At 34.8% G+C, this 72,089-nt stretch overlaps 4 protein-coding genes across 5 annotated transcripts in view; 2 read left to right on the forward strand and 2 right to left on the reverse strand.

Annotated features, from left to right (window-relative positions):
• Positions 1-2,440: 2,440 nt before the first annotated feature.
• LOC126890229 (uncharacterized) lies at positions 2,441-6,202 on the reverse strand. Its single transcript, XM_050659083.1, has one exon. The coding sequence runs from the start codon at positions 6,200-6,202 to the stop codon at positions 2,441-2,443; it is 3,762 nt and encodes a 1,253-aa protein (XP_050515040.1).
• Positions 6,203-10,789: 4,587 nt separating this feature from the next.
• Positions 10,790-12,601, forward strand: LOC126890230 (uncharacterized). Its single transcript, XM_050659084.1, has one exon. The coding sequence runs from the start codon at positions 10,790-10,792 to the stop codon at positions 12,599-12,601; it is 1,812 nt and encodes a 603-aa protein (XP_050515041.1).
• A 19,598-nt stretch (positions 12,602-32,199) lies between these two features.
• LOC126890231 (uncharacterized) lies at positions 32,200-33,546 on the forward strand. Its single transcript, XM_050659085.1, has one exon. It carries the CDS (start codon positions 32,200-32,202, stop codon positions 33,544-33,546), a length of 1,347 nt encoding a protein of 448 aa, XP_050515042.1.
• An 18,750-nt stretch (positions 33,547-52,296) lies between these two features.
• The window catches only part of LOC114344933 (uncharacterized), a 1,261,996-nt gene continuing 1,242,203 nt past the window's right edge, over positions 52,297-72,089 (reverse strand). For both annotated transcript variants that reach the window (XM_050658192.1, XM_050658190.1), the window contains one exon: positions 52,297-52,462. In XM_050658192.1, coding sequence (XP_050514149.1) covers positions 52,372-52,462 — 91 coding nt within the window. In that variant the 3' untranslated portion in view covers positions 52,297-52,371. The remainder of the gene's footprint in view (positions 52,463-72,089) is intronic.

Here is a 72,089-nt window from a genome sequence, read left to right on the forward strand (position 1 = left end):
TTTTGCGACTGCGCAGGCGCGAAGGCTCGTAGGATCGTCTCGGGTGGCGGCTTGCAGGAAAGGGGAGGGGTAACGAATATGGGGTATGCGCAAAGACATGGCATCGCATACGCTGTTATTTGTGTCTTCTTTTCGAATCTAAATTTATAACACCACGCCCGTTTTTATGAATATTTCTAGGCAGCATATGTCTCTCATATATTTAATAAGGTAATGTTTTGCCATACTTCATTATATTTGTATTTGTTAAAGCGTGATGAGGAAGGATTAGTTTGTGTGAAATAAAGACATCTGCATGTCTTAATAATAACCGCCAAGGTTTTTAATATCTAAAAAATAACTTATCCATCTGGCAGTCTAATCAGCATCCGGGCATGCCAGATGAGGGGAGCAACGACCAACTGTGGGAATGAACATTCGGTCTAAAAATTGCATTAAATCATTAACATATTTAAAGCATAGGCCTCTTCTTTCCATCTCTCGCAAAGTATAATATACAGGGTATAGTCAGAAAGTCAAACCAATTTTTCTTTCCGTCTGTCACAGAGTATAATATACAGGGTGTAGTCAGAAAGTCAAAAGAATTTTTCTTTCCGTCTGTCACAGAGTATAATATACAGGGTTTAGTCAGAAAGTCAAACCAATTTAATATATACCATTCTTACGGCCAAACCATCAAATATCCACCGTCTTCTACGATTGAATACTACTATACATGAATCTCCAGCCAATCACACACCTGTTCCTTACAAAGAACATATACCATTCTTGCAGTATTGCCAAACCAACACACATCCACAGTCTTCTCTGATTCCCTGGATCGCCCTCCAATCATACACCTGTTCCTTACAAAGAACATATACCATTCTTAAGACCAAACCAACAAACATCCTCCGTCTTCTCTGATTCCCTAGATCTCCTTCCAATCATACACCTGTTCCTAGAGACATATAACATTCTTAAGATCAAACCAACAAACATAGACAATATAATATTCTCTGATTGGATCTACATGGATCTCCCTCCAATCATACACTTGCTATTTACAAAGAGTGTAAGTTGCATACTTTATTTTATCTACGGCAAGTCGGGTAATATTATGTTTTGTAGGTAGGTAACTCAGGTAAAAAAAAAATGGGAATATATGTTTTATTAGAAAAATCGTTCAACAATATAGCATAGCACAAACAATTGTTGGATATATAGATATGATGCATATGTGGTCATAGAAAAGACATTTAACATAGTGAAAATAAGCAGTAGTATTAAAATAAAAAAACATTGTACTGTATTTTACCTATGCCCATAAAGTAATTTAGGTTACATAGACTGAAAAAAGGTTAGCAAGGACAGTCAAGCAGTAAGTAATGGTTAAATATAATATGTAAACGTTAATAAAATAATGTTAGCATCTAAGCGATGGAATGTGAGTAAAGCGATGAATAAAAATAATGTAAGCATGAAATAAATGAAAGGTAGTCATTTCGGTCGAACATAAATTTGTTGAAAAAACAAAAATATATTCTTAACAGCAGCCACCAACGTGAAGGTACGACTACATAGACCGCCATGTTAGTAGGGAAGATGGTTAGTAGGAATGAAATATTTTACATTATATGATAATATATTTAATAACGGCAATACACTTAACTTACTTACTAAGGTCACTCTATTACTTGGTTTAGTAGACATCTTTTTATTGATCTGTTGGACATCTTTTATCTATTCTTATTAATGTTAAAACACCGATACTTTGGTATCAATTCATTCGTTACTAAGTTCTATAGTATTCAAAAATGAATTATTAGGGGAAAATAACTCTAGGTTATCTAATCTTAAAACTAGGGATTTTCCGACTCCTGTTTTGTGACAGGCTATCGACGACTTAAAACTAAATCAGGGAAAGAAGACCATTAAGTTATCGATTGTCTTAACTTGGAGGCTACACGAGCAACGGTTCCAGAGTTAACTAGAACGGCTCATTAATTTGCCAGTGGTCCATATCAGATATCTTTTTAGTGGTCATAACTAAACATCTTTTTATATGGGTTAATCTTAATAATTATTCTTCATTTAGAGATAATATATACAAAACTACGATCTACTAGAATCATCATATGCAAATACGATGAGTGCGGGAAAGGTTGAGGAATGTAGTAAAAAGGGCCTGTTCCAGATATCATTATGTTAGCTGTAATAAATAAAGTTTTAAAAAATTACAATATTCAATCATCTAAATAATCTTAGTGACGTAAAAACGATTAGTGATAGGATGATAATAGGAATATAATAAAAAATTGTTTAATTCTGATCTATTTATCAATATCGCAGTTGTAATAAATAAAGTTTAAGACTATATTCAGTCAGCATCCATCTTAAAGTCAATTGAATCATCAATGATAAATGTTATAATAAGTTTATTAAAACCTTTGTGTTAAATCTAATCAACATCCATCTCAAGAGTATCAATTAAATAGTGCCCAAAGGGAAGCGTATCATAAGATCCCTGAATGTGATGTCTTTTATCATCATTGGAGCTGAGCGCAATCTTGCTTTGAGTTATAGAATAAACTTGGTGTTTATCAGAGCGTATAAGATTTTGCGTGGCAGTCTTTGTTGTGAAGGTATCTAAACATTCTAAGTAGTCCTCAAAAGTAATTTTAGTATTTACTACAGATTTCTTTACCCCCTTCGCCTTCTTTGTAACACCATAATTTCGTATAATATTATCAATTTCATCATCCTCATACTCTTGTTCTTTCAACTTCCCCCTCAGCTTTTCAATGTCATTATCTGTGGTAGCTGCTTTTGTCGTGTATAATTTCGATCGGAGTCCTATGTAATCGGTCATAATGCAGCCATTATTCTCATCTTTCATTATGCCCAATACCTTCTTATTAACCAGAGGGACGTTGTAAATGTTATCTTTAGGATAGTCTGAGGTATCAAAATATTTATAGCAATCATGTATCGTTGCTTCATACGGGTCTTTTTCCCGTATCTCCACGATCACACTATCGGTATCGGTATAGCAGGTCGAAAAGTTTTCTCCGAACCTGCTAGCTAAGTAGCCATATTGGAAATCATATATGGTTGTTTTCGCCAAATCTAAAATACTCATTCCAACATAAATCGGTTTAACTAACCATATTTCCGCTCTATGCATCTCAACAGCAATCAAATTTTCATTAAAGATAGTGGCGTTTTTAAACAGGGGGCTACTTATTCTAGCTTCAGCTCCATAACGACCCTCCCACTCTGTCAGCAATTTAATATCAACGCGCCTGCGCACACACTCTAAAGTCTTACCGAACACTGCATTGTTCATAAGCTTAAAGAGATTCTTTTCAAACTCATTTTTTGCTGCCTTCCGGAGATTTGTATTCAAGTCGATGTATGACTTTAACCAAGGAGACTGCTTAAATTTCAGGACTCGATGAATCTTTTTTAGTATTAATCCATGAGCTAGCGCTTGCTTCAAGGCCCTGTAATGAATTACATATCTTTCTTTATCATGAAGGGTAGCCATTAATTTGGTCAGCTCTCGCGGACGTTTAGGAGGTTTCATAGTTTTCGGGTTCAAGGATTGGGGACAAAATGGGATGTCTTTATGACGATCATGGAGATGTTGAGGGTACTCCAGGTCGACCTCGAGAATGCACCCTTCAGAAGAATCGTCCGGAATACTAAGAACGTCGATGTCAGTATCAGTCCACTCAAAACCTCCAAATGGAAGATATTGCGACATTGCCCACCCATATTGATTATTGACATCGAAATACATCAGATAAGAGTCGGGCTTAGATGGGTCGTAAGATACCATATACTTGTTATTAGCATGAACACGACGTTTCGAGCAAACTTGACTCAAACCGCCACGAATGCCACGCTCCACAAACAAATGCATATCTGGATCAGTTAAAAGTTCAAGTTCCTGTTTTGTATACTTAAGCATTGCATCCCACGTGAATCCAGGTAGAGTAAAGTAATGAGCGGGGTCAAGATTATATGTTTCGAGACAACTGGAGCGGAACCGCTCAAAAACATCGGCAAGAAGAAGAATATCTGTTTTCATGTAGAGATCGACGTAATCTCCGAGAGAAGAACAAGAGAATGAGGACCAGACTTGGAGGGCGCGATGATAATGGCGGCGAGGACAAGGTTTATCCTCAAGTTTATTATAAAAAGACTCGATAGGCGGCAGACATGTTTCAATAAAACGATCGAAAGAATCAATATAATCATAAGGCATGATTCCTTTCACAGTAAGAAGATTGAACTGCTCCTCGGGAAGGAAAACATATTGAGAGCGGAGATTAGGATATTCGGTCAAATAAGAAGAGAGCTTATCGAGAGAAGACGCCATAAATCGAAAACTATCGATGAAACGAAATTTAATTCGAGCATCATTAATGTGTTTAGTGAAAGATATATATTTTTCCTTAGTAATAGGAAGAAGATCTACTGGGCCTTTGATGTGAGTAGCAATATCAGTAACAATGAAGTGGGCATCATATCCGCTGAGGTTATGAAATATCACAGGGATAGTGTGAGCATCTTTGTAATTAATGTTACACCCTTCATGAGCTGCAAATCTATAATTATTTTCTGGGATCAGGTGATTATGATCGCGAATTTTCTTATCACCGGGGGAGAAGCGCTGCTCACAAATATGACAATGAGTGGCTGCTTGAAAATCACTCTCTTGCTGAAATGTCATATTAATATCAAATGGACACATAAACACCGTAGAAACATCCTCAGCAAGCTGATTTAGTTCATCTGCGAACCATTTCATGCAATCTTTTCCACGATATGATTTATAAAATGACAGAGAATCATCATATGAACATTTAAAGTAATACCCAACGGCAGCAGGTATATGTTTTTGATAGGTAGTCTTTTCCGCACTATGTTCCAGAACGCTTTCGAGATCTGCGTATACTGCGAAGGGGGCTTTTAGTTTATTCCTGAAATTCTTAAATTTTAACATTTTATGGCTTTCTTCAGGCATTTTAATGGCTGTTTCATTTATTATTTCACAATCGTTGATGTGAGCTTCTAGCTGTGTAGACGATGAAAATAGTTGTAAACACCTATCACAGATAACATCTGATCGCCCTTTGCAGCATGTCTTATGAACATTCAACTTATCTTGTGATCGGAAGTAATGGAGGCAGCCATCACAGAAATATTTTGTCCCATTTTCTTTGCTAAGCTGCTTGGAAAGGAGGCGAGATAGATTTTTTATCCAAACGTAATGATATCTAATGGGACCTTGGTCGTCATATTTATCTTGTATCAAAAGCATATTCACATGTTTATCCTTCTTGTTTCTTGTTAGGAAGGTTGGGAGGGTCGTATAGTTCTTCTTCTCCTTTTTCAAAATGTATACGTTGATCGATATATTATTCTGCTTTTCAAAATTCGGAATCTGTTTAATGGACATCGGCCACTGAATACCTTTAAGTTTTAATATATTTGAGTAGTGGGGGTAAGATGACATTAAAGCAGAATTAGTTTGACATGGATATAATGCCGATATGACAGCCCATGCAAAGCACGCCTCATCATCGTTCTTAACATTAATGCATGCTTTCTTTCTTTTTATTAGATGGGGAAGTTCAATGTATGAGGAGCCAAGCTGTGGTGTAAATTTGTTTATATTAACCCCCAGGTTAACAACCGCTTTTAGTGCCCATCCACTATCTCTCTCTTGGAATTCTTCCAAGTCTCTGTTGATGGGTTCCACTACTTTTTTCTCGAACCATTCATCAAGATTGGTGTCTCTATAAATGGCTGAGTTTGAAGTAGTGAAGTACTTGGTTTCATTTATCATTATATCGCCTCGAGCAATCTCGAACTCTCCTCCAAATGCTATGTTAACTTTCACTGCAGAGTTATTTTTTAAGGCATTCTGGATTCGTCGCTTGAACAGAGCTTTGCAATCAACCAGGAAACTACCAGGGTCCTTGTGTTTAAGGTTCGAGATGACTCCAGTCTGAATTCTTGAATTAAATGTAGATACAGAGTCATCCCATTGTACCCTACGCTTTGCAGTCTCCGGTAGAGTTTTTAGTCCCGCCCCCTTCTTCTGTTCGGCTTTTAGTTGGTTTCTTAACGTTTTCACCAGTCGCATCTGGGCTTCGAGGTGTTGCTTTTCGCCAATCGTCTTTGCAAACCTCATTCTATTATGAATCATTTTAATCGCTTTTTTACACTCTACCAACCCTTTTCTTAACTTTTTATCATTATAATTGTCAGATATTAACCCCAAGATGGATGAAATATTCAGAATAAGTTTAGCCAACATGTTAAATTAAAACTAAAAAATTTAATATTAAATTATCAATAAAATTTTCTAAAATTGCCTATTTAAAGCAAAAATTATGAAAAGGTCAAAAATTATCAAAAAATTCAGAAATTAAAAAAAAAAATCAAAATTTTCAAAATTTACCACACACCGGAGCACACGTAAATGATTTACCAAAGCACTGAAGGAAGATCTGAAACATAATGAGAAAATACAAGATACGTCAAGTATTTATTAAACTTCGGTCGGACGGAAAACTGAACGGTGATACGTTATGCTCAAAAGGCCCCTGAAATGAGTAGATTTGTGCGTGTTTTCTCATAAGAATCAATGTAAAAGTGCTGTATTTAACATATTTATTGAAATCATCAAATACTTCATCCAGTTCAGTGCTGATAGTTATAATTTATTGCATGTGTTCATGGACTTGATATCTGATAGATTGGTGTCAGGTTTTAGATAAATAGCAATTATTTCAAAATTTACCTTAATCGTATTATGCTGATGTAGATATTCACTCAAAATGTTCAAAACTTTGGGTTTAACATGTTTTAAAAATCAATTATAATCCAGTTTTTATCACTACTAAAACGATAAGATGCGATTCTGATTTAAACGCATGCGTCAATTTTAAAACACATCCATATATCACTTCCAATTTAAGCGGTCTTAATCTTTTTCGGGAATATAATAATCACCATTAAGCTTATTATCACTATTTACATTTCCGTATTTACATGTGTTCCTACGTCGCGACAGCTTATCCGAGCGCGAAAACGATTTATTACACTTACTACACGTATTATAATTCACGATAAACTAATGAGGAGCTCCACTAATTTGCCTTAAATAGGATAAAGATACGAGAATATTAACCCCACCATATCATTTTTGACGATGTTGATCGATAGCTATTTTTAGACCGAACACCGGCTAGTCTAGTCTGCATCCTGTTTGATATATATTTTCTTCGTGCGAAATGAGGAGCATCTGGCAATTGTGATAAATTAAGACAGATGATATTGTGGGAACTCATTTCTTGGTTTTTCTCATGCAAATTGGCAGCTGTCGTAAAGCGGACATTAAGACATAATTAAAAAAGATACCACACACTGTGAGAAACACAGTTGGTATTTTTTGCGAAGAATATAACTATGCAGAAACCGTCGTGTGAAATGAGGACATCTGCTTGTAATCTGCCGATCTAAGCACCGAGGTTTTAATATCTAAAAATAACTTAAGCATCTGGCAGTCTACTCAACATCCGGGCATGCCAGATGAGGGAGCAACGGCCAACAGTGGTAGTGAAGATTCGGTATAAAAATAGCATTAAATCATTAACATATTTAAAGCAAAGGCCTCTTCTTCTCGTCTGGCGAAAAGTGTAATATACAGTGGGTAGTCAGAAAGTCAAACCAATTCTTCTCTCCGTCTATCGCAAAGTATAATATACAGGGGGTAGTCTGAAAGTCAAACCAATTTTTCTTCTTTACATGTGTCGCAAAGTATAATATACAGGGTATAGTCAAAAAGTCAAACCAATTCTTCTTTCCGTCTGTAACAAAGTATAATATACATGGTGTAGGTAGAAAGTCAAACCAAGAACCAGGAAATAAATTACAAATATAAGAGCACACGAGTTACGAAACAACCATCTTACAAGCAAAAACGACACAGCATATAATGAAATCAGTAAAATAGCGAAAAGGCAAGACGTCATAATCAGGGTAAAACCTCCATATATATTTGTGAATGGAAGAAACAACACAAGATATAAAATTAAAGTGTTGGAAACATCATACAAAAGTAATATGTATACGTGTGTTCAATATTTCAAAATGAGCAGAAATGAGCAGGGTCAACGACCTGGCCATCTGGCAGTCTCGACATCCGGTCTAAAAATAGGGTGAGGGAATATATGATATTGTACTAGCAAAATGAGGTGGAACATCTGGCAGTGAACACCTGCATCCGGTTTGCTAGGACATAATTACACTACTCATTTTATTTAAGTATGTATGTTTAATATTTTCAAATTACTAGTTATATAGTTACTAGAATTATTAGGTATATAGTAGAAAGTTTGTATAAAAACGAGTAACCTGACATTGTACAGATCGAAAGAAATATAATGACAATCCAAACCTCATATCTACCGATAATTTTATTACGAGGTCTTACAATAAAAGTCGACTAGATGAATGGTCATACCACAAAAGTAGATTTCGTCAAAAAGTTTACATACGAAGTTTGGGCCTGATGACGACGATATACTACATGAGCCATATAACAAATGCGGAAGTCTTGCGGAGGATAAATAAGCTATAAAGAATGATAATTAGAGAAGACTATGAAACTACTTAAAATAAAAATAATTTAAATATGTTACTCAACAAATGAAAACAGTGAATAAAACGGTACAACGGTAAAGTTTTCCTATAAAATTGTGTCAATTAGATATTTTTCGCCAAATAGACAAATTCGTTGCAGTTTCTCAGTAATGAAAAGGAGACAAATTATACGCAGGTCCGGAGACATTCAGCCGACCTTGCAAAATCTTTAAGAATAATGTGGTGTATTTGTAACAGTACAACTGAAAATGGTTAACATAGAAGATTTTCGTTGTTGTCGTTTTTTTTTTTAAGTGGATGGCAAAATGTTAAAAAATACCTCGGAAAATATGAAAAATACCCGAAAAATTACTAAAAATGTTAAAAATACTTGCAAAATTCAAAAAATAGATGGATAATAAGAGAGTTCAGAAAAATATCTGGAAAATATGAAAAATACCCGAAAAATTACGAAAAATGTTAAAAATACTTGCAAAATTCAAAAAATAGAGGGATAATAAGAGAGTTAAGAAAAATATCTGGAAAATATGAAAAATACCCGAAAAATTACGAAAAATGTTAAAAATACTTGCAAAATTCAAAAAATAAATGGATAATAAGAGAGTTCAGAAAAATATCTGGAAAATACAAAAAATGAACGGAAAATGTGACAAATACCTGGGACTCTGCTGCTAATCATACATATTTTATTTATCAATAATTATCTGGATGGTGGGTAATTACAAAATAAGTAATATTATTGATGCTGCAACTGTAGGTATACATATAACCAAATAAGCGGTATCTTAAATTATTTGAAAAAATAAAAAGGAACATTGAAATCCTATCTCAAACTGGATCTTAAGATTTACACTAGAAATTTTAATTCATGATTAGATTAAATAACAAGGTTTATAGAAATATTGAACACACGTATACATATTACTTTTGTATGATGTTTCCAACACTTTAATTTTATATCTTGTGTTGTTTCTTCCATTCACAAATATATATGGAGGTTTTACCCTGATTATGACGTCTTGCCTTTTCGCTATTTTACTGATTTCATTATATGCTGTGTCGTTTTTGCTTGTAAGATGGTTGTTTCATAACTCGTGTGCTCTTATATTTGTAATTTATTTCCTGGTTCTTGGTTTGACTTTCTACCTACACCATGTATATTATACTTTGTTACAGACGGAAAGAAGAATTGGTTTGACTTTTTGACTATACCCTGTATATTATACTTTGCGACACATGTAAAGAAGAAAAATTGGTTTGACTTTCAGACTACCCCCTGTATATTATACTTTGCGATAGACGGAGAGAAGAATTGGTTTGACTTTCTGACTACCCACTGTATATTACACTTTTCGCCAGACGAGAAGAAGAGGCCTTTGCTTTAAATATGTTAATGATTTAATGCTATTTTTATACCGAATCTTCACTACCACTGTTGGCCGTTGCTCCCTCATCTGGCATGCCCGGATGTTGAGTAGACTGCCAGATGCTTAAGTTATTTTTAGATATTAAAACCTCGGTGCTTAGATCGGCAGATTACAAGCAGATGTCCTCATTTCACACGACGGTTTCTGCATAGTTATATTCTTCGCAAAAAATACCAACTGTGTTTCTCACAGTGTGTGGTATCTTTTTTAATTATGTCTTAATGTCCGCTTTACGACAGCTGCCAATTTGCATAAGAAAAACCAAGAAATGAGTTCCCACAATATCATCTGTCTTAATTTATAATAATAAGAAAATTCGCGATCATAATCACCTGATCCCAGAAAATAATTATAGATTTGCAGCTCATGAAGGGTGTAACATTAATTACAAAGATGCTCACACTATCCCTGTGATATTTCATAACCTCAGCGGATATGATGCCCACTTCATTGTTACTGATATTGCTACTCACATCAAAGGCCCAGTAGATCTTCTTCCTATTACTAAGGAAAAATATATATCTTTCACTAAACACATTAATGATGCTCGAATTAAATTTCGTTTCATCGATAGTTTTCGATTTATGGCGTCTTCTCTCGATAAGCTCTCTTCTTATTTGACCGAATATCCTAATCTCCGCTCTCAATATGTTTTCCTTCCCGAGGAGCAGTTCAATCTTCTTACTGTGAAAGGAATCATGCCTTATGATTATATTGATTCTTTCGATCGTTTTATTGAAACATGTCTGCCGCCTATCGAGTCTTTTTATAATAAACTTGAGGATAAACCTTGTCCTCGCCGCCATTATCATCGCGCCCTCCAAGTCTGGTCCTCATTCTCTTGTTCTTCTCTCGGAGATTACGTCGATCTCTACATGAAAACAGATATTCTTCTTCTTGCCGATGTTTTTGAGCGGTTCCGCTCCAGTTGTCTCGAAACATATAATCTTGACCCCGCTCATTACTTTACTCTACCTGGATTCACGTGGGATGCAATGCTTAAGTATACAAAACAGGAACTTGAACTTTTAACTGATCCAGATATGCATTTGTTTGTGGAGCGTGGCATTCGTGGCGGTTTGAGTCAAGTTTGCTCGAAACGTCGTGTTCATGCTAATAACAAGTATATGGTATCTTACGACCCATCTAAGCCCGACTCTTATCTGATGTATTTCGATGTCAATAATCAATATGGGTGGGCAATGTCGCAATATCTTCCATTTGGAGGTTTTGAGTGGACTGATACTGACATCGACGTTCTTAGTATTCCGGACGATTCTTCTGAAGGGTGCATTCTCGAGGTCGACCTGGAGTACCCTCAACATCTCCATGATCGTCATAAAGACATCCCATTTTGTCCCCAATCCTTGAACCCGAAAACTATGAAACCTCCTAAACGTCCGCGAGAGCTGACCAAATTAATGGCTACCCTTCATGATAAAGAAAGATATGTAATTCATTACAGGGCCTTGAAGCAAGCGCTAGCTCATGGATTAATACTAAAAAAGATTCATCGAGTCCTGAAATTTAAGCAGTCTCCTTGGTTAAAGTCATACATCGACTTGAATACAAATCTCCGGAAGGCAGCAAAAAATGAGTTTGAAAAGAATCTCTTTAAGCTTATGAACAATGCAGTGTTCGGTAAGACTTTAGAGTGTGTGCGCAGGCGCGTTGATATTAAATTGCTGACAGAGTGGGAGGGTCGTTATGGAGCTGAAGCTAGAATAAGTAGCCCCCTGTTTAAAAACGCCACTATCTTTAATGAAAATTTGATTGCTGTTGAGATGCATAGAGCGGAAATATGGTTAGTTAAACCGATTTTTGTTGGAATGAGTATTTTAGATTTGGCGAAAACAACCATATATGATTTCCAATATGGCTACTTAGCTAGCAGGTTCGGAGAAAACTTTTCGACCTGCTATACCGATACCGATAGTGTGATCGTGGAGATACGGGAAAAAGACCCGTATGAAGCAACGATACATGATTGCTATAAATATTTTGATACCTCAGACTATCCTAAAGATAACATTTACAACGTCCCTCTGGTTAATAAGAAGGTATTGGGCATAATGAAAGATGAGAATAATGGCTGCATTATGACCGATTACATAGGACTCCGATCGAAATTATACACGACAAAAGCAGCTACCACAGATAATGACATTGAAAAGCTGAGGGGGAAGTTGAAAGAACAAGAGTATGAGGATGATGAAATTGATAATATTATACGAAATTATGGTGTTACAAAGAAGGCGAAGGGGGTAAAGAAATCTGTAGTAAATACTAAAATTACTTTTGAGGACTACTTAGAATGTTTAGATACCTTCACAACAAAGACTGCCACGCAAAATCTTATACGCTCTGATAAACACCAAGTTTATTCTATAACTCAAAGCAAGATTGCGCTCAGCTCCAATGATGATAAAAGACATCACATTCAGGGATCTTATGATACGCTTCCCTTTGGGCACTATTTAATTGATACTCTTGAGATGGATGTTGATTAGATTTAACACAAAGGTTTTAATAAACTTATTATAACATTTATCATTGATGATTCAATTGACTTTAAGATGGATGCTGACTGAATATAGTCTTAAACTTTATTTATTACAACTGCGATATTGATAAGTACATCAGAATTAAACAATTTTTTATTATATTCCTATTATCATCCTATCACTAATCGTTTTTACGTCACTAAGATTATTTAGATGATTGAATATTGTAATTTTTTAAAACTTTATTTATTACAGCTAACATAATGATATCTGGAACAGGCCCTTTTTACTACATTCCTCAACCTTTCCCGCACTCATCGTATTTGCATATGATGATTCTAGTAGATCGTAGTTTTGTATATATTATCTCTAAATGAAGAATAATTATTAAGATTAACCCATGTAAAAAGATGTTTAGTTATGACCACTAAAAAGATATCTGATATGGACCACTGGCAAATTAATGAGCCGTTCTAGTTAACTCTGGAACCGTTGCTCGTGTAGCCTCCAAGTTAAGACAATCGATAACTTAATGGTCTTCTTTCCCTGATTTAGTTTTAAGTCGTCGATAGCCTGTCACAAAACAGGAGTTGGAAAATCCCTAGTTTTAAGATTAGATAACCTAGAGTTATTTTCCCCTAATAATTCATTTTTGAATACTATAGAACTTAGTAACGAATGAATTGATACCAAAGTATCGGTGTTTTAACATTAATAAGAATAGATAAAAGATGTCCAACAGATCAATAAAAAGATGTCTACTAAACCAAGTAATAGAGTGACCTTAGTAAGTAAGTTAAGTATATTGCCGTTATTAAATATATTATCATATAATGTAAAATATTTCATTCCTACTAACCATCTTCCCTACTAACATGGCGGTCTATGTAGTCGTACCTTCACGTTGGTGGCTGCTGTTAAGAATATATTTTTGTTTTTTCAACAAATTTATGTTCGACCGAAATGACTACCTTTCATTTATTTCATGCTTACATTATTTTTATTCATCGCTTTACTCACATTCCATCGCTTAGATGCTAACATTATTTTATTAACGTTTACATATTATATTTAACCATTACTTACTGCTTGACTGTCCTTGCTAACCTTTTTTCAGTCTATGTAACCTAAATTACTTTATGGGCATAGGTAAAATACAGTACAATGTTTTTTTATTTTAATACTACTGCTTATTTTCACTATGTTAAATGTCTTTTCTATGACCACATATGCATCATATCTATATATCCAACAATTGTTTGTGCTATGCTATATTGTTGAACGATTTTTCTAATAAAACATATATTCCCATTTTTTTTTTACCTGAGTTACCTACCTACAAAACATAATATTACCGGACTTGCCGTAGATAAAATAAAGTATGCAACTTACACTCTTTGTAAATAGCAAGTGTATGATTGGAGGGAGATCCATGTAGATCCAATCAGAGAATATTATATTGTCTATGTTTGTTGGTTTGATCTTAAGAATGTTATATGTCTCTAGGAACAGGTGTATGATTGGAAGGAGATCTAGGGAATCAGAGAAGACGGAGGATGTTTGTTGGTTTGGTCTTAAGAATGGTATATGTTCTTTGTAAGGAACAGGTGTATGATTGGAGGGCGATCCAGGGAATCAGAGAAGACTGTGGATGTGTGTTGGTTTGGCAATACTGCAAGAATGGTATATGTTCTTTGTAAGGAACAGGTGTGTGATTGGCTGGAGATTCATGTATAGTAGTATTCAATCGTAGAAGACGGTGGATATTTGATGGTTTGGCCGTAAGAATGGTATATATTAAATTGGTTTGACTTTCTGACTAAACCCTGTATATTATACTCTGTGACAGACGGAAAGAAAAATTCTTTTGACTTTCTGACTACACCCTGTATATTATACTCTGTGACAGACGGAAAGAAAAATTGGTTTGACTTTCTGACTATACCCTGTATATTATACTTTGCGAGAGATGGAAAGAAGAGGCCTATGCTTTAAATATGTTAATGATTTAATGCAATTTTTAGACCGAATGTTCATTCCCACAGTTGGTCGTTGCTCCCCTCATCTGGCATGCCCGGATGCTGATTAGACTGCCAGATGGATAAGTTATTTTTTAGATATTAAAAACCTTGGCGGTTATTATTAAGACATGCAGATGTCTTTATTTCACACAAACTAATCCTTCCTCATCACGCTTTAACAAATACAAATATAATGAAGTATGGCAAAACATTACCTTATTAAATATATGAGAGACATATGCTGCCTAGAAATATTCATAAAAACGGGCGTGGTGTTATAAATTTAGATTCGAAAAGAAGACACAAATAACAGCGTATGCGATGCCATGTCTTTGCGCATACCCCATATTCGTTACCCCTCCCCTTTCCTGCAAGCCGCCACCCGAGACGATCCTACGAGCCTTCGCGCCTGCGCAGTCGCAAAACGAGACAAAAATGACCAGAATGAACCTTAGCGATTTCTTATGGGATTTAACACGGGGAAATATCTAGAACTCTTGCTGTACTATTACTTATTTCCCATTCTAAATAGTTAAAATTGTAAAAATGCCACAAGAAAATAGCTTCAGAACAACATTAATGGGTATTTACTGTGGTTATGAATCCACTTTTCATAGGGGTAGGTATCAATACAAGCATCAGCCAAAGGAGGGGAACGTTTTTTTGACCAGTAACGATTGGTGAGATTTTCAATATTAATCAAGTTAAGTTTATTAGACAAATACATATTACATGACCTATATTTAACCATATGTTTTGCAGCTAAATACTGTCTACGAAGATATAAAGGAGGTTCTTGTGCTTCAGCAAGAATTGCATGATTTCGTGATGACAACATCGCGCCCAAGCATAACTTAAGTGCTTTAGCTTGGATGCGATCCGAAATGTTTAAGTTACTGGTAGAAGCTGATCCGTATAGTGTACACCCATAATCCACAATCGATCTTATGTAAGCTCTATAGAACATGAGAGACGTATTAGGGTGAGCTCCCCAACTTTTTCTGCATATAACTTTGAGTAAATTTAGACCTTTCTCACATCTTTGCTTAATATAGCTAATATGATTGGTCCATAGCAATTTACTATCCAGGACAATGCCTAAATACTTATAACTAGTAACTGAAGGTATAGTATAATCATCGATAGTAATAAAATCTAGTGTCCGTAATCGGTGCCTAGTAAAGCACAGTTGGACGGATTTATCAGACGATATACTAAAACCAGAATAGGAAAGCCACCTCTTTAAACAACTCACAGCATGGTTCATTTTTTGCAAACAGAGATCATACGTCTTATGGGTGACATATAGACAAATATCGTCCGCGTACTGTATTATTTTAATATTGTCATCCAACAGATCATGCAAATCAGCTGTATATATATTAAAAAGTAAAGGACTTAGAATAGATCCTTGAGGCAGACCATTGTATATAACGCGTGGTCCATGTAATATGTTATTGTGGTCTCGAACATATATTTTTCTATCCTTGAACATATACAAGATATTGGTTGATACTTTGGCATTAATACCCATTTGAATCATTTTCTTCAACAAAATATTCAAATCTACCACATCATATGCTCCTTTTAAATCAATAAATAAGCAGAGCAAGTATTCATTTTTTGAAAAACAAATTTGAATATCCGTCACTAAATTTGTTACAGCGTCTATAGTTGCATGACCCCTCCGAAATCCATATTGCGCACTCGGTAATAAAGCGTTACTTTCAACAAAATGTTCTAACCTAAGTTTGATCAATCGTTCAAACGTTTTTGTAAAGCATGACATTAAAGAAATTGGACGGTAAGATGAGGGTAAACTTAAGTCTTTTTGTGGTTTAGGAATGAGACATATGATAATATCTTTAATTTGATCTGAATAGTCTTGCTTCATCCACCAATCATTAAATATATTTAGTAAGTATAGCTTTACTACCTGTGGAAGACTACATAAAATTTTGTAAGTGAAACCATCTAATCCGGGAGCCGTACTGCGAGAAGTTTTAAGTGCTAAATCAAGCTCAGAAATATTAAAAGATTTCGACACGTAATCAGACTTTTCATAATATAAAGGTTTTTTATCTTTATTTTCCGAAAGAAAATTAGAAACAGATGCCGGAGCTAAATTATCTAATATTTTACTTATTAAGTCTTCAGACAGAGGAAGCGTTTTTTTGGAAAAGGATTTATTGCTAATAGATCTTACCACATCCCATATTTTTTTAATTGGTGTACTTTTATTCAGTTGATTTACGTATGATATGAAACTATTCTTGCGTTTTTGTGTAGAGTTGTTTAGTTCTAGCAGCTATATTTTGATAAGCTATGTAATTTTCAAAATTGGACAGTTTTTTGTATTTTTGTAAATATTCTTTGCGCTTCGATATCATATTTTTACATTCCTCATCCCACCAATAAGGCAGATTGGTACGTGGTGTAAATGGTTTTTTTTTCTGGCATGGAACCGGAAGCTGCCGATGCAATTGAATTAAAAAGGAATGCTATTTTTTCCGTATTGTTTTTAAAATTATTTAGTGAGGCTTTAGCAAAATTTGCTTCTATATTATTCTGAAAGAGTTGCCAATTTGCCCGTAAATCATTCCACTTAGTCGTGGGATTAATTAGAGTTGACGAATAATTTGTCTGAATTTCAATAGTAATTGGGAAATGATCTGAACCCAGAGTATCCAATGTTACTTCCCATGATATTTTATCAGCTAGATAAGGATATATGATTGTTAAGTCTACTGCAGATTTACGACCGTTAGGTGACATTCGGGTAGGCGTACCATCATTTAGAGTTACTAAATCAAAATTGTCCATGGCTTCTACTAAAATTTTCCCATTCTTATCATCTAGAATTGGATCCCATGAGCTGTGGTGAGCATTGAAATCACCACAGAAAATGGTAGAGACAGCAAATTGTTCAAACAGATTAGACCAATCCTCTTTGCTTACTTTTATGTCTGGCGGTTTATAAATTGATACAATATTTACTTCTAATTTAGGAATATGAACTGCGCATACTTCTATACGAGAATTAAAGTTGTAATTAATAGGTATTTTTCTAAAGTTAAATTGTTTAGTGATGTAAATGCCAACACCTCCATAACCATCATTCCTCAATTTTTGTATAGAGTTATAGCCTTTTAGACGGAAATCGTAACCCGGTTTTAGCCATATTTCTGATAAGACTAAGATATCACAGTACGTCGTATTTAAAAATTGTAATAAACTCGCTTGATTCGACAAAAGAGATCTACAATTCCATTGTAGGATTCGAACTATGTTTTTATTGATTTGTTCTGTCATTTTGCGTTATATTATAATTGCTATTTTCTAATATTACATCTTCACTATTGCTCACTTTATCAAATATTGAATTAATAAAACTAATAATATTATTATCATTTACCGATTTTGGATTTTTTATTGTGTCTATGACGAAAGTAGATATTTGGCTAATTATTTTCTCTTTGAATGTCATAAATTCGTCACGGTAAGGGTTTGGTAGAATTGAAGTGTGAGGACGATCTATTCTTTGCTTTGGCACCGGCAAAATGGTAGGAGTCAAAGTTGGAGAAACTGGAGAACTGTATTTTCGTCGTCTCTTACTCTGTGTGGAATCTTGTGCATATGAACTGGTTCGATTAGTTTTAGGATTAGATAATAAATAACTGGATTCATTGTTTGTAGAAGTGGGAAGTTCAGGGAAATTTTCTAAGTTATTAAATATGGCGAATCTATTGTTGGTAGCTATTTTAGCGTACGAAGGATTAAGATAAATAAGTTCAGCTTCTTTGAAAGATATATTTTCGAAGGCCATTATTTTTTTAATCTCAAACTGCTTTTTATACACAGGACACTCTCTAGAAATCGAAGGATGCCCACTGTTTTGACAGTGAACACAGAATACCTCATCTCTATCACAACTTAAATCTTTGAATGATCTTTAGAGCATTGATTACAACGCGGTTTACCCCTGCACTGCGACTGAACGTGGCCAAAGCGCAAGCACTTTAGACACTGTACTACTGGGTGTATATACGGCTCGACAGGAAAATTTACCATGTTAATTTTGACACAATCAGGGATTTTATTACCTGCAAAAGTTAAAACAACAAGCTGTCTCTTTACATATTCGATTTTATTTGTATTATTATCAACTACTTTCCGTGTTAAACGTTTAACCTCTGTGACTGGACTATTAGATTCTATCGTCTTTAAAATAAAATCTTCCGTAAAAAAGCTATTAACCTCTCTAATTATGCCTTTTTTATGGTTGAAAAATTTAGGAATATATGCAATTAGTTCATTAGAAGTAATAATTTTATGATTAATTAGCGAATTTGCAATATTAAAGGTTTTAAAAATAACTTTCGACATGTTTTAAACCAACCGGTTTTATATCAAGAATGTCCCTTTTAAATTCATCTACCTGCTGAAGATAAAAACCTATTCTAACCGGAAAAAGCTTGCCTATGTTTTTATTTGTACTTTCCAAAAAGACACAATAAGGCCCTACATCTCTAGCAGAAAATTGATTACTTAAATCATACGTCCTTTCCACTGTTGTTTCCATATCCGTTGTTTGTTTAGATTCCAAAGCGGGCGGTCCTTCTGGACCGCCCGAATCGTTGCTCATATTAAATAATAATAAGTTACCTTACCTTATTTGTGAATTTCTACAAAATAAACAAAGAAACTACTAAAAATGATAGCAATTATAAAATAATTAGCCTAATCGCTTGATCGCACCAAAACACTACCTTCTCGAAACAATGTTGATACGAGACTGACGAAAAAAAGTTATTCTTCATAAAATGCTCTGGATAGAAAAAAATCTAAAACTGAAGCATCAGATATCAAATATTATCAATTTTATACGAGTTATGTCAAAAATATGAATTTCGTTAAAGAGTAAAGTACCTTATCAAAAAATTATATTATGAAGAGTTGTTTGAAATTAAAGACTATGTTTAAATATACAATTACATCATTCTAATCGAAAAAAAAATTTTTAATTTTTTCTCAAATTACGGATACTCATCATCATTTTATTACAATTATGAGAACTATTTTATTATCACTTTTACGAAAAAAAAGTTATTCTTCATAAAATGCTTTCCCTGGTCTAAAATCTAAGATACAATGACACTCGAGGTACTTACCACAGTAAACCAGTAAACCACAAAAAACCAGTCACAGTGCACGCTAAATAATGACGTCACTGACTTGATGACGTTTAGTAACTCTCGTGTACCTAACTTTTTTATTTGCGTACAAGTTAGTGTGTACCTAGGCACAGCGTAAATAATAACCTTTCAATTAGCAACGTACAAAAATGTCATTATTTAAACAGAGCTTTATAGGGTGCAGCGTTTGAAATTATTTCCAATATGCAGGTCACACATGATAATTTTCCAATAGCTTGGGATTTATTATGTGACCAATATACAGATAAAAGGGCATTGTTACATGTGCATACCAAGGCCTTATTCGATATTCATCCTGTAAAAAAGAAATCTTCAAAAAGTTTAAGGCACTTGGTAGATCATATGAGAATGCACTTAAGGTCTCTAAAGTCATTAGGACAGCCTACAGAATTATGGGATACTTTAATTATATATTTAGTATTTACCAAACTTGATCCAGCGACAATTAGAGAATGAGAATCAAAAGATTTCATGAATGGGATACTTTAATTATATATTTAGTATTTACCAAACTTGATCCAGCGACAATTAGAGAATGAGAATCAAAAGATTTCATGAATTAATCTCCCAATTTGGAAGCTTTTCTCAAATTTTTGAAACAAAAGGCAAAAATGCTTAAATAAATGGAGAAAAAAACATACAGAGGCAAATTCAAGTCAAAACGTAAGGGGACAACCTTCTAAACCACCAGCAGCGTCTAGTAATAGATTTAATTCTCAGGTTCAGAAAAGTTATCATATATCAAACCGTACCTGTTCATCATGCAATGCTCCAAATCATAAAATTTATACATGTACAAAATTTCTAAGGTTGTTTGTACCTGAACGAATCGATTTAGTCAAAAAATCCAATTTGTGCGTTAACTGTCTAAATCGTGGGCATCAAGTTTTCTCTGTTGCATGTTGCAGAACCTTTTACATTTGACACAAATGCGCAATAGTCTTTGTTTACATTTAATTTAAGTTCGAAACAGGTACTTTTATCTACTGTTTTGTTGGAAGTAGTTGATTCAAGGGGAAACCGTTATGATTGCAGAGCACTTTTAGATCCAGGGAGCCAGTATAATTTCATTAGTTCACATTTATGCCATCAACTTGCATTACCAAGAAAGCCTACAAATATTACAATTCCAGGGGCATTCAAGGTGGAATCCAAAATTCAGGCTATTTTTGAAATTCAAATTGCGTCTAAAAACACTCCATTTACTGCTCCTCTTTACTAACTTCTCTTACTAACCTCTTAATATTAACAATATTAAAAATAAAACTTTATCTTCTGGTTACACCATTCGTGGCTTTTAAAATTTGCAAGCCAACGAATCGTCGGAGATAAGACGGCGGTTCTACTCCTATTCTGAGTATTGGGAACTAATTTTTGTTGGAATTTTACCGTCCGTCCTGAACAGGCGAGTAGTGAGATGCAACCTGATAGATCTCCCTCGGCCTTCTTAACTCCAGCGATTCGTTGGCTTGCAAATTTTAGAAGCCACGAATGGTGTAATCAGAAGATTAGTTCTGATAAAGTTTTATTCTTAATATTGTTAATATTAAAAGTAAAACTTTCGTTCGTCTTTAGCAGATGCAGCCACAACATCCATGTTATCATAATCTTTCGTTTGTGGATCGAGGCTGACAGCCAGAATTTTAGTGGTTCAGAGAGAATCAAATATGCGCTCTCTGAAGAAACTCTAACAAGAGTTCAAACTAGTTAGAGTGCTTTTGGCGCTCTCTGAACTAACTAAAATAAGACGGCTCTTGTTTCAATTCACAAAGAAATGATTATTTATTATCAATCCAGATTTAGCCTTTGGTTTTCTGGGCTAAAGAAAACCAAAGTCACCGAAGTGGTACAAAAATCATTAAAATTGAAATGGGAATACGCTGGACATGTAGCTAGGAGCGATCTAAACAAATGGCACAGAAAAATTCTAACCTGGAGTCCATACCAACACAAAATACTTAGAGGCAGACCTCCTATGAGACGGACAGATGATCTGAAACGAACTGCCGGGTATCTGATAACTGCTAGGGTATCAAAAGGATTGAGCTCTGGTGAGACTCTTTCCATGTTATCGAGCCCTAGGTGACTTGGTACGTCACGTAATATGTTCATTAAACCCAGCTTTTTGATGTTTTCTATGAGGTCCTTGGGAATGACTCCAGTAGTAGAAAGAATAATAGGTATTGTCTGGGCACTTTCCATTCTCCATTATCTCCTTATTTGTATATTGGCATCTCTATATTTGGCGATCTTTTAGTTGTACTTAACACGCAGATTATTGGTGTTAGGTATCGCCACCTCTATTAATGTTGTTTGCCTAGTAAGTTTATTAACTAGTATGAGATTCGGTCTATTGTGTGCCACTGTTTGGTCTGTTAGCACAGTGCGATCCCAGTATAGCTTATAGTTGTCGTTTTCAAGCATTCTATCAGGAACGTATTGATAATAAGGGAGATGGTCGGTTTGGAGAAGTCCAAGTTTGCTAACTAGTTCTTGCTGAAGAATATTTCCTACTGAGTCGTGGCGTTATTTATAATCAGTGCCGACAAACGCCTGGCAGCCCCCGGTAAGAGGTTGGATGGATTCTTGGGCCTGACATCCATATGGATATTTGTCGTTTTAAACCTGAGGATCTTTGACAATGTACTTCAGGTAATTTCTAGTTAAAATAACCTGATTCTGAATGGCAAGAAGGCAATTCTCTGTCTCGGGAAACATCTTTCCTGAATCCAACCAATAGTTCGATACTCTATTGTCGACATAATGCTTGGTTGACCTCATTCGGATGCCACCAATGCAAAGGTTTGCCCATCCAGATGCTCATTTTTTCTTGCTGAGATAGACGGTTTATGCACATTTCTTGTTCCTTCGGTTTAAGTGGATTTGAGTCATCTACTGCGCAGTTTGCACGATGTAAAGTAGATGGTAGATGTTCCAGCATGCGTCTGAAAATAAGTTCTCAAGTTAGCAACTTGTTTATCCACTTGCTCACCTATGTCCATGAGTCCTCTTCCTCCTAGATACCGCGGTAATATTGTTCTCTCTACTGCACTGCGGGGATGATGTTTTTGTGCCTTTGTGAGAAGTGTTCTTACTTTCCGCTGAATACTTTCTATATCCGTTTTTGAGCACCTGATAACAAAAAGCGTACATATTTAATGTCTTAAACAAATTTTTACTATTGAGATATGACCGATTAAGCTGTCTTACCCTTCGTACAAACTCAGAAGTTAGTTCGGCTTTTATTTGTTTATGGTGACTTTTCCGCGTTTGCTTTACACCGAGATATGTATACATGTCATTTTCACCCATGGCCTCGATGTTCTGGTCATTTTGCCCATCGAAACCACCGGGCTGAACCTGTCCTCTGACTATATTTAAGATACGGTACTTGTCTAGCCCGAAGTGCATACTAATATCATTAGAGAAGGGTTCTACAGTTTTTAGCATCTGAGCTAGGTGTTTTCGAGTGGAAGCAATTAATTTTAATTTAATTATCAATTATCAGATTTAGTCTTACGGCCCACAATCCATTTAAGGGGAAAATTCACTCATCCCAGATACCAAGGGTATCAAAAGGATTGAGCTCTGGTGGGACTCTTCACGTGTTATCGAGCCCTAGGTGACTTGGTACGCCGGAGTATATCCCAAAGATTTTCTTACGCATCTGAACGTCGAGAGCAGCACAATAAGGGAGGATTGGAGAAGTTCAAGTTTGCTAGCTAGTTCTTGGTGAAGCATCTTTCCTACTGAGGCGTTCTTTATAATCAGTTCCGACAAACGCCTGGCAGCCCCCGGTAAGATGTTGGATGGATTCTTGGGTTTGACATCCATATCGGCATTTGTTGTTTTGCACTTGAGGATCTTTGACAATGTACTTCAGGTAATTTCTAGTTGGAATAACCTGATCCTGAATGGGAAGTAGAAAATCATCTGTCTCGGGAAACATCTTTCCTGATACTAACCAATAGTTCGACGCTCTATTGTCGACATATCCATGGTTAACCTCATTGAGATGCCGCCCATGCAGAGGTTTGCCCATCCAAATGATCATTTTTTCTTGCTTACATAGGTGGTTTATGCGCATTTCTTGTTCCTTCAGTTTAAATGGCGTTGAGTTATCTACTGCGCAGATTGCACGAAGTAAAGTAGATATTTCAGCTTGCGCCTGAAAATAAGTTCTGAAGTTAGCAACTTGTTTATCTAATTGCTCACCTATGTCCAGGAGTCCTCTTCCCCTTAGATATCGCGGTAATGTTCTCTCTATTGCACTGCGGTGATGATGTTTTTGTGCATTAGTGAGAAGTGTTCTTGCTTTCCGCTGAAGACTTTCTATATCCGTTTTTGACTACCTGATAATACCAAATGACCGGTTAAACTGTCTTACCCTTCGTACAAACTCGGAAGTTAGTTCGGTTTTCATTTGTTTATGGTAAATTTTCCGCGCTTGCTTTACACCGAGATATTCATACATGTCATTTTCATCCATGACCTCGATGTTCTGGCCATTTTGCATATCGAAACCACCGGGCTGAACCTGTCCTCTGACTATATTAAGATACGGCACTTGTCTAGACCGAAGTGCATACTAATTAGTTATCTCTGCATATTATTCAGGTATTTATTTTGATTCAATTAGCTTGTGGTAATTTATATATATTTTTTTTGTTCTTATCTACTTATTTCTACAAAATATGAACCAGAATGAAGTGTTCTATCCAGTGGCGACGCGTGACTTTTTCTGAAGTGTTACCAAAACCAGATGCAAAAAATCTTATTTAAAAAAATGAAGATATGGCTAAATGTATATATACACTCACCGGCACAAAATTCCGCCACCCAAAATTTTTGATTAAGTTTGACAATCTATAACTTTATTATTTGTACTTCGATTTTCAAGATTCTTGCACGAGTTTGTAGGTACATACATGTATTGATGTCAATTGCTATTATTCCGGTAACAAAAATGTTTTGCTTAGATGGCATTATACGGGAGTGAATGTAAGCGTTGTTTTTTCTCCTAACTTTAAAAAATTTTGTGGAAAAATTGGAGGGCTGATTTTGTTTCATACCCTTTTTGTATTATCCTGGAGGTATCACTAAGGTCTTGTTTTTTGAATTATCTGAATATCTCTTTTCTTGTAAGAGCTGTAATTAAAAACACTGCTTTGAAGGTTTATTTAATTAAAAATATCAAACGCACTAAAATTAACAAAACAAATTTAACAAGAAAACAAAACAATTCAATAGCGGTTATGTCCACCTCTTGCAGCAACGACTGCTCGCAATCTGTTTAGCGTCTAATAAAGATGTGTTTTCCTTGCTTGGGGAATAGCCCGATATTCCTCTACAAGGGCCATAAATGTACCAACTTTTCTGGAGGCCTAGGATGACGGCAAATAGCTTTTTTATTCATCCCATAAATGATTGAGATCTGGGCTGCATGCGGGCCATTCTAATCTTATCAATCCAACCTCAATTGTATGAGTCAATCAGTGTTTTTATTTACAAAAAATGGTACAGCTCTTACAAGAAAAAAGATATTCGGATAATTCAAAAAACAAAATGTTGGTGATGCCTCTGGGAAAATATGACAGGACTATGAAACAAAATCAGCTGTTCCATTTTTCCACAGAATTTTTTAAAATTAGGAGAAAATACAACGCTTTCTTTTACCCCTGTACAATGACATGCAAGCAAAAATTTTTGTTACCGGAATAATACCAAACAATATGAATACATGTACCTACAAACTGGTGCAAGAATCTTGAAAATCTGAGCACAAATAATAAAGTTATAAATTGTCAAACTTAATCAAAAATTTTGAGTGGCGGAATTTTGTGCCGGTGAGTGTAGCTTCAATAATATCATTTTGTATATGACTTGAAACTCTCGAAAAAACAGATGTTTCTAGATTTTGACAAAATTTTTGATCTCTTTTGGCAATTAATGTTAACAATTCCCCGTAATTGCCTCGATTGTCAGAGTCGTCGCACTCAAAATGATCACGAAACGCTAGTTCTTGTTTGGCCCAAAAACATACAGTATCTCTTATAAGTGTGCTAAGGATATACCATATACCTATCTATTTTTGAACAAACTCATTATGTTTAGCAATATTTGCTTTAAAAGCTTAGTTAAGAGAACTTTTGATTTTTGTTTTGCCAAACTGAATCAAATTGGGTATACATCTTACATGTAGGTAACGGAGAAATTTCATGTCTCCTTTTTAAAAATCTAACACCATTTAAATCGTGAACCTGGTCCACCCATTTTTCTGTAGAAACCAGAAGACATGCCCAACAATACAGTATATTTTTCTTGCAACGATAATATAACCAAGGATTTTCACTGTACCAACTAAATTTAAAATATCGAACTACTTTTGTTGATTCCTTTTTTAAATTGTTTAAAATAGGTCTTTCATTTTTAATAATCTCATTTTTTCTTCAAAATTATACAAGGAGAATTACTTTTTAAGTAGTTGATCGATTAAGAACCGACGCTTATCTATGGTTAACTGCACGCACACTTTTTATAGGTACTGTCACCAATTTTAAATTTGGTAACAGCCCTACTGATACACAGCGCGCTTATGCCGTCGCTTCTTCAAAAATTTTCAGTCACTAGCCGGTTCCGAGCGCCAGCGTGCGTATATAACCATTGTCACCAGAAATGAGTCTGGTAACAGAGTATAATAAAGTGCAACGGAGTCACATAAACTCGCCAATATTTTCGCGTCTACGAGTAGTTGGCTATTTAGTGAGATATTTACTGAGTTAGGAACTATTACCACATAATATAATAATATATTTCTATTGGTAAAAATAGTGGTAAATAGAATTATCCATCGTCATAAAATATTTATTTGCAAGATTTTAACTGTTACCAATGGTAACAGTGGTTACATGGACGCTTCGCCAGTGGTTCTATCTGTTCAGTATTAACTGCTTTTGTGTTGATTTTTTTTATATACTTTTCTCTCACGTACTATATAATTGCATTAACCAATTTAGCACTTGTAAGATAATTTTTCTTTTACAGTAGAACCCTAGAACTTCGCAAATCCGAACTAATTGGGCGGACGTCATAAAATATTTATTTGCAAGATTTTTAACTGTTACCAATGGTAACAGTGGTTACATGGACGCTTCGCCAGTGGTTCTATCTGTTCAGTATTAACTGCTTTTGTGTTGATTTTTTTTATATACTTTTCTCTCACGTACTACATAATTGCATTAACCAGTTTAGCACTTGTAAGATAATTTTTCTTTTACAGTAGAACCCTAGAACCCCGCAAATCCGAACTAATTGGGCGGACAGCCTGTTCGGATTCCGAAAAGTTCGGATTATCCGAAAGTTAGCCTTAACTAGTAGTTCAAAGCTTTCACTGTGATTTTGAGTAGCCAAACGTTCTCGCAAGAGTGTGGACAATATTTTTGGACTCAAGTTGACTACGAGAGAACCAAAGTAAGTTTGTGTTTAACCTTTATAAACACTTTATAAACCTATATATTAAAGTATAATATTTATTTTTAAGAAATTTTAAATGTCAAAGTCCTAGTAATCCTACATTGTCCAATTTTCTGGCTTTACTCTGTATAATAAACATGTTTTTAAGATTTTGTCTTGAATTTTAAAATTTTGTTCACTTTCCGTTGGTTCGGATTTGCCGAAAGTTCGGATTTGCCGAAAGTTCGGATTCGCGGGGTTCGGATTTACGGGGTTCTACTGTATTCTTCTTTTGTTATTTCGGGAGTTCAGACGTAGAAATCTGAATAATGATTGATTATTTGAAGAATTTAGAGAAATGATGAGATAAACACAATGGAGTTTAACAATTTTGAGGATAGCATGCAGAATAGGACTGACGGCGATAGATACTCTTTGGGCATCGTTCACTTTAATATAAGAAGTATACAAAAAATTTTCAGGAACTTCTAGTGTACATTGAAATGTCCAAAAACATGTTCGATGTTATAATTTTGTCAGAAACTAGAGAAATAACTGATATTAGTAACTATATAATACCAGGTTCTACTATTCATTATAATGAATCATTAGCTAATAAATGTGATGGTGTTGTTGTTTATATTAGGAATAATTTAGGTGCCTCGGTAAATATATTACCCATGAATGAAAGTAAAGTTTTAAGGGTAACGTTTTCTAGTAAAAAATTATCTAATACAATTTGAAAAATAGATATAACGGCTTTTTATAGGCTTCCATCAACAGATATTAAACAATTTTTAGGGGATTTGGGTGAATATTTTGGAACAATACAAAAACAAAATATTGAAATATTTGCAGGTGATATTAATATTGATGAAAAAAAAAAGATGAAGTTTATACAAACAGTTATTTGAATATATTAAATTCTAATGGTTTTGTTTCCTATATAAACAAGCCAACGAGAGTGACAATAAATACAAAATATTGATCCGTTCGTTTTTCACACTGACATGACTGATCACTTCACTCCAGCCGTTTTGGTAAATAATGAAACTAAAAAAACCCTACACCTGAATCTCCAGTCATAATTAAAAAAACCCTAATATCGGAAAACTACAACAGCTTTTAAAAAATGAACATTGGAATGATATTTATATAAACAAAATAGATAGTTCATATGATACATTTATAAATAACTTAAATAATTACATACAAACCTCTACGGAGGTAAAAAGTATGAATAAAAAAATATCAAAAATAAAACCCTGGATAACGGTGGGGCTGATATCGTCAATCAAACGACGAGATTTTCTTAAAAAGAAATTATTAAAACAATTTTCACCAGCACTTAATGTTGAATATAAAAATTATAGAAACAAACTTAATAATCTACTAAAAAAAACCAAGAATGACTTTTATCAAAATAAAATTCATGAAGCTGGTGGAAACACAAAAAAAATGTGGAATATTATATGTAAATGATATCTCTGGTCGGAATCAAAAATCTAAAAACATTGAACACATATCAATTGTTAATGACAATATAACTGTAAGTAATAACAAAGAAAAAGCAGATATGTTTAATAATTTCTTTTCTAATATTGGTGCTGATATGGCAAATAGATATAAAAATGAAGTAACAATACTAATATCAAAGTTAAAAAATAACTGTTCTCCTGGACCAGATAAATTGTATGCTAAAACAATAAAAAATATCCATGATCTAATCTCACAGCCTTTAACTCATATTATAAATTTGTGTTTTCAAAGTGGTAAAATACCACTACAATGGAAAGAATCTACAGTCACCCCCATTTTTAAATCCGAAAATTCGAGTAAACTGAACAACTATGGGCCCATTTCTTTAATAAATAATTTTGCTAAAATATTTGAAATGGCCCTAAAAGAAAGGTTGCTTGAATTTTTTCATATAAATAAGGTTATTTCAGATAAGCAATTTGGTTTTGTAAAAAAATCAAGTACAGAAAGGGCTGTAGTTGACCTACTGGAGAAAGTGATAGGAGCTGTGGATGAATCATTGAAATGCTTAGTGGTTTTCCTTGATTTAGCTAAGGCATTTGACACGGTCTCTCATAAAATTCTCTTAGATAAACTAAGTAATTATGGGGTTAGGGGAATTGCACTAAATCTAATAGCAGATTATTTGTCGGACAGAGCTCAACGAGTAAAAATTAGCCCAGAATTCAGTTCTGAATCTATAATAAAATTCGGAGTACCACAAGGAACAGTATTAGGACCACTTTTATTTAATATTTATCTGAACAATATCACAAGAATTAATAGTTTCAACGGCCACATTGTTTGTTATGCCGATGACACGGCAATATTATTTATGGGGAAAACATGGGAGGAGGTTAAAACCAGCTCTGAAATGAACCTAAAACAGCTAAACTTACGGCTAAAATTTAACAAACTGACATTAAATATTAATAAAACAAAATATATCGCCTTTAGCCCAACAATTATTGTTGACCAACCTATAAATTTTCATATAAAATTGCATAACGCAAAATGTCAAGGACAAAATTGTGACTGTTCTTCAATAGAAAAAGTTTTCTCTATAAAGTATTTAGGTGTGTCTTCATAGATCAACATTTACGTTGGTCAGACTATATCACTCATGTCAGTAAACGAATAAGGGCTCTAATGCATAAATTTTATATCTTGAGAGATATTCTACCCAGGAAAAAATTAATCATGGTTTATAACTCGCTTGCAGAATCAGTCTTGAGATGTAGCTAGTGTCGATGCACACTAGCCCAGGGAACGGACGGCTTAACGTACTTCCGAAGCACAGTGAACGGCTCGTATCATTTTTAGAAATGAAAATGTCGTTGTTGGTGCCAAGATTCTAACCCGTGCACTCTGGCTTCTGAAGCCACTATCTTGCCCTACGGCCGTTCACTGTTACCGAAGTAAACATTAAAATTAAATTAGAATTGAAAATTGTAAGGAAAGGTCAGTGGTAAATACGGCTCCACAAAGCGAAAATGGAAGTAATCGCGAAATTGCTCGTGAAAGTGTCAGTGTTGCCAACAATGTTTAGAACTCCCCTGACCATCACAGTAAGTCGACTTCGGTCATCAAAGAACCTTTTTTCAGTGGGACCACGAGACCTAGAAGAAATATTAAAACGCCTGTCTATCTAAAATACAATATTCCAATGTAAGCTTTAATACTAAAAAAGGGGATGTTCTGTAAATATTTTCAAAGGCGTGGCAACATAACAGTTAACCTCATAAGTATTCCTAGCACGTTTCGATGTAAGTGTATGAAACCGCTTCCTATAATTGAACGATTCTAGGTGTTATTCTTTCTGTAACATTATATTTTACCATTAAACGTTAAACCTACTCTCCTGTTTTTTTTTTATTTTTGGGATAAAAAAACAAGGTGCTTATCTTTTTTTGTCCTAAAAAATTTTCACTCCAATAAAAAAGTAAACATTACTGACCAACTTACTAAGTGTAGTCGACTTTACATTACATGATTTATCATGTGATTTGTCATATGATTTGATCATGGAGTGAAATTTACATGTTTACACTGTGTGATTTGTCATATGATTTTGCATTGTTTATACGGCTCGTTTTGTCATAAGCATTGTCATGCGGCTCGTCATGGGAAAAATCATATGACAAATCACATGATAAATCATGTAGTGTAAAGTCGACTACGACTGACCTTTTGTGGCCAGTTTATGATCTTTCAGACATTACAATTCTTTGGTTTGTGCTCTTTTACTACCAAATCTTAACCTATACTTTTAGAGGTTAGGGAACTTGTAACGTCCCTGGTTTTATGGCCGTCAGCCGGGTGACTGTGTTGTTCGTCGCGGTAACAAATTCTTTCCGTGTAATTCGATATGTTTTTCGTCGGCGGCTGATAATGGAAATGTTTATGACACGCGATAGGAGCAGGTGCATTTTGGAGGATAGTAAAAGGGATTTATGGTTTTGTTTGTTGGGTGTTGAAACTTCTAAGAGACGAGAGAAAAACAGATTTGAGGATTTTACGGCAGTGTTATTTTGTTCTTTGGGGAGTGCGCTGCGAAGAACGGTCAAAATAAAAGACGATTGGAATGTTTTTTTTTTCGGCGTGTGTGTAAGCGAACGAAGGGTAATTTTTTTCTTGTTACGGATTAATTCCTTGAGGAAAGGGGTGCGATCGGAACTACTAGTGATCTGCGGAAAAAAATACGAATTCGCGTAATACCGTACTAACTATGTCCGAAGTTGTCGTCTAGAGTGTAGACTTGGAACACTAAATGGCGGATTAGCTGGGACCCGGGAGCAGTAAGACAGTGGCGGATACTAGAGGTGGTGTCTCATCGCCATCGCAGAGGACGTCAACCAGTTCGTGTGTTTGCTGAGACTTCGGAAGTCGTAGATAAGGTAATTGACTTTTCTTATTTCTTAGTAGGACCTTAGAACATTATAGACGGTTCGATACAATGGTGGCAGCGGTGGGATAGATTAGTTATTAGTTGTCGTGGACATTGGGCTGTCTACTCGGGGTATAGGTGTGACGAGAACCAAGCGAAAGGCACGGTGCCGACGGGTGTAAAGGCCGCGTCCCACCATCAAATAATTTGATCAAACTGGTTTGAGCAAACTGAAAGTGACAGTTAGTGACGTCACATCCTGAGTGTTCATTGTGGATAATAATGAAAAATTTTAATTTTAAATAAAGTACAAACAAGTTAGACAACTCAATACAAAAAATTTGATCAAACTAGACTGATAGTGAGAGCACAGATTTTCAGAATTTCAAAAAAACTGCAATTGTGACGTCACTTTGACGTACTTCCGGAGTTTGCTCAAACTGTTTGATCAAATTATTTGATGGTGAGACGCGGCCTTAAGACTGGGGTTTTGTTTTGTCTCTAAAAACCATGGCGGAAGTTGGTGACGAGGTAGATAGGTTGAAACAAGAGTTAGAAAAGGCGAGAGAGGAAGTATGCAAGTTACAAGATGAGAGACAGAGGGTCGCACAAAACGAACTGAACTATTTGAGGAAGGAAATGGAAGAACTGAGAATGGCCGGAAATAGGAGGGTGGAAATGATAGGTGCCAGAGAGGTGAAAGAATGGTGTGGTAGCGAAGGAGAGATGAGTGTAGAGGAGTTTGTTGAGAGAGTAGAGATGTTGCAGCAAATTAATGGGTGGACTGAGCAGAACACAGCTGATTTGGTGAGACGAAGAATGATTGGCGAGTCGGCAGAATTTTTGCGAAATGCGACGAGTCAGAAGCAAGAGGGATGGACATGGAAGGAGATAAAAGGGCTGCTATTGCAGCGGTTTGGGGTGAAAAAAGACAGAGTGGAGGAAATGGCGAAACTAATGAACATCCGACGGAAGGAGGGGGAAAATTATCGGAGATTCGCTGATAGGTGTAGAACAGCGGCGCGCTATGTTGTGAAAGAATATGAGAAAGAAGAGGAAAAGCAAGTAGCGAATGAGATTCGAGAGGAGATGATCTTGGGAGTATTCATGGAGGGTTTAAATAGCGAGGTACGACGTGTGGTGAAGGCTAGGAAGGGAGTAAATACCCTGACGGTGGTATTGGATATGTTGAAGGACATAGGAGAGGAAGGTGACCGGAAAAGAGTAAGGAAGGTGAGGAAGGAACTAGAGGAAGAAGAAGCAAACAGCAGCGGTTCTGAGGAGAGCTCTGCGACGGTAGTAAGCAATAGCAGCGAGCGAAGAGGAATTCGGCGGATCGAAGGTGAGAAGAAGGAAGGATTTGTAAAGATGAACCGCGCAGATGCTATAGTAGCGGGCGGGAGTAAATGGCATGATATGGCGAATCCGGCTGGAGAAGTGCAAGGAGAGCGGCAGAGATCACTGCGCAGAGTACCGTACACCCCATGTAGGAGGTGTGGACAGGTTGGTCACTGGACACGGGAGTGCATGATACATCTGGGCAACCAGAAGAGTGGAGAGTCACGTTGGAAACCGGAAGAAGGAACACGGGTGGGGAAAAGGGCGAGCAACGAAGAATGCTTTCAGTGTGGGCGACCGGGGCACTTTATAAACACATGTCCACAGACCATATGCGATAATTGTGGATATGGCGGTCACGTGTGGAGACAGTGCCAAAATACTGGAACATCCGCGAGGAGGGGCCCATTTTCGCGGCGACAACGGCCATGGGAATCAGATAAGTCAGACAGGGGGGTGGAAGATTATGCGAGCCTAGCCGGAAGACGGGCTGAAAGCCGTAGCGTTTCCCCAAACTAGGTGGCCCTCCAGGTTCCCCTAGCTTGGAGATGGCCCAGAAAACTGGAGGGGGATATATTGGGAAAGCGACCGTAACCGCAGGGGGAGTAACATCCTTGATAATTACCGCCGATTTTCAAGGAGCTAATAGAAAAGTTTTAGTGGATACGGGAGCCGATGTAACCTTACTGCGAGAAGCTGTGGAGGGTGTACCAGTTATCACCGGCCGAAGCGAGACCATTACGGGGGTGACGGGGGTATGTCAGCGCATCCAGGGTAAGCAGAAGCTAAACGTAACCATCGGTGATACCGCAGCCATACATGAGGTATGGATAGTCGATGTGGACTGTGGAGCTGAAGGTATATTGGGACTCGATCTGATGAAACGACTTGGACTGGTGATCGACGTTAATAGAAATGAATTGCGGACGAAGGAGGCCATGATACCTGTTATACGGAAAGTCACTTACGAGATACTGGGAGGTAAAAGGAGAAAAGTAACATTTGATTTACAGCGAAACGAAATCAAGGAGTATCATGTGGAGACAACAATGAAAAAGCTAGGAAATGACGGTAGGGGGGTTAACCGTAAGGAAACTTCTGCTCGACGAACATTAGTGATCGCAGCGGATAGTCATGGACGCTTCCTGAAACCACTTCTTCAGCGATGGATTGGAGATGAATGGGAAATCGAGGAAATGGTTTGGCCAGGTCATGGTACTGTAGATATTATTAATGGGGTACAGCAACGGACGAGTACACTTGGAACTAATGATTGCCTCGTGTTGTTAACGGGCACCAACGATATTCGGCGGAAACAACAAGAGCAAGCAAATGATGCAAGAGCGAGGTTATTTGTGAAGACAGAAAAACCTAAGATTATTCTCTGTAATCTACCAAAACGATTCGACGTAGTGTCAGGTTCTACTGTTGTAGAAGACATCCGTCAACATAATTTGGACTTGTTAATGGTGATGCAGATACATATGAATGTAGATCTGGTCGATATATACAGCGGCACAAGGAGAAGCGATTATACCAAGCAGGGATTCCATTTTAACCTTAAGGGAAAGATTAAGTTAGCAGAAAGGATTCGAGAGGTCTTGCAACCCGACAAGAGATGCTGTGAGAGGCAAGCGTTGACAGAATATGTAATGCGGGATAAATATTGGGAAGTAATCAAAGGAGTGATGGAACAAAATGCACGGCAGTGTACAGCGAGCAAAAGCAAAACGAATAGGGAACGAAAGAAGACGATAAAGCGTACAGCTGATGAAAGTGGGATACGTGGTGGAATAGAGTTGAAGAATCGTGTTAAGTTACTTGAGGCAGAGGAGGACAATATCCCCATTATTTCGCACCAAAGTGAAGAGCATAGAGAGAACCAGAAGAAACATGTCGAGTTTGTACGGGAATATTTCAAAGAAACAAAGGAAAATGGAAGGAGCAAGGAAGACGAATTTGTGTGTTTGCAGAGGACTCAGATTCAGGGAGATCATATGGATGAAGGAGAGTATTTTAAAGTAATAGATGGCGAGATTCAGCGGGCACCAAAGGATCGGCGAATAAGAGCAATTTGCGGCGGAGTCTGTCAGAAAAATTGGGAGTCAGCTGAAGTGGTACTAAAAAGTAGGGCCCACCTGCCAGCCTGGAGCGAAACTATACTAAAAGCCAAAATTAGAGGACCGAACCAACCAGAGGAAATAATTGTCGAGCAGTTTGGACACCTACCATCAGGTGTTAGAGTGAACCGAGTGATGGCAACGCGAATGGGAGATAATGTATGGGTGAAGTTCATAAATTGTAACCAGGAACCCGTGGAGCTAAGTTCGGGAAGAGTCGTAGGAAAGACGGCAATAATCACTCGAGATGATACCAAGATGGTGAGACAGGTGAGAGTTGAATCTCAAGGGTCTGACTTCACAGAGGAAATTCACGAGAAGTTGGCCCACTTGTCAGTTGGGCAGGAAAAAAATATAGGAAGATATTGCTTGAATACCGCGATGTGATGGATGCAGAGACGGAGGGGGAATTCTCATGTACTAATCAGGTGCAACATAAGATCATCACGGGGGATGCTGCCCCGATAGCTAAACCGGCTTATAGAGTGCCTTTCCGCTTGCAGGACGAGATGAGACGGCAAATACAGGATCTTCTGGACAAGGGTATAATTGCACCGTCGACTTCACCATGGGCAGCGCCAGTGGTGTTGGTAAAGAAAAAGGCTCTGGAGGGGGAGGAGGCAAAGTACAGGTTTTGTACTGATTTTATGGGGTTGAACGCGGTGACAAGGGCGGACACCTATCCCCTTCCCAACATAAATGAAACATTGGATCGGTTGGGAAAATGCCAGTGGTACACGACCATTGATCTAGCCAGCGGGTACCATCAGATTGAGATCAGACCAGAGGACCGAGAGAAGACTGGGTTCAATACGATTGATGGACACTATGAATATAACCGGATGGCGTTTGGACTGTCAGGAGCACCAGCGACGTTCCAGAGATTAATTGACGCGGTACTAATGGGAATAAAGGGGACGGAGTGCTATGTTTACTTGGACGACGTAGTGATCTTTGCAGCGGATGAGACGGAACACAATAGGCGGTTGCGAAATGTTTTACAGCGGCTACGTGAAGTAGGTGTTAAAGCGAACCTTAAGAAATGTCAGTTCATGATGAGTGAACTGATATATTTGGGTCATTTAGTCACCAGCGCAGGTGTAAAACCTGACCCACAGAAGGTTGTAGCAATATGCACATATCCGCGGCCGAAGACTGTGCGAGAAGTACGCGCCTTTCTGGGGTTGACGGGATATTATCGGCGGTTCATAAAAGAGTATGCGGAAATAGCTAAGCCGCTAACGGAACTAATAAGAGTGGAAACTACGTTTGAGTGGACCCCAACTAGAGTGGAAGCGTTCGACCGACTAAGAGAGAGTTTGTCGAAACACCCCGTATTGCGCTATCCAGATTTTGAACTGCCATTCATCCTAGCGACTGATGCGTCGGGACTAGCTTTAGGTGCGGTTTTGTCACAGCGACTTGGAGGAGAAGAGCATCCGATAGCCTACGCTTCAAGGCAACTCAACACGGCGGAAAGAAACTACTCGGTAACGGAGAAGGAACTTTTAGCGATGGTTTGGGGAATCGGTCAGTTTAGGTGCTACTTATACGGGCGGAGGTTTAGCGTAATCACCGATCATGCGCCGTTACGTTGGACGTTGCAGGTGAAAGATTCGTCGTCTAGACTAGCGAGATGGCAAATGAAACTGGCCGAGTACGAGTATGAGGTAGTGTATAAGCCGGGAAAGAGACACGTAAACGCGGACGCTTTAAGTAGAGCCGTAGCAAATGTTAGGCGCGATGAAGATTACTCAATAGATCGGGAGTGGATCAAAAGAACTCAAGAGTCCGATAACGAGTGCCAGCGCTATGTCAACAGTGGTAGCGAGGAATATCGAAAGGATTTGGACGGCGTACTATACAAAGTGACGGGCGGTAGGTGGCGAGTCGTAGTACCCGTAAAAATGAGAAATCGGGTGTTGAAGCGGACACATGATGAACCGAGTGCGTGACATTGTGGGGTACAGCGGTCACTTCAGCGGGCGGAGTCGCAGTTTTACTGGGAAACCATGCAAAAGGACGTAAGAAAGCATGTTGAGGACTGTAGAGAATGTGGACGGACGAAAAGTGTAAATAGGGTGCCCATTTGTGAACCATACCATACGTCTAGACCTCTCGAAATGGTAGGAATGGATATAGTGGGTCCTTTGCCACAAACTCAGAGAGGTAATAAATATCTCTTGACGTACGTAGACCACTTTACGCGATATGCTGAGGCGATACCCATAAAAGACTTATCGGCCGAAACTGTGGCGCGTGTTTTTGTGAACGAGGTCGTCCTTCGGCATGGAGCGCCGGAGCGGTTACTGAAGGATCAAGGGACAAATTTTGTTTCGGAGCTAATGAAGGAAGTTTGTAGACTATTGGGAATCAAGAAGATTCAAACCACGGCGTATCGACCCCAAGTAAATGGACGGGTGGAGCGATTGCACCGAACACTTATTGGAATGGTGAAGCATTATGTGAACAGTAAGGCACGGGACTGGGACGAACATATAGGACTGGCGCTAATGGCTTACCGGAGTGCGAAACATAATGCTACGGGCTTCACCCCAAATTGGTTAACCTTTGGGAGGGAAGTACATATTCCTTTTGACTGTGACGTGGGACCGAGAATAGATGACCGAGGAGAGTTAAGCTACCCAGCGGAACTGCGAAGGCGACTGGACGAGGCTTATATATTAGCAGCAGAACAAGCGCGGAAACTAGAACAAACTAATGCCGAGAGAATGAATCGGGGAAGGCACGAGAGAAATTTAAAGGAGGGTGATTATGTATATATTCAAAATCCGATCGTGCCCAGCGGAGTCAGTAAGAAGTTTTTCAAACCATGGAGTGGGCCATACAAAATCATAGAAAAACGCGGGGCTGTGAACTACGTGGTAGATAAGGGCGACGGTAAGACCCAAACTTACCACATAGATCGGCTAAAATATTATAAAGCCTGGGAAGATCCAGACGTATCGGAAGAACAAATCGGCAACCAAGCAAAACCTACGTTATCCCTTCCGCGAATAATAGAAGATGGAGTAGAAGAGAGACCCAGAATGACCGACGACGAAGGAAGCGACGAGGAAGGAGAAATTGTATGGGGTTATGCAAGAGAACCAGAAGTTAACGACGATGACTTAGGGGGTACGGCAGATATTGGAGACGTTCCGGACGAATCGACAATGATAACCCCAAGAACGAGAAGGCCTCCACAGCGATACACTCCAACCTCCGATGGAATTAACGAAAGTGAGTTCTGGACAGATGACTCCGGTCTCAGTGAAGAACTGCAGGACTTACAGCAGCTTACGGACACCAACAGTGAAGAAGAGCAGATGGTAGCGGCAGAAGTAGGGGAAAGTTCGGGTGATGAGGAAATCCTAGACATAATTAACGAAGCAACCGTGGAGGAACCTGGGTTATCAAGAGGAGGCCGACCTCAGCGAGAGAGGCGAAAACCCCTTAGATATCGTGTAGAGGATTGAAAAGGATTACCCTTGGGGCAATCTTTTTATGTGGAGGGGAGTGATGTAACGTCCCTGGTTTTATGGCCGTCAGCCGGGTGACTGTGTTGTTCGTCGCGGTAACAAATTCTTTCCGTGTAATTCGATATGTTTTTCGTCGGCGGCTGATAATGGAAATGTTTATGACACGCGATAGGAGCAGGTGCATTTTGGAGGATAGTAAAAGGGATTTATGGTTTTGTTTGTTGGGTGTTGAAACTTCTAAGAGACGAGAGAAAAACAGATTTGAGGATTTTACGGCAGTGTTATTTTGTTCTTTGGGGAGTGCGCTGCGAAGAACGGTCAAAATAAAAGACGATTGGAATGTTTTTTTTTTCGGCGTGTGTGTAAGCGAACGAAGGGTAATTTTTTTCTTGTTACGGATTAATTCCTTGAGGAAAAGGGTGCGATCGGAACTACTAGTGATCTGCGGAAAAAAATACGAATTCGCGTAATACCGTACTAACTATGTCCGAAGTTGTCGTCTAGAGTGTAGACTTGGAACACTAAATGGCGGATTAGCTGGGACCCGGGAGCAGTAAGACAGTGGCGGATACTAGAGGTGGTGTCTCATCGCCATCGCAGAGGACGTCAACCAGTTCGTGTGTTTGCTGAGACTTCGGAAGTCGTAGATTTAAGGTAATTGACTTTTCTTATTTCTTAGTAGGACCTTAGAACATTATAGACGGTTCGATACAGAACTAAAATAGAAACAATTTTTGATAATGATTTTTATTTTATTGTACAAAGTAACTAATCAATCTTTAGTCTGAAAAAATATTTGGACGAATACATAGTATAAATAGAACTTACAGCTAGTTGAGTAGTCAGGTACAAAATTTATTTTAAAAATTCTACAAACGCACCAAACTTTCAATCTAAATACACAATCATCAACACCTTCAACACTTATTACTATATTACTTTAGAACGCACTGGTTCGACTTTCTTGCCAAGTTTTCCATGAGACATGTCATAAATAATAAAATTATTTATTAAATTATAAATTAATTATTGTTATTCTTAAAATTTTTATTAGATTAATATCAGATTAATTAATAAAAAAAAACATAAAATACTTTATAAAAGGTATATTTGTTAAAATCTCTATACAGGGCTACATCAAGAACATAACTAGTTTTCAATCGGTTAACCGATCATCATCAGTGTTTGCTCAGAATCCAACATGCTAACCACCAAAGTAAAAAATATTTGGGTAAAAACCCTTTACAAATAATCCGTCATCGGAACATAGAAAAATGATGTTTAAATAGTGATGATGTTTAAAATATCCAATGTTTCCTGCTCTAGGTACCATTGAGCTCGAATTTGACTTGTTCACATCATGGCTGTATGGTAGCAAGATTAATTAATAATGTATGAGGAGAACTCGGGAAATTTTGGATTTATCCCCTTCCAAAAAGATTGATGTTCTTTCCATTGCGTTAATCTCTTCCTATGGTAGGTATCTAACATCTTTCCATGGCGTTCTGCAATATTCTGATAGAAGATACATAGTTATATTAGACTTATGGATCATAGATCTAGTTCCATGAGTATCTACCTTCTAGAGGTAATTGACTAAATATAATTCAAATCTAGCGTCTAATCATACACAGAGAAAAGAATCATTTTTTACTTTCTTCAGAACTAGATTAATTATTATTGATCAAGGTCATAGGAAGAGCGGAAAATGAATTACTTCTCAAACTGATAAGATTAAGACAAACCGAAAGCAATGAAAATGAGTAGATAAAGACGAATAAATAATATATCAGATTAGAGAGAGAAAGAAGGAAGCCCAATACTGACAGGCATAATATAAATGAGAACTGAGAAATAAATCGGTCTTATGGAAAACTTCTTGAAAATGAAAGTCTTGTGATATATCCTATTTGCAGGGATTTAAATTTACGATGAGCGCCCACAAGCAAAGGCAAGAGTATCAAAACTACTTTCTATAGAGTCAATCTGCTCTGACAAAATATTGTATAAAGTCAATATTTAGGATGGTTTATTGCTTTTTGGTTGTGTATCTGATTTTATCAGTGGGTGCTCACACATTTTCTTATAATGGCAAAAATAACTCAAAACCACAGACGATTTAACTTATTTTAAATATTTAACCTATTTACAATATAAAATGTAATATAATAATATAAAGTATTATCTATATCAGTACAAAAACAAACTTGACGAGTAACTTGATCCACACAAGTGTTGCTAGTAAACTTATACCACATATATTTTAAGGATTTTTGATTTTTTTTAAATGTCTTGAAATGGGACAATTAAAAGATGCCTTTTTAATCTTCTGTTTGCAGAAGATTGCCTTTAATATATTTGGCAAATTTACTGTGAAAAAAAAAATGAAAGTGAGTTACTTGAACAATATAAAACGTAAACATCTTAACGTTAATTTCTAAAAATTTGACAACTTTATGTAGAACAATTATTATAAGAGATATATAATGAAGATGGAAACCTTCAACAGTGAAGAAATGGAATATGTCAATGAAACAATGAAAAACATGGAACAAGAGAGGCCAAAGAAATGTTGTGTAGACTACGTCTACCACGTAAAATATCGCCTAAAATGTTGTAATGTAATGTATCGTAAAAAATATCAATATATGTTACAGAATTTACCAACATCACTTTTAATCGATCGCATAAACATAATTTTAAATTACCTAACGAATATATTTACCTTACAACTAATAATTATACTTAAGGAACTTAGCAGTCATGGTTTCTATGATGTGTGAGATTTAAAATATTTTACCTAGCACAAATTATTAATAATTTTGATTAGAGCTTTACGATATTTACGATAAATTTTACTCGTAAGTCATTAAATCTAGAAATTGATATATTACGTTTAAGCAATTATATTATTTAAGAGAATACATTCTTCCAATCAAAATTATTATTTACTACAAAGAGCATAGGCATATGCTTTTCAACAGGACACATATAAATTAATAGTAATAGTAATAGCTGCCCAATGATATCGTACTTTCATACCGTATGTATCTAACCAAAAGGTTTTGATTGAAATTAACTTTCTAAGTTAAAAAACTAAAAATTACAATTTGTTGTAAGTATTTTTTTGCAATACAGCTTCAAAAGAAAGAAGAACAGGTGACATCTTATAAGGTTTTAGTCTAATATGACAGACTAGCTATAACGTGAAATATGCTGGCTATTGTAGACACACGAGACAAAAATACTTGTTTTTGGAAAATTTATTAATATAGTAGTGTAAGTTGCAACATTAGACATAATTTGGTTCCTAATAATTCAGTTATAAAAATGAATTATGTACTTATCTTTTTGATGTTATATTGCCAAAAATAATTTCTAAGATATAGAATATATAATTTTTGTTTGGTATGAAATATGAGTAAATTTTTGATAGAACAAGAAGTAAATAGGAGCCAAATACTGGATTTATATTTGTAGACTGACCTTAGCATCGTAATTTTGGAAAGTTCTGTAGAGATAATTCTTTACAAATAATGTATTCACACAAAAGTTATATTTGTATAACTTTAAGCTAATTTCTTCACTAAACGATACTTCTCCATTTTCTACCATCTTCTGCTTCTCTTCTCCAATTCAAGACACTACTTCCTGTAGGTCACTCTCAACCTTTTCTAGTTATCTTGTTCTCCGCTTTCGTACCTTCTACTTCCTATGGGGCTCCCACATAATTTGGCATTCCACCAGCATTTGGTATTCTTTGAATATGACCCAGCCACCTCATTCAACGTTTCCTTAGATGTCTTAATTGGAGAAGCCTTTGTACTGTTCATATACATGTTCTTATTCATATACTTGGTTCTTGTTCTACATTCATCTTCACTCTTTATCCCTCCCAAAATTTTACAGATAATAATAAAAATATAATTTCACAGTTAAGGAATCCTTGTTTCCTACGAAAATTCTATTCTGGAGTGATATTTAACTTTGGGATACAACAAAAATATAAGTATATATATTATACAGTGCTCTTCAGATAAAACTATCCACCTTAAACAACTTTTGAACCACTGATTTTTAGAAAAAACGCAAAAACACGTCAAATATTACTTGAAGGGAGAGACATTATGCCATATTTAAGCTTGCCGGGAAAGGCACCCCCGTGTCATCCCTTAATTTTTTTTTAATTGCCCCCTTTTTTTATTTTATATTTGGATTCTTCTATTTGTACTGATTTCAAAAATGCATAACACTTGATGCTTAAAGTGAGCAGTTTATGAGAAAATAAATACAAAAGCAACAAAACTGGATTGAAAAAAATTATTAAAATATAAAATAAAATAATTTTATTACTATTTTCATTTCGAATAAACATTTCACTACCAAAAATTTTAACAATAGGTATTCAAAATGACTTTTAAAAGCTTGAATAATTATTGTTAAAATTTTTGAATAATTATTGTTAAAATTTTTGGTAGTGAAATGTTTACTCTATACTCTAAATGTTATAAAATTGTTAAAGAAATAATTTTTATTCAATCCAGTTTTCTTGCTTTTCTATTTATTTTTCTCATAAACTAATCACTTTAAGCATCAAGTGTTATATATTTTTGAAATCAGTACAAAGAGGAGAATCCAAATATGAAATAAAAAAGGAGATAGTAATTTAAAAAAATTAAGGGATGATACGGGGGGTGAGAGGTGCCTTTCCCGGCAAGCTTAAATATGGCATAATGTCTCCCCCTTCAATTATTATTTGACGTGTTTTTGCGTTTTTTCTAAAACTCAGTGGTTCAAAAGTTTTGAGATGGACGTTAAGAGGTGACTCATATCTTTTTGCAGAAATTGCTTGAAATTAACTCATATAATAATAATTGAGTTATCCTCCCACTCAAAAAGGTCCGGAGTCCGGAACATTGTTTAAACAATCAAAATGTCAAAAAATGAAGGAAAAATTCGATTTTTTTTCTTCGTTTTTTGATTATAGCTTTAAAAGTATTCACTTCCGAGAAATGATGCACAGATTTTAAAAATTGTCACCCTTGTTGCAAAATAGCAATAATTGCGAAAAAAACATAAAAAACAAGTATTCGCATTTTACGTTTTTCATCCATTTTTGCTACACTTAGTACCTTCATGTTTAACCCAGAAAAACTTTGTCATATATTAAAACAATACTTCAAATTTCATTAAGATCGGTTTAATAGATTTCGCAAAAAAAATCATTTTTTCAAAATGTTGCAGCACTGAATAAAGCAGATAGGAAGTTGAATTTTTTTTACATATAGAAGAAAACTTTACCTTTCATCTGCAATTTGCAAAATTAAAATCGGTTAACTACCAAGGCGTCAGGAATTTTTTGAAATAAACATTAATTTTTGGTGCTACGCGCAGGACAGCGGTGTTCGATTTACACAAGTTAATTTCCACCAAAATTTGTTCCAATCTTTATCTAATATATTATTTTCTTACTCATATTTTGTTGTATTTTAATATTTTAATTCCACAATAATCAAACTAATTTAATTATTGTTTGTGAAATATTGTTTAAACAATTGCATATGTTTAAAAATAATAAATGTTTATTCTCTAAGTTAAAATATGTGAACAAAGAAGTTTTTGCTAAAAAAGTGTAACTTCAAAGGACAGAGTATGTGTTTTTATTTTGCAATAAACAAATTTATTTATTTATATCGAAATATACTAAAAATTAAAATTTATCAATAATTATCAAAGGTCATTGGAATACCCAAGCAGAACAAACTTATCCGCTGTCCTGCGCGTAGCACCAAAAATTTATGTTTATTTAAAAAAATTCCTGACGCTGTGGTAGTTAACCGATTTTAATTCTGCAAATTGAAAATGAAAGGTACAGTATTCTTCTATATGCAAAAAAATACAACTTGCTGTGTGTTTATTTTCAGTCCTGCAACATTTAAAAAAATGAATTTTTTTGCGAAAGCTGGATTGCAAAATCTATTAAACCGATCTTAATGACATTTACAGTATTTTAATATATGACAAAGTTTTTCTGGGTGAAACATGAAGCTCCTAAGTGTAACATAAATGGTTGAAAAACGTAAAATGCGAATACTTGATTTTTTTATGTTTTTTTCGCAATTATTGCTATTTTGCAACAAGAGTGACAATTTTTAAAATTTGTAACTAATCCTATATTGTAGGAAAGTTAATCATGCAACTTTTATGTCAGTGCAAATTTTCTCAGAAATGAATACTTTTAAAGTTATAATCAAAAAACGAAGAAAAAAATCGAATTGTTCCTTCATTTTTTGAAATTTTGATTATTTAAACAATGTTCCGGATCTTTTTGAGCGGGAGGATAACTCAAGTATTATTATACAGGGTGTCCAGAAACTCTACCGACAAACGAAGACAGGAGATTCTTCAGATAATTTTAAGATAATTTAACCCAATTCACTTAGTCCGAAAATGCTTCCTAAGAGAGCTAGAGCTCTTTGAAGATGGCGTCTTGTAATTAGTTTTTCTTAAATACCTCCAGAACGCTTCTATTTAGAAAAACAAAAAGTGGTACGCGTATTTATTTTCAAGATATAAATCTAATCCATCCATTGCAAATTTCTAGTACCGATCATAGGCGTCCGTTTTGGGTAGGGCAACGGTTATTTTATCGCATAACTTTTTTCTCTTTAACTTTTATGCATTTCTGACACTGGATTATTAAATTGTAAAGTATTCTAGTGCTAAAAGGTACTCTTGTTTTAAATCGGTAGGACACACCGTTTTCTAGAAAAATCGATTTGAAAATTTTTCGCTTTTTGAATTAAAAAAAAAATAAAAAAAAAACTGTTTAGAAAGACGAAAGCTGGTACATTTATTTATACTCCAGAGATAAATCGATTTCATTAATTGCAAATTTCTAGTACTGGTCATAGGCGTCCGTTTTGGGTAGGTCAACAGTTATTTTATAGCATAACTTTTTTTGTCTTGAATTTTTGAGCGTTTTTGACACTAGATTATTAAATTATGAGGTATTCGAGTACTAAAGTTACTCTTACTTTATGTTGGTAAAATACTTAGTTTTTTGTTGAAAAGTTCTTTAAATTTTTTTTTTAATTCCAAAAACGAAAAACTTTTTCTAATTGATTTTTCTAGAAAACGGGATGTCCTACCGACTTAAAGCAAGAGTACTAGAATACCTCACAATTTAATAATCCGGTGTCAAAAATGCATAAAAGTTAAGGACAAAAAAGTTATGCGATAAAACACCAGTTGCTCTACCCAAAACGGACGCCTATGACCGGTACTAGAAATTTGCAATGGATGGAATCGATTCATTTCTGAAAAGTAAATATGCATACCAATTTTCGTTTCTCTAAATAGAAGCGTTCTGGAGGTATTTAAGAAAAACTAATTTCATGATGCCATCTTCAAAGAGCTCTAGCTCCCTTAATAAGCATTTTCGGACTAGGTGAATTGGGTTAAACTGTCTTAAAATTATCTGAGGAATCTCCTGTCTTCGTTTGTCGGTAGAGTTTCTGGACACCCTGTATAAGTTATTTTCAAGCAATTTATGCAAAAAAATATGAGGCACCTCTCAATATCCAAATGTACTCATATTTTTACAGATGCGTCCTGGTCTAATATAGAATACGTTTACTGTGGTGCCTTAAACGAATACCAAAAAACGAATATTCTGTATCATGAAGATAGGTGACTCAACAAAACAAGCAAAACATTCTATACAGCCAGCACCGTCTCATTACTGATACATGGAAGCTAATAAAGAAAAAAGAAAAATGAAGATGTTTTAAATCAAATACACTAATGTGTACTAAAATGTTTCCGAATAGCCTTAATAATTTAGTCTTGACTTGGAAATAACCTCAAATATTGATGCCATGACATCAGGCGAACTTGACCTATTCCCTGAAATACGTGAAAAAAAACCTTGAAGGCAATCCAAACATCACACGGTTTGCAAGATCGATGGGCGAACATTTTTTATTTACATGCAGGGTGAACCAGTACCACGATAATTAAAATCTAAAACCAGTACTTATTACCAAGTACGAACTTATCTACTTAACTATATTATAAAATTACGTTTTTCTTTTCATATGTGAAATGTCTGGTTTACCCTGTCAAAATAAACGACTTTGGCTGTTGCCGTCCAACCTTAATAGTAATTACAATATATCACAGTGAGGGTGTCCGCATTAAAAAAGGGCCCTATAGGATCGTTAGTGAACACTTGCAACCTTTTGAGGTAGGTGAGTAAAATACAGATGATTTTATTTTAAATAAATTGCACTAAGAATTGGAGTTTTGTGGTTAAACCGGGTCAATGAATCCAATTATTAGTATTAATAGTTTCTACGCATGGTTTTTTTAAATTCGGATTATCATTAAACAATTTAGTTTTAATCTAAAATTTGTATTTAATTATATTTCTAGTCAGTTTTTAATCGAATAGTCAGATTTTCTACTTGTACCTGTAAATGAATATATATTAAATATACAGGGTGTTTGGTAAAGAATGGGCAATAGCTTAACCTTAGATTCCTGAACTTAAAATAGGTTGATTTAAGCTAACTTACCTTAGTACGAAAGTTAAAATAACCGAAATACAACGTCAAAGTTAAACTTTTATTTTATTTATTCTTGAATATTTCCTAGCAGGCATGGGATATCAACACAGACGGGGTTTTTTTTGGGACGAGAAATTTAAATTCGCCACCAAAAATGATGTATTACCCAGAGGGTGCGACATACGTCTTTCAGCGTTCATTTAATACGTTCAATTTTTTTTATCCCCCACTCTACATAATTTTTGAATCAAAACTTTTATTCTCTTAATATTTTTACTTAAAAAATATATACTACTTTCATCTCGCTAAACTCAACTGTTTTCGAGATAAACGCATTTTAATTCTGCGGTGCAACATAATTTTGTGCATAATATCATTGTAGTTACACCCGAAAAATGAACTTGAAACCATAATAATTGTGGAAGTTCTCATCTCTATGACAATGATATTATGTAAAAAATTATGTTGCATCGCAGTTTAAACTGCGTTTATCTCGAAAACGGTTGAATTTAGCGAGATGAAAGTAGTATATATTTTTTTAAGTAAAAATATTAAGAGAATAAAAGTTTTGATTCAAAAAGTATATAGAGTATGGGATAAAAAAAATTGAACGTATTAAATGAGCGCTGAAAGACGTATGTGGCGCCCTCTGGGTAATACATTATTTTTGGTGGCGAATTAAGATTTCTCGTCCCAAAACACCCCCGCCTACCAAATTTCGTGTTGATATCTAATGCCTGTCAGGAAATATTCAAGAATAAATAAAATAAAAGTTTAACTTTGATACCCTGTATTTCGGTTATTATCAACTTTCGTACTAAGGTAAGTTAGCTTAAATCGACCTATTTTAAGCTCTGGAATCTAAGGTTATGCTATGGCCTATTCTTTACCAAACACCATGTATAAATAAATTTTATGTACCTATTTGAACTAGTTCGTCAAACTTTGACTATTAACTGAAAAGCAAGATGCTACAAAAAATACATACTAGAGAATAAAACATTTTTATCTACCTTTCGCCATGATTGATTAAAGGTTGAGAGGTTACCTTATAAAAATTCTTCTGCTTCTTATTCTTTCTTGGGCTATGGCTTACCCAGTCCTTATAAAAATTAGAATTTGTAGAAACTATTAATAAATAATAAACTTTACAGAAGTTAAATATAAATTACATAGAATAGTTATTACTGTTGTATTAGCAATTTACAAAATAGTATATGAGGGGTATAGAAGCAAAATCCGCTAAGTCACATCTATCAAAATTTTCAGGAGACGTGAAAAACCATTACAGAGGATTCCTGCGATATTTTGAGCTTTCTGTTTGATTTATTTGTATTCCAGTATTATATTTTATTAGAAGAATACAAAATAAAAAATATTTGATCTGCAGTTTTAGTATAAAATTGGTTTTATTTATGGACATGGCGGGATTTGCAACAAAATTTAGCAACTTTGGATTTGAAATTCCCAAAAAATTCGGAACAACCTGTTTTTTTAACTTCACTTATGAATTATTTTAAAAATTAGACCCTTTTACTTAAAACACATTTATTTGTTATTATTTATAATTATAATTATTGTTATAAAATTGAAAATAACATAAACTCATAAAAATTTTGTAGGAAAGGGTAAATCACGTGTCAGTCCAAACGTTATGCCTTTGGTCAGACCGGACTTGGCGGTCTTTGCAACTATTTTTTTTTTGACAAGGCGCGTTTTGCAGCCTTAACGTATTTTCTCCTTTAAATTACTCCGATTTAAGGTGGGATTTGCACCTAAATTATGTTTGAACTTATGTTTATACACACAAATAACAAATTCCCGTATTAAACGAAAATTTCACAAAAATGTGACTTGGCGGGTTTTGCATCTATACCCCTCATATAAAAAAGGAAAAAGATATAACAAAAAAATATATTTTTACATTTTTCAATGTTTCCAATAAGTGCTTATAAGTCTTTCCGTTTATTTGAAGTGTTAATTTTTACTTATTTCAAGTTCATGTTCATCATTGTACCTGATTCACATGCAGTGTCAATATACCTATTACAAAGTTAAAGTGAACTCAAATTGCTAGGTGACCGTTAGCTGAATAATAAAAACACATTTTACTGAGTGCGTATTGTTCTATAGCTTTTTTTCTTTTAGTGTAATAATTGTATTAATTATTATATAATTCAAGAACTCGAAACGAGTACAAATAACACAATGGCCTCTTCGTATAAAAATCACCATGTATAGTACAAATTGTTCATTTACCGATGTTCCTATAAAAAATATTTATCTAAACTCAATTTTAATGTGTAAGGTCGATATTTATATCAAGTAGACATTTTTTCAATTTCGAATAACCGCATTAGTCACTACGGTATTAGGGGAAGACAAAAATTGTTCCCTTGCAATACCCAAAAGAGATCCTTTTTAATAAAAAAAAAAGTATTGCTAGCATTTAAGACACAGTCAATTTAAACGTGATATTTCAAATTAATAGGTGATTTCAGGATAATCCCACAAAAAAACCATTAATTTGGATTTAAATGTTGACATTTTGCTAGAAAAGTAAAAGGCTATAGAAAATGTGTAAAAAAATGAATACAAAAATCATCAAATTTAAAAAAATTATATTATCATTCAAGATAACTTCACAAAAAATATAAAAGTGAAATTAAAAAAATACCCTAGAGGTAGTGTAGTTACTGTCACTTTTTAACTAGAAATTCTTAAAAATATTTAAATTTGTGCAACAAGCTGAAGCTGCTAGCGGATTGTATTAATACGAACAAAAAAACTAGAAGAGGAAACAAGAAAATTTTAGAATTGTTTGAATAAAAACAGTAGAATATACTGAAAGACATCAAATTAAAATTGGTGGTACTATGAACAAATTTAAACATATGTATTAACTTGAAAAAGGTTTTCATCTGTTGCTTTCTTCGAATTAAAAAAAACAATGTTTTTTTCACTGTTGCTTTCCTTATACTTTTTTATAAAAAAAAATATTTTTGGTTTCACTGATTAATCGACAAAAAACAATGTATTCGTATACAGGCTCTAGTGAACTCGGTGTTGATATGCATATTTATTATAAAATGAAATTGCATGAAATCTGTTTTCGATTAGGTATTACTTGTTACATCAAAACTTTTTTATACGAACATCGGTGTTGTTTCAAAACTCTAAGGTTAAAAAATAATAAATGACTTATCTATTACATCTACAGATATTGCAATCAGTGGTAAAACCAATCTCGGAGACATTTCAAGTAAGACTTGTCAAGAGTTTATTTTGTTTATTTTTTGATTTGTATAAAAAGATATATTGAGATCGTATCAGAGGGAAGAAAACAGTGTCAGGTTTATTTGTATATTGCGGTATTCTCTTGTACTATTTATAGATTTAGTGAAAAGTAACATTGAATTCAAAAGGCCACTCCTGTATTGCTTTATTTGTTATATTAAAGGCAATGATATGGTTTAGATAAATATTCGAAATCTTGTAGTTACTAATTACGTACAGACACAAATGGAAGCTTACTAAACACAGAGCAAGACAACTTTTATGGATCATCCACCGTAAATATGTGTTGTACTATTCCTAAACGGATAGTCTGAGCATGCGTAAATTCGTCCTGAAATGCATAAAAATAATTGTGCATCCGTTAAACTGTTCTGGAAGCATAAAATTATTTACGCATGTCTCAAACTCTTCTGGTTGGTACGAATAGAATTTCGTACCAATGTTAAATGAATGTTTTAAACTATTCTACATAACATAAAACAAACCCTTCATGACTCGACAAGTTGTTATGTTTGAAATGTTCCGCTGATCGGAATGGATCAAATGTGTTTATCATTTAATACTATTATTGTGATGCGCAATGAATTTGAGTCTTATTTCTCATTGAAATTTGTTGACTAGAAAAACGATCAGAATTATGGAAAGGATGGTTCAAAAGTTCTGTATCAAAAATATACAAAAGACACAATTTCACTAACTTGTTTATTTTCTCATTAAAGGTGTTTTCAAATCAAAGAAAGTGTTATATGGGTGTACAGTATACATATTATTCTTTAAAATACGCCTTCAAAACCCACAGTCAAAAAATACTACAAATGCCGCTTTTCTCTGCATGAAGTTTGTTAAAGCGCCAGAAATGAGAAAATAAAAACGACGATGAATTAAAAAAACAACAAAAGCCTAAAATTAGCAGTCTGGCCGGGGTTTTTCGTTAATTCAATGCAAAATTCAGCATACGCAATTGATTTGTTGTGAACACATTCTGTTTCAATTGTTTTCTAAATAAATGCGAAATATCGAAGAAGTGTTATTGAAAAATACGTTTAGTATATAGATTTAGAACCCAAATCATTATGTACAATATTTACATTTATACAATTTAACGAAAAGATACGTGTTATGGCTTTAGGTTCAGATATATTTGTGTTTTAATAAAATATTTCAAGACCTTTGCACCTGTGAAAAATTAGGAGAACACTTAATATTAGGTAAAGGAAATTGAGAACACATTAATAAAAATTCTTTTCAAGCAATTATACAAATAGGCCGGAAATGGACATTGCTACTAACAAAAAAAAAGGTGAAACGCGAGACTCTTGCGTTAAATGTAAAATTGGATTTAATAACCCGTCGGTACAACATAGTATTGTAAAAAATCACTGAAAAACAACATAAATACAGTTTAATTTACTAGATAAAATAATATAATCCAAAAATTAACCGAACACAAACCAAAAGTAAAAATATTAACAACACTGTATGTAAATGAGTCACCTTAAACGAATCAAAACAACCATTTAAAAAACCGTATATAATTATCCCATTAATTTTCATTATGAAGACCAGGAACTATACTGTGATAACAATTAAATAAATAAAGCGAAAGTGTTTCTTTTCTTTGGTCAGAAAATTAAAAATGTCTCAAAGTTCAAAAATAAAACTTAACCAACAAGTAGATTTCTTGCTATTATTTATTATATTGCAATAACACTTCTGTGGTAAAACAAAACCCCATTTCTCGTCATTTCTGCTTTCAATAACCGTTCAAAAAATTATCTAATCTAATAAGTATCAAAAATCTTCCATTCGACGTTTTCATTATAAAAATCCTATTCCACAATTTCTTTACAAAAATATTAAATAACCTCACATATATTATACATTAGTGTTATCCTGTGCATCTGGAACGTTTTGTTCTAAATATTCATCTTCGTCTTCAGACTCTCGTTTGCTGCCTACCCCTAATCTGAAAATACGACAGTAAAATTAGATTTTATATCTATCAAAATTTTATGAATTTTTTGGAATTGCAGAGTTTGTAGTTGGAACTAAAAATTCGTTAATACGACGAATGTATTGTATAGTTTAATATTCTTACTCAAAAAGCTCAAAAAGCACCGATAGGCGAAGCAACAAACCTAGGAATTTTGTGCAGTAACATGAATCGTCATACAACTTCTTGCATTCGATTTGGGAGAATGTCAGGAAATTTTGTGAACTAAATTGATCTCCGGAAGTTGAAAATTGCATTTTGGGCATAAGCATAAGAAAAATGCATTTTCAAACTTTCGAAGAGATGGAAAATGAAAAATTTAGAACTAGGGAAATATTGATGGAAGTTAGTTCAATTTTTATAGTCGGGGGTTTTGGGGGTCGCTGAACACGAATTTCATGTCGGTAATGGTCTCCAAGGTTCTCCAACCTTGGTGCCCAGGTTGCAACTCGTTGCCTGGAGTTTTGTTATATTCATTAAAAATCAGTCAATAACCATTACTCGGGGGGTTTTGGGGATCGCCCAAGGTGGAACCCGTCGTCTGGTGTTTAATGTTATAATCATTCAAAATCAGTCAATAACCATTACACGGGGGTTTTGGAAGTCGCTAAACAAGAATTTCATGACGGTGATCGTCTTCGAGGTAGCTGGTGCCCAGCTAATATACCTAACAGAATTCCAAACGACGAGTACCATCCTGGGCACCAGGTACCTTGGAGACCATCGCCGTCATGAAATTCGTGCTTAGCGACCCCCCAAAACTCCCGATTAATGGTTGTTGACTGATTTTGAACGATTAAAACATAAAACTCCAGGCGATGATTTCCACCCTGGGCACCAGGTATCTCGGAGACCATGGCCGTCATGATATTCGTGCTCATCGATCCCCAAAACCCCCCGAGTAATGGTTATTGACTGATTTTAAATGATTATAACATAAAACTCCAGACGACGAGTTCCACCCTGGGCGCCAGGTACCTCGGAGACCATCGATGTCATGAAATTCGTGTTCAGCGACCCCCAAAACCCCTGAGTATAAAAATTGAACACAACACATTTCCGTCAATATTTCCCGAGTTCTAAATTTTTCATTTTTCATCTCTGCGAGATGCACTTTCCATCTCTTTTCTTATGCACAAACTGCAATTTTCATCTCCCGGAGATTAATTTAGTTCACAAAATTTCCTGATACTCTCTCAAATCGAATGCAAAAAGTTGTATGACGATTCATCTTACTGCACAAAATTCCTAGGTTTTGGGCTTTTTAGTGCTTCGTTGCCTCGCCTACGATAAAAAAAATTTAAGACTATCGGGGGACTGCCGACAGAAGTGAAAACTTTTTGCGAAGCAAGCACTTTCGGGTACACACTCTATCCCTCCTCCAACCATTATAACTTCGGTTGAACTTATACGCAATTTAACCTATAGTATATAAATTACTAATATCTCGCCGTGTCGACAACGATCGCGAGCTCAATGCTTTTTCCCCATCCACAGAGAAGTGCTATACCTACATTATATACGCATTGGGTGCGTCCTATACTATTTATATATACATACACATAATACATAAACGTACAGAATTTATTTCGGCGAAGCGATGACGGTCACGAATTCAATGCTTTTTCCCCATCCAGAAAGTGCACAACATCGCTACAGAAGTTTTCACTTCAAAAATACTTTAAACACTAATCACCTATTGTTCGTCCGCTATAACTTTTCCCATGCGTCACGATTCATTTTCAAACAAATTAAGTCAAAACATAAAGTGAAACGAACGTCGATGTGTATATGTTACAGTTCAAGTTGATTCTCAGTTAGAGTTGACTCCAACTAGTTGGACTCAACTCCAACTGAAACGAGCAGTAAAAGTTGATTTTAAAAATTTAAATCAACTTTTACTAGTTGGAGTTGACTCTTCCTGGATCGATTCAGTAAATGTTGATTATACGAGAATCTCAAGTGCATTTTTGATGAGTGTGCGTTTCTTTGTTTTGGCCGTTTCAACTACTTATTAGTATAGTCTTTAACGTCGCCCCCGTTAGGTAAATTATTCTGATTCGATTTTTTGCACAAACTTACTCAAAGAAATACATCCGTATAACAATCCTTATAACAAATACATAGGGTGTCACGCGGTACCGCGGTCGAAAAATTGTTTAACCAATTTCAGTAAAGTCAGTCAGTAAAGTGACTCTTTATCGAACGAGTCTGATATTACGAGCAGAGGAACAGACGCGTTCGATAAAGAGTATTGAGGTGGTGCGTACAAAATTTTATCGTCAATCATAAAAAACATTAACACTTACTTACAACTTTGATGAATTTTTTTTAATTTTAGACGAAATAAAAAAATTTGAATGACAGTAATGACAGATGACTTTTGCATGATGGCCGGTTTTGATGTTTAATCGATAGTTATCAATATTGTATACCTACCTAATTACTAGTTATCTATCTGTTAAGTTTTGATTTATTTTGTATGAATATAATTGCAAAACACTACAGAATTTTACTTTTTAACATAAATTTTATTAATAATAAGATAAATTTTGTACAATATTTTTAATAATTAAAGTAAATAAATTTTAATTTCACTCAAATAAATAATCGATTGCTGCCATTGACCACTTATATTCAATCTCGGTTAATTTGATTAACCTTCCGATGACCAACCTTTTTTTGTTACACGGATGACCAAGGGGGGGGGGGAAATAAATGTCAAAAATGACAATTAACAAAAAAATGAAGTTTTTTTTTTATTTTTTTATTTTTCTTTTATGGCATGGACTTGATGTCATTCAGCCAGTCACAACATGAGTATTAGTGTCATGTGTAGTGTGTATGTTGAGTAAGTGTCTTGTTACTTTGCAAAGTCGACGTCATTAGCGTAAAACTACTTGGAATTTCAACTTCAGAATATATTTTTTATTCGTAAAATATAGGGAATTTTTTTTATTTCAAAATATGAGGATATCTAGAATGATATTAAAGTCAAATAAAAAAATAATGAGTTAAAAATTGAAAATACTTTTGGATTTATTAAAGAAAAACATACGCTGGGGTCACAATTTCCCCCGCTTGGTCATCCGAAGGTTAATTATCGCGGCAGGTAAAGTAACATTCTTCCTTCAATACAACAAAGTGAGGGCAAATGAGTACAATACTGCCGAAAATGAGGGCAAATGAGTACAATAATGAATGATTTTAGTGACGTTTGGCGATAAACAATGATTTTAAACAAATTCGCAAAAATAAATTTTTTCATTTCGTACAAATTTTTTTTTAGATCCTTTGGGCCTTTTTTTCTCTAAAATTGACTGTGGTCGAGTTATTAGCGCCTTAAAATTTGAAAAACGCCAAAATAACCATTTTCAAGGTTTAATAACTCGGTTAAAGATAATTATTGTGAAAGTCGAGCGAGCGGCCGTGGGGTAACGGCATAATCGCTGGCTTCATACGCCAGTGCACGTGGGTTCGAGCCCTGCTAAAGACAAACCATTTTCATTTCCAATAATGACACGAGCCGTCTCACCGTGCCTCGGAGAGCACGTTAAGCCGTCGGTCCCCCTGGGCTAGTGTACATCGACACTAGTTACTTGAAACAGGGTTAAAGATGTAATTGGCGCCGGAACTGTCCGAAAGGCAAAAATGCTATACGATATTAAATATTATGAAAGTCAGAAACTAAAAAAAAAAAAATCAAAGATTAAAGCTACCTCTATAAGATCCTGAAGAAATTTTTGTCATTAGTTCATTAATAAGATATTATTTTTAATTATCAACAATGAGCGCTAACCGTTTATTGAGGCGGCCGTCAATGTGAGTGCGAATGAGATTCACCATTGGACGGCTGGAATGGTGTATCTCTTTAGCACCCACCATTGACGGCCGCTTAATACGCACTTAGCGCTCATTGTTAATAATTAAAAATAAAGCTTAGTAATAAAATAGTGACAAAAATTTCTGCTGGATCTTGTAGAGGGGCTATAAACTTTGATTTGGTCACTTTCCGACTTTCATAATAATGGATTTTAACCGAGTTATTAAGCCTTAAAAATGGCTATTTTCGCATTTTTCAAATTTTAAATCGCGTATAACTCGACAACAATCAATTTTAGAGAAAAATCACAAAATAACTTTTTTCTACGAGCGTGCAAAAATGTCTACTTTCGCGAACGCGTTTTAGTTTAGAAAGTTTTACTTTTCCGCACGCGTGTTACTTTTCCGCACGCGTTTTACTTTTCCACACGCGTGTTAATTTTTAAAAGACTCGTAGAAAAAATATTGTTCCTAACGCTTGCAGAAAGTCTCTTTTCCGCACTCGACTGCTTGCCGAACTCCCGCTTCGCGTCGTTCGGCAAACTGCAGTCGCGTGCGGAAAAGTATGACTTTCTGCACTTGTTAGGAAAATAACTATTTTCTTCAAACGTCAAATAATGATGACATTACTTATCTAACTTGATCCTGTCAAAGTTTGATGTCTCCGCCGGCAGCAGTTTTTTTTCCCATTTCTTTACGGCGGAGGGAAAAATGTTGTCATGGCAACAATATGAAACATGTCACAAAGCAACAATACAAATGTCATTAACAACAATTAAACATCATTTTTATTTATAGTAATATTAAAAGTACAATTAGTTAATGAGGCATTTTCAAAATTGAAACCGTGCAAAAATGTTCCCGACTCTTAATACGCATTGGTAATTGTTGATGATACTGATGGTCGAACACAACTTTCAGCAATCATTCCCGATGTTGGCGAATCATGAGGGTTTAAAATTTTTTGAGCGTTATCGTTCTTATTTCTTATTGAATCCTCTATATATCCTTCGGCAACCGTGCTTGATTTCCAGCCCCCATGTCGTTTGAGGCATTCTAGATTTCCGCCTCCATCAATTAAAAGTGTTGCTGAAGTTCGTCGTAAAGAGTGACCCGTGTATGCGCTTGCATCGTTTAAATTTAAATAACTAGCTACTTTTTGGGCTACTGCGCTGATCGAATGTATTCCCATGACGCTTCGGTAACACTTTTCATTTTGGTACTTGATAAGAAATCGGTTTTCTATGAAATTTTCAGGCCGCAGTGATGCATACTTTTTATACAGTTTAATGTAGTTTTGACCAATTATCTTAAAATATCTAATTTGTCGTGTTTTGCTGTCTGGGATTTTGATAATTATTACATTTTCTTTATCCTCAATGTCCACAGTCTTCATTTTTACCATTTCGTCGCATCGACAGGCGCCGGTAACCCCAATTAACAAAACAATCTGAAATATTTTTATAATTTAGTAGAGTATACTACATGCTTTGCAATATAATTTTTTTTACCTTTAATCCTAAATACAACTTATCTGGCGCTTCAAACAAAAACTTATCAAACTCGTCTTTAGTGAAAACTTTAGACTTCTTTGCAGTATATCCTTCGCTTGTCTTTTTCAGAAAGGCACGTAACTTTAAAAATTTGCTTGTATCCACATTTTTTCTAATAACTAACTCGGATTTTATCATAGAGTATCGTGACCACATTGTAGAAGATTTCCATTTATTTTCATTTTCCATTATATTAAAATATGCCAGTAAAACGTCTTCGGTAACTTGCCGTACTCCTCTTGTATCGCACCACTCTTGGAAGTGCTTGTACGCTAACCGATACTTTATTCCGGACTTGGAGGGCCCCAAACGTGCTACTGCATCATTAGCCGCGGACTCAATTTCGTTTAGGTTTTCCATTTTCGCACTAAATTTGCGCTTGCGGTTGCAACAACAATAAGCTGTCTTTAATAATTGCAAACAACTGTCAAACAACTGTAACCAGGGAGACGCAAATCCCACCGACGACTTAATTATTTTAATTTCTAACATCTAGACGACTTTGATAGTTGTCACAGTTAATTTCGAGTAAAAATAGCGTATGAATTGTACTATTTATGGTTGAAAATTGCTACGTTTGAAGAAAAAATAGTATACTTTATTCGGCAAAGAAGAGACTTTTCTTGACTTGCCCTCTATTACGCGCCTCACTTCGTTCGGCGCGTAATATCGGGCGCGTCAAGAAAAGTCATGCTTCTCCGCCTCATAAAGTAATATACTATTTTCTTCAAACGTCAAATAATGATGACATTACTTATCTAACTTGATCCTGTCAAAGTTTGATGTCTCCGCCGGCAGCAGTTTTTTTCCCATTTCTTTACGGCGGAGGGAAAAATGTTGTCATGGCAACAATATGAAACATGTCACAAAGCAACAATACAAATGTCATTAACAACAATTAAACATCATTTTTATTTATAGTAATATTAAAAGTACAATTAGTTAATGAGGCATTTTCAAAATTGAAACCGTGCAAAAATGTTCCCGACTCTTGATACGCATTGGTAATTGTTGATGATACTGATGGTCGAGCACAACTTTCAGCAATCATTCCGACGACTTAATTATTTTAATTTCTAACATCTAGACGACTTTGATAGTTGTCACAGTTAATTTCGAGTAAAAATAGCGTATGAATTGTACTATTTATGGTTGAAAATTGCTACGTTTGAAGAAAAAATAGTATACTTTATTCGGCAAAGAAGCGACTTTTCTTGACTTGCCCTCTATTACGCGCTTCACTTCGTTCGGCGAGTAATATCGGGCGCGTCAAGAAAAGTCATGCTTCTCCACCTCATAAAGTAATATACTATTTTTGCTCAGAATAACCCAAATGATCTAAAAAAAATTGTTCGAAGTGAAAAAATTATTTTTGTGAATTTGTCTAAAAAACATTGTTTAAACAATTTATCGATCAAGGTACTGCCTGGCACCCAGTAGATTTGTTACAAGGACCTCTTTTTGAGTAAGTTTGTGCAAAAAATTTGAATCGGACTAATTTACCTAACGGGGGCGACGATACAGCCTAGACTAATTTGAACATATTCAGTAACATTTAATTTCTAGAATCGGCTGTTTGTGTGAATCAGAATCAACTTTTACTAAATGGCATTGGGAAGAGTATACTTTTCCTAGTTGGAGTCTACTTTTACTATAAATGTTGAATATAAATCTTCATTTTATATTTATAATCAACTTTTACTGAAACCAGCCGTTAGAATCAACTTGAACTGTAACATATATACTGTTATGATCTACTTTTTATTACTTTAATATCAATTTATCTTTATTTGATTACTCCAATTAATTATTTAATGAATTATCCAATTGTCGCAAATCATACAAAATTCAAGTAAAATCTCAGGGTGCCTTTTTATAATACAAAAAAATATCTAAATTATCTTATGTTATACTTGTCTTCTCTCGTGGTTTCAGTATCTCTTAGTTGGTTCTAATCGGGAAAAAATATTAGGAAAGGGAGTTAAATAGAAATATAAAATAAGCATACAGAATTGTCTTTTATTATCCAAAATCAATACTCTAAAAATCGATCAAATTTTAAACCTGTGGACACAGCTGTCCGAATGAAATTCTTACCACTTAAATTATTTATTCTAGTTAAAAAAAACAATTTATCGGTTTGTTTCCGATGACTTTGATAAAACAAGCTAAACAAACAAATTTAGGTATTCGCAAAATTACCTATATAGGTCTGGATCCCGCGTATGAAAAAAAAGTTGATTAATAGCAAGCTGAAAATTTGTTAATAGCTTAAGGGTGTCTAGTCGGACAAACTTTGATATATGAGAACACTGGAACAGGGGAAGTTTTAATTGTGGAACAGGTTAAAAATTTGGAACGGTCAGACCACGAAAACAGCACATGTATTTTGTCCGACAGAACAGACTTAAACTCTCCGAACAGAGATTAAACTCTCATGCAAAAATCAGATTGCTATTTATCACCAAATGGGCGTTTTAATGAGTGGAACATGTAGAATATGTCCAATGACAGGAATTATGACAGGTGATAAATAGCAGTCTGATTTTTGCATGAGAGTTTAATCTCTGTTCGGAGAGTTTAAGTCTATTCTGTCGGACAAAATAAATGTGCCGTTTTCGTGGTCTGACCGTTCCAAATTTTTAACCTGTTCCACAATTAAAACTGCCCCTGTTCCAGTGTTCCCATATATCAAAGTTTGTCCGACTAGACACCCTTAAGCTATTCACAAATTTTCAGCTTGCTATTAATCAACTTTTTTTTCATACGCGGGATCCAGACCTAATACTTCCTATTTACTTTTTGAAATATTGGAATCTTAATTCATATGCTTTTACTCAAAATTTTAGTTTCCGAACATAAAAATATCTTGAAAAACTGAAAAATATGTGTTCAATCATTTTCAAAAATCTATCCAATCACACCAAACACCAACCCCCACTACACACCGTGGAGGTGGGGTGGGGGGTAACTTTAAAATCTCAAATGGAAACAACCAGTTTTTCTTGCAGATTTGGATTCGTTACGTAAAAGTAAGCAACTTTTATTCAAAATATTTTTCGAACTGTGGATAGATGGCGCTGTAATTGGGAAAACCATATATCCTGATACCATAGGTAAATTATAAAAACGGTCTAATATCTCGAGAAATACACTTCCAAATGAGAAACCAAAAAACAGGTTTTTAATATTTTTCGAAAATCTATCTAATATCACCAAACATGACCCTCCAACCCACCCCCTGGAGGTGGGGTGGGGGGTAACTTTAAGATCTTAAACAGCAACCCCCACTTTTTATTGCAGATTCGGATTTGTCATGAAAAATTAAGCAACATTTATTTGAAACATTTTTTAAAATTGTTGATAGATGGCGCTTTAATTGGAAAAATACGATTTATTAGCGCCATCAGCAATTTTAAAAAATATTTCGAATAAAAATGTTGCTTAATTTTTCATGACGAATCCGAATCTGCAATAAAAAGTGAGGATTGCTATTTAAGATTTTAAAGTTACCCCCCACCCCACCTACAGGGGTAGGTTGGAGGATTAGGTTTGGTGCTATTCGATAGGTTTTTGAAAAATATTAAATAGGTGATTTTTTGTCTTTCATTTGGAAGTGTATTTCTCGAGATATTAGACTGCTTCTATAATTTCCCTATGTTATCAGGATAAATCGTTTCCCAATTATAGCGCCATCTATCCACAGTTCGAAAAAATGTCTCGAATAAAAATTGCTTACTTTTACATAAGGAATCCAAATCTGCAATAAAACTGGGGGTTTCTATTTAAGATTTTAAAGTTACCCCCCACTCTACCTCTAGAGGGTGGAGTGGGGGGTCGTATTTAGTGTCATTTGATAGATTTTTGAAAATTATTGAAAACGTATTTTTCAGTTTTTCGATCCGATGTTTAGTTCGCGAAATATTCGACCGTTCCGCTACTTTTGGGACACCCTAGGGTGTCGAATATTTCGCGAACTAAACATCGGATCGAAAAACTGAAAAATACGTTTTCAATAATTTTCAAAAATCTATCCAATGACACCAAACACCAATCCCCACTACACCCCCTGGAGGTGGGGTGGGGGGTAACTTTAAAATCTCAAATGGAAACCCCCAGTTTTTCTTGCAAATTTGGATTCGTTACGTAAAAGTAAGCAACTTTTGTTCAAGACATTTTTTCAAACTGTGGATACATGGCGCTATAATTGGGAAAAACGATTTATCCTGATACCATAGGTAAATTATAGAAACGGTCTAATATCTCACGAAATACACTTATAAATGAGACACCAAAAAACAGATTTTTAATCTTTTTCGAAAACCTATCGAATAACACCAAACATGACCCTCCAATCCACCCCTTGGAGGTGGGGTGGGGAGTAACTTTAAAATCTTAACAACCCCCACTTTTTATTGCAGATTCGAATTCTTCATAAAAAATTACGCAACATTTATTCGAATCATTTTTTAAAATTGCTGATAGATGGCGCCAATAAATCGTATTTTTCCAATTAAAGCGCCATCTATTAACAATTCTAAAAAATGTTTCGAATAAATGTTGCTTAATTTTTCGTGACGGATCCGAATCTGTAATAAAAAGTGGGAGTTGCTATTTAAGATTTTAAAGTTACCTCCCACCCCACCTCCATGGGGTGGGTTGGAGGGTACGTTTGGTGTTATTCGATAGCTTTTCGAAAAAGATTAAAAATTTGTTTTTAATTTCTCATTTGGAAGTGTATTTCGTGAGATATTAGACCGTTTTTATAATGTACCTATGGTATCAGGATAAATCGTTTTTCCCAATTATAGCGCCATCTATCCACAGTTCGAAAAAATGTCTTGAATAAAAGTTGCTTACTTTTACGTAACGAATTAAAATCTGAAAGAAAAACTGGGGGTTTCCATTTGAGATTTTAAAGTTACCCCTCACCCCACCTCCAGGGGGTGTAGTGGGGGTTGCTGTTTGGTGTCATTGTATAGATTTTTGAAAATGATTGAAAACGTATTTTTCAGTTTTTCGGTCCGATGTTTAGTTCGGGAAATATTCGACCGTTCCACTACTTTTGGGACACCTTGTATATATATACAGGGTGTAACAAAAATACAGGTCATAAATTAAATCACATATTCTGGGACCAAAAATAGTTCGAATGAACCTAACTTACCTTAGTACAAATATGCACATAAAAAAAGTTACAGACCTTTGAAGTTACAAAATGAAAATAGATTTTTTCGAGTATATCGAAAACTGTTAGAGATTTTTTATTGAAAATGGACACGTGGCATTCTTATACAAGGAGCATCTTAAAGAAAAATTATAGTCAAATTTGTGCACCCCATAAAAATTTTATGGGGGTTTTCTTCCCTTAAACCCTCCCAAACTTTTGTGTACGTTCCAATTAAATTATTGTTGTGGTACCATTATTTAAATTCAATATTTTTAAAACTTTTTTGCCTCTTAGTATTTTTTCGATAAGGCAGTTTTTATCGAGTTGCGAGTTCGTTTTTAATATGTTTACATAAAAATTTTATGGGGGTATTGTACCTTTAAACCCCCCAAATGTTTGTGTACGTTCCAATTAAACTATTACTGGGGTACCATTAATTAAACACAGTGTTTTTAAAACTTTTTTGCCTCTTTGTATTGTTTCGATAAGGCACCTTTTATCGAGATGTGGCTTCTTTTTAATGTGGTTCAAAATATACCTAAAAATGTAAATCATAAATAAATTTTCATGTTATTACCAAGTCTCCATAACCGTACTTAACCATATACAAATATGTGGTGGATATGACAAATATTCAAAATATCTCGATAAAAACTGACTTTTCGAAAAAGTACTAAGAGGTAAAAAAGTTTTTAAAACATTGTGTTTAACTAATGGTACTACAATAATAATTAAATTGGAACGTACATAAAAGTTTGGGGGGATTTAAAAGAACAAAACCCCCATAAAATTTTATGGAGTGTCCAAATTTCACTATAATTTTTTATTTTTTCTTAAGATACTACTGCCATAAGAATGCTACGTGTCCATTTTCAATAAAAAATCTCTAATAGTTTTCGATATATTGGAAAAAATCGATTTTCATTTTGTAACTTCAAAGGCCTGTAACTTTTTTTATGTGTACATTTGTACTAAGGTAAATCGAACTGTTTTTGGTCCCAGAATATGTGGTTAGATTTATGACCTGTATTTTTGTTACACCCTATATATATATATATATATATATATATATATATATATATATATATATATATATATATATATATATATATACATCCCGCTATCATTATGTCATCTTTTCATGTTGCAGTCATTTGGCATCACTAAGAAATACTATCATTTTCGAATTTTAATTCGTGTATGTTTGTTGAGCGCATTTTTTAATGCCCTGTATCGTTCTCAGTTTTCTAAAATTTTGATTTTAAAAATTTAAATTATATACAAAAATTTTTACACTTCACAGCCATTTTGACTTCCACCACATAAAAATGTGTATTTGCGATCTATTTGCCGTCAATCGAGGTTGCCACGAGTTAATAATATCGAGCGTTTGAGGCCAGGTAGAAAAGGTATATTAGAAACTATATAAAAGGTGGGTTCTTTACCTGTTCGGCTGGTAAGGGTCCAAATATTTTACGAGTTGAATTGTGTTTATTTTATTTCATCTGTTAAATTATAATTTTCTCATAACGACTTAAAATATTTGTTTGAAAAATTAATTTTGTGTCATTCCATTTCAAATCACTCAATTTTGGAGCAAAAAAAATTTGGACCTCCGATTTGTCTGAAAATTGGTATATAGCTTCTGCGGGACGTAAAAATAAGATATTTAAGGTCAAAAAATCTTCTTCTTCTTTTTTTCTCAAAATGTTATTTTATTCGATTTTACAGTGATTTGGTGTTTATTTATACAAATTTCCATTTTCTCTCGTAAAGTATCAATGGAAAACATAATATTTTAATAGAAGGGACTCAAAAATGTCATTATATGGCATTATAACAAGTTACTTTGATTCAAAACAAGCTTTTGATCAAATTTTATAGTGTAGAAAACGTTAAAATACCGTTTTTTTTTACATTTTTCTCCATTCCCAAAATGCATCATAATCGATTTGGCTGAAAATTTGCCCACAGATAGACAAAACATAGGACTTTAAGTGGTCATAAGGATTTGAATTATATTACAATACCCAAAAAGTTACATGCAATATTATAGTCAAAAATATAGGCGTCTACTGTAAGTAAAATTAACTCGAAAATATCGACCTCACGACAAAAATTGTTAAAAATAAATTGTAATAATTGTAAATACGATTTATTTGGAACAATTTCAGTTCCTTCCATTTTTGTGGAAAAGTTAAAAATGGCGGAGATATTGAGCAAAACAGGTTCTCCTTTAAAATCAAGATGGCCGCTAACGTAACGGAGGAATTCATTCGCGATTTTAAATTTAGGCTACTATTGACTCCCCTAAAGATCAGAAAAATAAATTTTTGTGCAGCTTGGCATTCAAGGTCAAATGCTATCCCGACTGGACTAATATATACTTTTGAGTATGATATTACTGCATGTAACTTTTTTGGTATTGTAATATAATTCAAATCCTTCTAACCACTTAAAGTCCTATCTTTTAGCTATCTGCGGGCAAATTTTTAGCCAAATTGATGATGATGTATTTTGGGAATGGAGGAAAATGTAAAAAACGGTATTTTAACGTTTTTTACACTATAAAATTTGATCAAAATCTTGTTTTGATTCAAAATAACTTGTTATAATGCCATATAATGACATTTTTGAGTCATTTCTATTAAAATATTATGTTTTTCATTGATACTTTACGACAGAAAATGCAAATTTGTTTAAATAAACACCAAATCACTGTAAAATCGCATAAAATAACATTTTGAGAAAAAAAGAAGAAGAAGATTTTTTGACCTTAAATATCTTCTTTTTACGTCCCGCAGAAGCTATATACCAATTTTCAAATCGGAGATCCAAATTTTTTTGCCTGAGTGATTTGACATGGAATGTACCTTTTACATTTTCATTTAATTTACTTACGGTTTTTGTTCAGAATTTTGAAGAAACGCTTGGTTTGACATAAAATTTGGGACACGCATAGCTAATATGTTAAAGAAAAAAAGTGATATTGTGCCGATATGTACTTTTGATCTGGAGGTGAGTTTCGTCCGTTATCGGGGATGAAAACAAATACGTTCAAATAAGTCCGGAATTGGATAAACTGACTAATTCTAAGCAACTTCTATTTTATAGAGTTTTTCACTAAGTCAATACTTTTAGAGATATTTGCGAGTGAATATGTTCATTTTTCAACAAAAAAAAAACACGTTTTTAGACGGTTTTTCGCAAATAACTCAAAAAGTAGGTACCTACTTTATTGAAAAAAAAAAAAATTAGCAAATAGCAAATATAGCTTATAGAAAAGTGAAAAAATGGTATATGTGTCAGGTCTGTAGACCCAGTAGAAGCAGAGTTATTGCTAAGCTTTGTTTTAAAACCAAGAGGAGTAGGTAAACTAACCCTAATAGCACACGACGTCCTCTGGACGTCGAAAATAGGTCCATTTTTGGTCCTAACGTCCATGGATTATAAATGGACGTCCTTTGGACGTCCGGCGTTGGACGTCCTTCGGTGGACTAAATATGTACGTCCTTCGGACGTCCGACGTTGGACGTCCTTCGGTGGACTAAATATGTACGTCCTTCGGACTTCCGATGGTGGACGTCCGATGGTGGAATAAATACGAACGTCCTTTGGACGTCCGTACTGGACGAAATACGGACTTTTTGTGGACGTCTGAAAATCACCCCCACTACTTGGTTCCTCTGTTCACAAAACTATAACGATAGGCGATAGATTTTCGATTCACCCACCGATATCAGTTCGAAGTTGGAGAGTTGATCTCTCAGTCGTTGTCGTCGTTAGGGCTCCCGCGTAGAGTTTTATTCATTAACCACTGATTTTCATAATGTAAGAAATTATATTATATACGAATTAAAGTATAATATACTTATACATTGATGTGATCTTGATTATTTATATGAGATAATATTTTTATATGTCATTTAATTGAATCAATGCATTAATAATAATCTAATTAATTTACCAGATCACATATCAATATGTTTTCAATCTCAGGGCTTTTTATAAAATTAATTACTTACATACGTGGCTTCTAAGTATTTCTCAATGGTTCCTAATCGGGATAGGAAAGAAAAGAGTAAAATAATAACACATATGGGTTACAATTGTAATCAAAATATTGTTTATTTTATTTAAATGGCAATCACTGCTTAATATTTGCTATATCTTATTATTCTTAAACATAACATTTACACATGGGAATCTTATTTCCTTTTGGTTTCCAATTGAAAGTTTTTATTAACATTTAACTATTATGATTTATTAGCAACAATTCTATTTAAGTTTGATGAAGCTTTTCTGATATTATTGATTATGTTTCTTCAATTTTAAATGTGGTATTTAATACGAAAAACCCATACATTCATGTCCAAACAAATGAGACTGACCTTTTTCTGGTGAACTGAGAATGTCTTCACACAAGACCCGTTTCCTGCTATCCTTGGCTGCAATCAAAACCTCGTCCTGGCTTCCAGTAATGTTCTCCTCTGAAACTAGCTCGTATAGCTCTCGTTTCCTGCTTCTGTCGTGATGCTGTGTTCTACCTTTTTCGAAACTGCAATCAGCTACCGGGAACTCTTGGCTCAAGGAGGTTCTTTTACTCTCAACCTGGCCTACCTCTCGTTCCACGATAGATACTCCACACTCACGGAACTACACCGGCTTTCTCACTCTCCGTACACTACCGTCTACTACTGGACTTCACTTCTCGACAGCTCAAAACATTCTGATCTCTATTTGTCATTCATTCCCCTACTTTCTAAATATCCCTTCCAGATTCACAAATCAAACTTCCACCACCAACTCTCATTCGCAGTATTCCTCAAAACCAATTTTTAATCTTTCTAAATATGCTTAATGGATTTCAAAAGAAAAATAGTTAATTCCCATTCTAAAATTACTTTCTACTAATTACAAAATTTAATGATCTATTATCTACTTCAACTGAGTCTTATTTAGCATAAGCTAATGATTGAACCTTCCGCGAACTACGATAATGACCTATTATCGATTTCACTTGAGTTTTATTTAGCATAGGCTAATGATCGAACCTTCCGCGAACAACGATAATGGTACGCGCCATTCACTTTGTTTGTTCTAAGCGCATTGTCCCGAGTTTCGTTTAATCACTTCTTAAAATTAAATATAACAATTTGTTGTATACAGGTTGTTCTAAATTTATATGCCCGTGGTTGAGAAAATTGAAAATATTTTATATTAAATTGAATTTTGTTTATAATTATCAAAATTTAATTTTCATATCAAATAGAAATATAACAACATATACTATATATTACGTAAAACTATGAAGACGCTGTTTCACAACATAACACAGAGTCCGACCGCCTCATCGGGCCATTTAGAGCATCAATGCATAAGCCCATCCAATGGATTATTATGTGCCCCTTTGACATAGGCGCACAACATTTTAATCTACCACCCTGAGGATTCCTGCTCCTGAGTTTTTCTGAAGTGCCGAAACAGTCTATGTTCCTGATTCCTCGATCAGATGAGGAGTTTTCGGAGCCATCAACCCCAGACAGCTACTGGAGCTCCACGTTGCAGCCAGTCACTTCTTGGTAAGTGAACGCCAAAGAGGAAGCATTCAGACTCTGCTGCTACCACCGTCTGGACATAGCCTATCGATCCCTGATGGCCTAGAGGACAAACTCACCGAGAATGGTGGAAAAAACCACCAGCCAGGACAACTGGTATCCAAACATTGGTATTATTTACGTTTTTTATTACATTTACATATTTTTTCATGCTCTTTGATATATATTTCTTATTCTTTCTGGTATATTTTTCATACATTTTTCAATCTTATGGGTGTTTGGTAAAAAATAGGCCATAGCTTAACCTTGGATTACTGAGCTTAAAATAGGTCGATTTAAGCTAACTTACTTTAGTACGAAAGATGATAATAACCGAAATACAGGGTGTCAAATTTAAACTTTTATTTTATTCTTGATTATTTCCTGGGCAATACATCAATTTTGGTGTTGAATTTAGATTTCTTGTCCCAAAAAAACCCCGCTTACCAAATTTCGTGATATTATCCCATGCTTGTTAGGAAATATTCAAGAATAAATAAAATAAAAGTTTAAATTTGACACCTTGTATTTCGGTTATTATCAACTTTAGTACTAACGTAAGTTAACTTAAATCGACCTATTTTACCCTCCGAAATCTAAGGTTAATCTATGGCCTATTCTTTACCAAACACTCTGTATAAGTACATATTTGTATTCTAGCCAATCTTTTTGATTTTCTATAAAGTATAGACTTCCTTGAATTTTGAATTACAATTGTTAAAGGAAAGTTTCGCTACCGCGGTCGCCTTTTGTTCGTCTTAACTTATTACCTTTACCCATAACGGTTCTTTTGTCAAACAGATTGGGTTGGTTATTGTACCTAGTAAGCAAAAAGTATTTATCTCAGTATTTTATAATCTATTTATAATATTGAATTATCTAAAGACAGAAAGCGAAGGCGGATGAAAAAAAATTAGACAAAAGTTGAATGATTATTATAATATTATAATATAATATTACACTATACAGTGAGCACGTAAAGGTTGGAATAAATTCATTTTCTCGAGAATGGACTATTTTGGAAAAAAATCCTGAAACATGTCAATTTTTATTTTTAAATTACGACTTTTTGGCATATATATTATACTAGTAACGTCACCCATCTGGGCGTGATGACGTCATCGATGAATTTTTTAAATGAAAATAGGGATCGTATAATAGCTCATTTGAAAGGTAATTCAATTCTCTATTCAGTAATATAAACATTAACATAATTATTTATACAGGGTGTCCAAAAAAATTTTTTTGAATTAATTTAATTGACATAAAAAGAAGAATGTGCGTAATTTATTTAATTCAAAATACATTTTACTGCTATCAGAAGACAACAAAAAATGTTTATTTGGCAAATAAATATTGTTTTTTGCTTAAATTCAATATTAAAGCAGCCACCCACCAGCCTCGTGACAGTTTGAATATTTAATTTAAGCGAAAAGCCATGAATATTTTTCAAATAAACATTTTTTTGTTTTCTGAGAGCAGTAAAATGTATTTTGAATTAAATAAATTACATACATTCTTCTTTCCATGTCAATTAATTTAATCAAAAAAAAATTTTTGGACACCCTGTATAAATAATTATGTTAATGTTTATATTACTGAATAGAGAATTGAATTACCTTTCAAATAAGCTATCAGACGACTCCTATTCTCATTTAAAAAAATCATCGATGACGTCATAACACCCAGATGGGTGACGTCACTAGTATGATATATATGCCAAAAAGCCGTAATTTAAAAACAAAAATTGACCTGTTTCGGGATTTTTCTCCAAAATCCTCCATTCTCAAAAAAAATGAATTTATTCCAACCTTTACGTGCTCTCTGTATAATAAGTATACATAGATAGAATATCTTCTTTTTAAGAAATTGTCCATTATCTCCAAATGAGCAAGGTGTCGATTTGAAATAATATGTATATGTATAATATACAGCCCATTACGCACCACCTTAAAAATTGAGCATTTTTGATGTCTCGAATTTCCTAAACCAGTTGTCCCATCTAAGTGATTTTTTTTATAATATTATAGCCTAGGCTATAGGTTACCTCCTTAAGCTTGTCATGCACGGGGAGCTATATACTGTAATATATATTATATCACATAGCTCTCTATAGTAATGAGTGAGCCTGCACACACGGAACCATTAGTTCCGTGTCTCCAGGCTCACTCATTACTATAGGGAGTGATATGATATAATATACATAATATATTACAGTATAGCTCCCCGTTCATGACAAGCTTAAGGAGGTAACCTTGTAGCCTAGGCTATAATATTATAAAAAAAATCACTGAGATTGGACAACAGGTTTAAGAAATTCGAGACATCAAAAATGCATCATTTTAAGGTGGTGCGTTAATTTCTTGGAGAAGTGTAATTGTAATTTAATGTAAATAATGTAATATCCAATAATTGTAATTTAATATAAGATGTAATATAAGTTCCTTAAAAAATGTATTTTTTATTTCCCACAATACATTCTCCACAGGTCTAAATATCGTCGCTAGACGTCCACCGAACGTCCTCTCAGGACGTTAGATGGACGTTCGGCAGCACGACATTGGACCAAACTGGGACGTCCTATGAAGGTCCAATTGACGTCCACCGAACGTCCCCTCGGACTTTAGGTGGACGTCCATTGGACGTTAGATGGACGTCCATTGGACGTTTGGCAACGAGGCATTTGGACCAAACTATGACGTCCTGTTAAGGTCCAATTTACGTCCCCTAGGACGTCCGATTAAGGTCCAATTTACGTCCGATTAAGGTCCAATTTACGTTCGATTAACGTCCAATTTACGTCCCATTAAGGTCCCCTCGGACGTTAGGTGGACGTCCATTGGACATTTGGCAATGTGGCTTTGGACCAAACTAGGACGTCCTGTTAAGGTCCAATTTGCGTCCCCTCGGACCTTAGATGGACGTCCAATGGACGTTCGGTAGCGCGACATTTGGACCAAAATAGGACGTATAAAGGACGTTCCTCGGACGTAAACGGACGTCCTTAAAATCCGTGAAGGACGTCCTATGGACGTCCATTGGACGTCCTTGTGCTATTAGGGTAAAAAGACAGATTCACACCCAAGAAAGTCACTAGAAATATCTTCAGATACATCTTCTTTTTTGGTTGATCATATCGGCCTTTGACGGTAATATTGACTAAAAATCTAAAAATAAAAGGAATAACGCAGAAAATGCAAAAATCGCTGATAAAATAAATAAACTAACCTATGAAATGCCAATAGTGTTAAAATTTTATAAATGTCATTATTGTCAAAATTTGATATGAGTAAAATTGCCTGAGGTTGTACCAATTACAAACAAGGTTTACGGCGCGGGAAATTTGAATTACTCCTCTTGGTTTAAAAACAGACTATAGTGAAAAATAAGCTCTTATATGTCAAATTCCAAATCGAATATTTTAATGTGAAATAAAAAAAATGAAACACTTTTCTGGG

Source organism: Diabrotica virgifera, chromosome 8 (assembly GCF_917563875.1).
Source record: "Diabrotica virgifera virgifera chromosome 8, PGI_DIABVI_V3a".
In the NCBI taxonomy this organism is placed as follows: Eukaryota; Metazoa; Arthropoda; class Insecta; order Coleoptera; family Chrysomelidae; genus Diabrotica; species Diabrotica virgifera.

Coding starts and splice junctions, on each gene's coding strand:
- LOC126890229 (XM_050659083.1), bottom strand. CDS start 6,202: ATGATTCATAATAGAATGAGGTTTGCAAAGACGATTGGCGAAAAGCAA.
- LOC126890230 (XM_050659084.1), top strand. CDS start 10,790: ATGCCTTATGATTATATTGATTCTTTCGATCGTTTTATTGAAACATGT.
- LOC126890231 (XM_050659085.1), top strand. CDS start 32,200: ATGGCGGAAGTTGGTGACGAGGTAGATAGGTTGAAACAAGAGTTAGAA.